Source organism: Ammospiza caudacuta, chromosome 26, assembly GCF_027887145.1.
Source record: "Ammospiza caudacuta isolate bAmmCau1 chromosome 26, bAmmCau1.pri, whole genome shotgun sequence".
NCBI classification, from domain to species: domain Eukaryota; kingdom Metazoa; phylum Chordata; class Aves; order Passeriformes; family Passerellidae; genus Ammospiza; species Ammospiza caudacuta.
The window spans coordinates 4747634-4813164 of record NC_080618.1 but is presented as its reverse complement, the minus strand read 5'-3'; the positions used below and the strand labels follow the sequence as shown (position 1 = coordinate 4813164).

At 52.3% G+C, this 65531-nt stretch overlaps 5 protein-coding genes and 1 non-coding gene across 6 annotated transcripts in view; 3 read left to right on the top strand and 3 right to left on the bottom strand.

Moving 5' to 3' along the window:
- Positions 1 to 7674: 7674 nt before the first annotated feature.
- On the top strand, positions 7675 to 14936 carry DUSP26 (dual specificity phosphatase 26). Its single transcript, XM_058820250.1, has 4 exons — positions 7675 to 7745; positions 11569 to 11841; positions 12928 to 13136; positions 14432 to 14936. Exons 2-4 carry the CDS (start codon positions 11663 to 11665, stop codon positions 14629 to 14631), a joined length of 588 nt encoding a protein of 195 aa, XP_058676233.1. The 5' UTR covers positions 7675 to 7745; positions 11569 to 11662; the 3' UTR covers positions 14632 to 14936.
- Positions 14937 to 17616: 2680 nt separating this feature from the next.
- Positions 17617 to 17710, bottom strand: LOC131568340 (small nucleolar RNA U13). The gene has a single exon (XR_009275723.1). It is a non-coding gene; the product is annotated as a small nucleolar RNA U13 (small nucleolar RNA).
- A 755-nt stretch (positions 17711 to 18465) lies between these two features.
- On the top strand, positions 18466 to 27194 carry TTI2 (TELO2 interacting protein 2). Its single transcript, XM_058820077.1, has 7 exons — positions 18466 to 19073; positions 19890 to 20076; positions 21796 to 21888; positions 22131 to 22321; positions 23762 to 23905; positions 25639 to 25801; positions 27087 to 27194. The coding sequence occupies exons 1-7, from the start codon at positions 18466 to 18468 to the stop codon at positions 27165 to 27167; spliced, it is 1467 nt and encodes a 488-aa protein (XP_058676060.1). The 3' UTR covers positions 27168 to 27194.
- An 861-nt stretch (positions 27195 to 28055) lies between these two features.
- On the bottom strand, positions 28056 to 34753 carry MAK16 (MAK16 homolog). The gene is made up of 10 exons (XM_058820235.1): positions 34592 to 34753; positions 34087 to 34136; positions 33803 to 33912; positions 32620 to 32684; positions 32167 to 32318; positions 31353 to 31407; positions 31153 to 31227; positions 29077 to 29193; positions 28925 to 28981; positions 28056 to 28704 (listed from the first exon to the last, which is right to left on the bottom strand). The coding sequence occupies exons 1-10, from the start codon at positions 34604 to 34606 to the stop codon at positions 28516 to 28518; spliced, it is 885 nt and encodes a 294-aa protein (XP_058676218.1). The 5' UTR covers positions 34607 to 34753; the 3' UTR covers positions 28056 to 28515.
- A 1956-nt stretch (positions 34754 to 36709) lies between these two features.
- Positions 36710 to 55410, top strand: ATP6V1B2 (ATPase H+ transporting V1 subunit B2). Its single transcript, XM_058820364.1, has 14 exons — positions 36710 to 36893; positions 40328 to 40383; positions 41298 to 41396; positions 43224 to 43317; positions 43413 to 43490; positions 45158 to 45297; positions 45402 to 45503; positions 46564 to 46661; positions 47751 to 47874; positions 48731 to 48881; positions 52761 to 52843; positions 52926 to 53030; positions 53753 to 53882; positions 53967 to 55410. The coding sequence occupies exons 1-14, from the start codon at positions 36752 to 36754 to the stop codon at positions 54101 to 54103; spliced, it is 1539 nt and encodes a 512-aa protein (XP_058676347.1). The 5' UTR covers positions 36710 to 36751; the 3' UTR covers positions 54104 to 55410.
- A 6283-nt stretch (positions 55411 to 61693) lies between these two features.
- LZTS1 (leucine zipper tumor suppressor 1) overlaps positions 61694 to 65531 on the bottom strand; it is a 5694-nt gene continuing 1856 nt past the window's right edge. Inside the window, exons 2-3 of the mRNA XM_058820290.1 lie at positions 65253 to 65531; positions 61694 to 64009 (exon numbers count right to left, since the gene is read on the bottom strand). The exon at positions 65253 to 65531 is cut by the window's right edge and continues 546 nt beyond it. Of these exons, the coding sequence (XP_058676273.1) occupies positions 63356 to 64009; positions 65253 to 65531 (933 nt within the window). The 3' untranslated portion in view covers positions 61694 to 63355. The remainder of the gene's footprint in view (positions 64010 to 65252) is intronic.

Sequence of the window (65531 nt, the reverse complement as noted above, 5' to 3'; positions counted from 1 at the left end):
AGGATTTTACATTAAATCCATCATTTCCATGTTCTGTATGCCATGATGAGTTCCCAGAGCTGTCCATGGCCATCCCTGGGGCCAGGAGAACCTAAATCTGTGGATTTCCCATTAAATCCATCATTTCTCTGTTCCCATCCCCGAGGCAGGAGAACCCAATCCTGTGGACTTTCCATGAACCCAAATCTGAGGATTTTCCATTAAATCCATCACTTCCCTGTTCTCTGTGCCATGATGAGCTCTGTTCCCATCCCTGGGGTCAGGAGAACCCAAATCTGAGGATTTTCCATGAAATCAATTGTTTCCCTGTTCTGTGTGCTGTGACGAGCTCTCAGACCAGTCCATCGCCATCCCTGGGGTCAGGAAAACCCAAATCTGAGGATATTCCATTAAATCTATCATTCCCCTGTGACCATCCCTGGTTTCAGGAGAACCCAAATCTGAGGATTTTCCATGAAATCCATCATTCCCCTGTTCCCACCCCTGAGCCAGGAGCTGTTCCAGGGAGTCCAGAGCACATCCCAGGAGCTTTGGGAGCTCTGTCTGGAGCCGCTCGATCAGGAGGCTGCACTTAATTAAAGCTGCCAAATGGAGCAATCAGCCAGGGCTGGGAGCTTCCTGCAGCCCCAGCTGGGTGGAACAGCAGCTTCCCAATCTCCCCATTTTTCTGGTTGTGGATCCACAGCCATCAGCTCCAATAATCCTCCAGACTTTGATGGGTTCATTTGGAAAGCACCCAGACGACAATGGAATCATTTTGATTTTAATTTCATTTATTTTGCCTCACTTTCCATCTCTGGGGAAGAGGGGGTTCATGCTCTGGTCTCAGAGGATGCCGGGTGGGCACCAAGGCTGGAAAAAGGGCAGGGAGATGATTGGTGGCGTTTTTCAGGTGAGTTCCAGCTGAGGGAAACCACACAGCAGAGTTTGGGGCCAGGAACAGCAGCTGAGTTACAGAGCCTTTGAAAGCCTTTGAAAATTGATATTTTTCCAAAAAGGAAAAAGCTTCCTGTCAGCTCTCACTGCAGGCAAGGCCGGGGGGGGGGGGGGGGGGGGGGGCAGGGGCATTTTACTGTATTCGCAGCTCAAATCAGGGCTAGGAGCTGGCAGGGTGGCACCAGGCTGGCCTTGTTTTGTGTCCCTGACCCTGGCAGGGGTGGCACCAGGCTGTTTTTGCTCTGTGTGTCCTATTCCTGGCAGTGGGAGGAGCCAAGCATTCCTGCCTGGATATAATCTGGAGATTCTGGAACACCAGCCAATCATTCCTGCCTGGATATAATCTGGGGATTCTGGAACACCAGCCAAGCATTCCTGCCTGGATATAATCTGGGGATTCTGGAACACCAGCCAAGCATTCCTGCCTGGATATAATCTGGGGATTCTGGAACACCAGCACGGCTTCTCCACTGGATTTCTCAGAGGAACAGCAGCTGCCACTGGATCTTCAGAGGAAGACTCCACCCTTGTCCAAGATCCCTGCTCCAGCAGAACCAGCCCTGACACTGCAGGAGGGCTGAGCCACAATTCCAATGGGACTGCTGCCAACACCCTGACCCACAGGGTGTCAGGCTGGGTTCTGACTCTGGCAGTGTTGGTTTAGTTCACTGCATTGTTTATTTTATCCTTTTATTTTCTTCCCTATTAAAGAACTGTTATTCATGCTCCCATAATTTTTGCTGCCTGAGAGCCCCTTAATTTAAAATTTATAACAATTCAGAGGGAGTGGGGGGTTACATTTTCCATTTCAGAGGAGGCTCCTGCCTTCCTCAGCAGACTCCTGGCTTTCCAAACCAAGACACAGAGTCCGACACAGCTGGACTGGGATTGGTGATTAAATTAAAACAATTCACATACTGGGTGAAAAATTCTCCAAATCACATTCCAAAGCAGCAAAACAGGGAGAAGCTGAAGCTTTCCAGGAGAAGAAATCCTGGTGAAGAGATTTTTCATCAAATATCACCGTAACAGCGTGGTGGCTGCTCTGATATACATCAGCCCATGATCCGGCTTTTATTCATTATTATCACCCAAAATTAATCCCCTGGGGTAAATGGAGGAGTTTGGCATGCTGGCATGGTTTGCTGGGAGTGTTTTTCCAGGCCAGACAACTTCCAGAAACTCGGGGAGAGCAAAACATTGGGCTGAGGCGAGAGGATGAGTAATTGAGGCTGGGGATGGGAAGGTGTAATTACAATTAGCTGCACAAGAGCGTTAATCACGGCAATAATTACACGTCAGCGCTTTCCAAAAGGAAGGAGAATGGTGATGAAGTGCCCAAGTGGGTGACAAAACCCAGTAGGGGAGGGGCAGGAGGGGAACAGAGGCCAAATCCTGGATATTTCCTGTGAAAAATGTATGTATTTTATGGTTGGCTTTTCGCAAATATTAAAATGAATATTATATGTGTTGTGTTCGAAAGTAATGCTGTGTTAATTCTCTTAAGTAGTGTGTTAAATATAGGTTTAGGTTATAAAAAATGTTAAGATACAAACGATGCTATGTAGGATACTTTTTTTAAGGAAAGGACTTGCAGTGCTATAGCAGACACAGGACACCTGAATCTTTCAAAGAAAAAGAATTTCTTGCCCTCTTATCAGAAGAAATGAACTTCTTCCCACCTCGAAGGCACTGTTAAGACTCAGAGGAAGAAGCTGACACTGACCAGACAGAATCCTGTGTTTGAATGGAATTTATGCATCATGGATGAGGTGTATGAATATGCAACAGACTGTTGCTTTTAAGGGTTAATCCTCTGTTAACGTGGGTCCTTTTTTGGGTTCATGCTGCCCAGAAAACTGTATCCGGACTGACTGTAACTCTTTGTCTTTGTTGTCTCATATTGTCCTAATTCAAATTGCCCAAATTATTGTTACTCTAATTACATTACTATTTTTATATAACCATTTTATTACTATTAAACTTTTACAATTTTAAAAACAAGTGATTGGCGTTTTTCACATTTCCCGTTGCTTCCAAGGAGAGCAGAGCTGAGGATCAGGCCTGAGCTCTGTCCGGGTGGATGCAGATGATTTTACCAGCAGGAATCAGGATTTGGGCTCCCAGCATTGGATTTCCCAGCTTTGTTAGGCTGGGCCGCCTCTGCTTGCAGCAGGGTTAAGCTCAGACCTGCAGCCACCTCCCCTTCCAGGACTCCACAGCCACACAAAGATTTTTTTGTCCCACAAAGGAGGCAGACCCAAGGCAGACCCGTGTTTAGGGGACATTTGGGCAGCACAAGGCTCAGTTCTGCTCTGGGGCTCACTGGGGTTTACCTTCAGTGCTTTTTGCTTTTACAGGAATTTTAATTCCAGCTGGGGCTGGGAGCAGCCCCCAGAGCAGGGCCCTGGGCCAGGGATAGGACCCAGCCCCAGCTGTGACCCTGAGTGACCCATGAGTGACCCCAGAGTTACCCATGAGTAACCACTGAGGTACCCCTGAGTTGTCCCTGATTTACCCCTGAGTAACCCCAGAGTTATCCTCGAGTTATCCCTGAGTTACCCATGAGCTATCCCTTAGTTAGCCCCAAGTAACCCCTCAGTTACCCCTCAGCAGCTACCCCTGAGTTATCCCCAAGTTAACCCTGAGTTACCCCTGAGTTATCCCCAAGTTACTTGAGTTATCCGAGAGTTATCCCTGAGTTACCCGAGTTTCCCCAGAGTAACCCCTGAATGACCCTAGAGTTACCCGTGAGTTATCCCCAAGTTATCCCTGAGTTATCCCTGAGTTACCCATGAGTTACTGCTGAGTTACCTGTGAGTTATCCCTGAGTTACCCCTGAGTAACCCTGAGTTATCCCCGAGTTACCCATGAGTTACTGCTGAGTTACCTGTGAGTTATCCCTGAGTAACCCCTGAGTTACATGTGAGTTATCCCTGAGTTATCCCTGAGTAACCCCCAAATTACCCCAGAGTTACCCCTGAGTTGCCCCTGAGCAACCCCTCAGTTACCCATGAGCTATCCCCAAGTTACCTCAGAGTTACCAGTGAGTTATTCCCAAGTTACCCTCAAGTTATCCCTGAGTTACCCCTGAGTAACCCCTGAGTAACCCCCGAGTTACCCCAAGCTCTCTCAGCTCCCAGGGCAGTTACAGTTCCCATAATTTATCTTGCATGAAATGAGCAGTGAGAGCGGCCTGGAGAAGCCAAGCCATTAATCAAGAATCGCTCCTGGACTCTGCAGAGCTGCAATTCCATTCAGCTGTAAAAGTGATGGGATTTTAATGCCCTTTTTTTATTATTATTTTATTTTATTTTTATTTTGTCCTGCTGCAGTCACGGCCTCGGCTGCCCCTGAAAGCAGCTTCACCTCAGCAGTCACCTGTGAACAATTGAATAAGTTTGTAAATCCTGTAAATCCTCATCTTTAAACTCATTAAAGTGTGCCCAGCCTCTCCAGGAGCCGTTTGACAAACTCTCCTGAGCAACAAAGTCGTGTTTATTGTGATTATTATTACTATTATTATTTTTTTTCTCTGCAATATAAACACCATTACATTTTAATTATCTGCTTGAAGAGGAGATTTGAGAGTGAACCCTGCAGGAACCTGGCTGGAATAACAATGGGAATGTCCCTGGAGGGGAGAGAGAGGCATGCAGATGGGACAGGGTGAAGGTCAGGGCCGTGAATCCCAGGGAAGTGGGGCTGGAAGCTGAGGGATCCCCCTCCAGGAGGGGATTTCCAGTTTTATCCACAGTTTGGGGGAGGAAGGGGCTGGCAGAGGTTGTTTGGGTGGTTTTGGTGAAGGATGGTGAAGGTGATTTATGTATGACCAGAGCAGCCTCCAGTGGCTGCAGCCGTGAACTTTTCCAGCTGAGGTTCCATCCCATCCCATGGATTCCATCCCATAGATCCCATCCCATGGATAGCATCTCATCCCATCTCACTGATCCCATCCCATCCCATTGATCCTACCCCATTGATCCCATGCTATCCCACTGATCCCATTCCACGGATCCCATCCCATCCCATTGATCCCATTGATCCCAACCCATCCCATCCCACCCCATTGATCCCATCCCACCCCACTGATCCCATCCTATGGATCCCACCCCATCCCATCTCATTGATCCCATCCCACTGATCCCATCCCATCTCATCCCACTGATCACATTGATCCCATTGATCCCATCCCATCCCATCGATCCCATCCCATCGTGTCCCATTGCATTCCATGGATCCCATCCCATCCCACCCTGTGCATCCCATCCCATCCCATGGATCCCATCCCATCCTATCCTATCCTATCCTATCCTATCCTATCCTATCCTATCCTATCCTATCCTATCCTATCCTATCCCACTGATCCCATCCCATGGATCCCATGGATCCCATTGATCCCATTGATCCCATCCCATCCCATTGATCCCATCCCATCGTGTCCCATTGCATTCCATGGATCCCATCCCACCCCATGGATCCCATCCCATCCCATGGATCCCATCCTATCCTATCCTATCCTATCCTATCCTATCCTATCCCACTGATCCCATCCCATCGTGTCCCATCGCATTCCATGGATCCCATCCCACCCCATGGATCCCATCCCATGAATCCCATGGATCCCATTCATCCCATCCCATCCCATCCCATCCCATCCCATCCCATTGATGCCATCTCATCTCATCCCACTGATCCCATCCCATCCCATCCCATGGGTCCCACCCTGTGCATCCCATCCCATCCCATGGATCCCATTGATCCCACCCCATCCTATCCCACTGATTCCATTCCATGGATCCTATCCTATCCTATCCTATCCTATCCCATCACATGGATCCCATCCCATGGATCCCATCCCATCCCACTGATCCATCTCATCCCATGGATCCCATGGATGCCATTGATCCCATTGATCCTATTGATTCAATTGATCCCATTGATCCCATCCCACTGACCCCATCCCATCCCATCCCATCGCACCCCATTGATCCCATGGGTTCCATCCCGAGTGAGGGAATCCAGCCTGCACCAGCTCATTTCCATTTCTCCTGGGTTCGTTTTTCCCACCACCCTCCCACTTCCCAATCTGAGTCAAACTTTTTGTGGGAAAGCAGCAATTCCAAGGGAAAGGGAGCAAATCCAGCCTGGAAAATGTTTAACTGAAACATCGCAGCGCTTGTGAAATCAATGGTGGCGTTTAGAAGCTGTCAAAACAACAAAAAAACTCTGCTTCAATCATTCTCTCTTTTTTATTTTATTTTTCTTTCTTTTTTGAAGCATTTCTTTATTTTTTAATTGTTCTTTATTTTTTATTTTTTTCCTTATTTTTTAAATTTTCTTTCTATTTTAATTTTTCCTTATTTTTTAATTTTAATTTTTCTCCTTTTTTAATTTTTAATTTTTTTATTTTAATTTTTTCCCCCCTTCTGGGAAAAAAAAAAATTCCCTGCCCTTGACAGGAATTTGTAAATTGTTTTAATTTGGAATGAAACCATAGGACCATGGAAGGAGGTGATGTTTAAGGTCCTGCCCAAGCCAAGCCATTCCCTGCTTTGCTATGCCCACATAAATTCAGGGTTTATTTTCTTTACACAAGGAGAAAAAAATCACTGAGGCCTGGATGTGCAAAAATGGAGGGGGGAGATGAGGTCAGATGGGGAAAAAATGCAAAAAAAATTGCCTGGGAAGGAAAATACAAAAAATAGCAGAAAAAAATACCCCAAAAATACAAAAAATATTGCCTGGGAAGGAAAAATATAAAAAAAATACAAAAAAAAATACAAAAATACATTGTCTTGGAAGGAAAAATACAAAAAATACAAAAAAAAAAAAAAAAAACACACCAAAACCACCCCATTGCTTGGGAAGTAAAAATTAAAAAAAAAAAAAAATTAAAAATACAAAGAAAACATTGCCTGGCATGGAAAAATAGAAAAAAATAATTTTAAAAATACCCAAAAAATCACCCGGGAAGGAAAAATGCAAAAAATAATAAAAAATACAACAAAATAATTGCCTTGGAGGGAAAAATACAAAAAACAACTAAAAAAATCGCCTTGGAAGGAAAAATACAAAAAAACCCGAACAAAAATAAAAATTAAAAATAAAAATACCAAATAAAAATAAAAATAAAAACAATAAAAAATTAATAATAATGATAATTATAGTGATAATGATGATGATGATGATGATGATGATGATAATAATAATAATAATAATAATAATAATAATAATAATAATAGTAATAAATGCCTTCGAAGGAAAAATACAAAAACAAAACACCAAAAAAATCCATTGCCTGGGAAAGAAAAGTACAAAAAATAATTTAAAAATACAAATAAACATTGCCTGGGAAGGAAAAACACAAAACCAAAGACAAAAAAACAATGCCTGGGAAGGAATAATACTTAAAAACAACTAAAAAATACCCCCAAAAATCACCTTGGAAGGAAAAATACCTCAAAAAATTACCAAAAAAATACCCCAAAAATACAAAATAATACAAAAACCCCAAAAACCACCAAACCCCATCAGCATTTCCTCCAGCCGTGGCTCCGGCGGGGTGCGGGGGAGGCTCCGCGGAGCCTTTGGGGACATCGCCGCTGTCGCTGTCGCCGCTGCGCGGTGTCCGCGCGTCCCCTCCGCGCCCAGCCCGGCCCGAGCCGCGCTGCCTCCGGCCGTGTCATGCCTTAAAATAGCAGCTCCTCCATCCGCCTCCCTCCCTCCCTCCCGCGGCAGCCAGACATGGCCGACCGGAGCTGATCCCGCTGCTCCCGCTCCTGCCGCGGCTCCCGGCGCTCGCCCAGGTACGCGCGGGGGGCCCGAACGCTGCCCGGGGGGAAAGCGAGGCGCGGAGCCTCCGCACGGCTCCCTGCGGCAGCCCACGGGAGGGGTTCTGCGTCCTGAGGGAGCGTTCGTGAATCCTCAACCCTCCCTGAACCCCTCGGGAGCGTTCCTGAATCCTGAACCATCCCTGAGCCCCTCGGGAGCGTTCCTGAATCCTGAACCATCCCTGAGCCCCTCGGGAGCGTTCCTGAATCCTGAACCATCCCTGAGCCCCTCGAGATTGTTCCTGAATCCTCAACCTGCCCTGAACCCCTTGGGATCATTCCTGTACCCCGTGGGATGATTCCTGAATCTTGAACCCTCCCTGCACCCCGTGGGATCATCCCTGCGCCCCTCGGGATCATTCCTGAATCCTGAACCCTCCCTGCACCCCACAGAATGATTCCTACCTCCCTTGGGATCATTCCTGCACCCCACAGGATCATTCCTGAATCCTGAGCCCCCCTGCACCCCACGGGATCATTCCTGAATCCTGAACCCTTCCTGCACCCCATGGGATCATTCCTGAATCCCTCGGGATCATTCCTGCACCCCACAGGATCATTCCTGAATCCTGAGCCCCCCTGCACCCCATGGGATCATTCCTGAATCCTGAACCCCTCTGCACTCCTCGGGATCATCCCTGCACCCCATGGGGTGATTCCTGAATCCTGAACCCTCCCTGAACCCCACAGAATGATTCTTAAATCCCATGGGACCATTCCTGCACCCCACCGGATCATCCCTGCACTGCTCAGGACCATTCCTGAATCCTGAACCCCCCTGCACCCCACAGAATGATTCCTGCATCCCACGGGACCGTTCCTGAATAATCCTGAACCCCCCTGAACCCCTCGGGATCATCCCTGCACCCCATGGGATCATTCCGGAATCATGAACCCCCCTGCACCCCACGGAATGATTCCTGCATCCCATGGGATCGTCCCTGCACCCCTCGGGACCATTCCTGAATCCCGAACCCTCTCCCTGCACCCCTCGGGATCATTCCTGAGTCCTGAGCCTTCCCTGCACCCCACAGAATGATTCCTACATCCCATGGGATCATTCCTGCACCCCACGGGACCATTCCTGAGTCCTGAACCCTCCTGCACCCCATGGGATCATTCCTGAATCCTGAACCCTCCTGCACCCCATGGGATCATTCCTGAATCCTGAACCCTCCTGCACCCCACAGGATCATTCCTGCACCCCATAGGACCATCCACCCCATCCCACGTCTCCATCCCCCCCATCCCCCAGCTCCATCCCCCCTATCCCACGGCTCCATGCCCCCCTCCCAGGGCTCCATCCACCCATCCCAGGGCTCCGTGCCCCCTCCCAGCCGGGCACAGGGCCCTGGCAGAGCGGGCGATCCCCGGTTCTGCCCCCAGCCCGGGGCCAGCCCTGCCCGTGCGGTGCCCGGAGCCTCTCCCGACCCTGGGGGGCTGCAGGGGGCTCGGGGGGCGGCTGGCAGCCCGGCCTGGGTGGGCACGGCTGGTTTTCCACGGCTGTTTTTCCACGGCTGGTTTTCCACGGCTGGTTTTCCACGGCTGGTTTTCCCATGCCTGTTTTTCCAGCCAGCTGTTTTTCCAGCCAGCTGTGGCCATTGCTGCAGCTGGAATTCCGCCCTCCCCGTGATCCAGCCGCTGATTCCGGGGCTGGGGACGCGCTGCCACCAAGGTCACCCAAGGGTTCCCGGAGCTCGGCCCTGCCCGGAGCTGTCCCAGCCAGGGTCAGAGCAGGAGGAGCCGGCCCTGGGGTGACGCCTGGGCAGGGCTGGCACACCCCTGGCACAGGGAAGGGACGTGGGGACATCCCTGGGCTCCCTCCGAGCTCCCCCTTGCCCTTGGCGCGTTTCTCTCTGTGTTGGCAAGACATGGCCGGAGGCTCTGGGGGCTCCTTCCTCCTCCTCCTCCTCCTCCTCGGCTGGCTGGAGCCCCGGGAATGTCACAGGAGGGACCGGGAATGTCACAAACGAGGGACCGGGAATGTCACAGAGGAGGGACCGGGAATGTCACAGACGAGGGACCGGGAATGTCACAAAGGAGGGACCGGGAATGTCATAGAGAAGGGACGGAGGAGGGACCGGGAATGTCACAGAGGAGGGACCAAGGTCTGCCCAGCCGGGCAGGGCAGCGAGGCTCAGGTCGGCCCCAAGGCAGCTCCAGGGCACCAGCACCGGTGTGAGAAGGAGAATTTGTCATTTCTCCTCCTGAGGGAGGGGCAGCAGCGCAGGGAGCACGAAAACGCCGCTCTGAGCACACCTGGCAGCGGGCAGGGCCCTTGCAGATGTGTGACAGCAGCGAATGATGCAGATCCGTGCCCTGCAGGAGCTGCTGGCTGAAAGCAGCTTGCTCATGCCTGCAGTTAACCCTTCCCAGCCCGGAGCAGCCCCGGGTGCTCCCAAGCGGCTGCAGGGCCGTGCCCGTGGAGGGTTAAATGTCATGGACATCTTTTTATGAAAAATCCTTTCCTTAGGAATTTTTCCTCCTGAGAAGCTGAGAGGCCTCAGGAACAAAATGTAAGCAATGGTTATCTGCTGCTGTGGAATGCAACAGGTGCATCTGGGATTGGTCTCATGGGGTTGTTTGGAATTAATGGCCTATCACAGTCAGCTGGCTCGGACAGAGAGTCTGAGCCACAAACCTTTGTTATCATTTGTGACCATGCTCACAGGGATGAGGGAAGGCTTAGGAGGGTCTTGGGATGAGGGAAGAGATGAGAATCTGACTCCATGTTTCAGAAGGCTTGATTTATTATTTTATTATATATATTACATTAAAACTATACTAAAAGAAGAGAAGACAGGATTTCATCAGAAGGCTGGCTAAGAATAGAAAAGGAAAGAATGATAACAAAGGTTTGTGGCTCGGACAGAGAGTCTGAGCCAGCTGACTGATTGGTCATTAATTAGAAACAACCACACGAGACCAATCACAGATGCACCTGTTGCATTCCACAGCAGCAGATAACAATTATTTACATTTTGTTCCTGAGGCCTCAGCTTCTCAGGAGGAAAAATTCCTAAGGAAAAGATTTTTCATAAAAAGATGTCTGCGACAATCATTCTTTCTTTTTCTATTCTCAGCCAGCCTCCTGATGAAATCCTTTCTTCTATTCTTGTAGTATAGTTTTAATATAATATATACCATAAAATAATAAATCAAGCCTTCTGAATCATGGAGTCAGATCCTCATCCCTTCCCTCAACCTCAGGCAGTGAACACAGTCACAGGTTAATGCTGCCCCGCAGGGTTTTGTGTCCCGGCCAGGCTGGTTGGTGCCGTGAGGAATCCTCCACCTGCTCCGGGCTTTTCCTGGTGCCGTGCCCAGCCCTGGCCGCCTTTCCTCGCCTCCCAGCGCGGGTTGGCAGTGCCAGCCCCGAGCTGGCAGCGTCCCCTGGCAGCAGAGCCACGGGAGGGGCTCCTGGGCAGGGCAGCGCCTGCCAAGGCGGCCTCAGCCCAAACCGCGGTGTCACTGTAGGACACAAAAGAACACAAACACACACCGCTGCTCTCAAGGTGGAGAAAAGGGAAATTTATTTTCTGATTCCAACATTTACAGTTTTCCAAAAGTGACAGTGGATTGGAGGGTGACAGTGCCACCTCTCCAATGACACTGGACAATCCATCAAAATTCTCCTCCTCCACAGAAGAAGGCGAAACAAGAAGTTATTTACAGAAAGTGTGTGAGAAAGTTCGCGACAAGAATGTCAGCATCAGAAGGCTTAGAAAACCTTAAAAAATAATATTAATAATTATTAATAATTATCATTATCATTAATTCCCCCTCTGCTCCCCGACAGGACCGTGGGTGGCAGCAGCAGCAGCAGTGACCCCCAGGCCCCCGTCCGGCCTCGCCGTGCCCTCCGGCATGCCTGGTGGGGCTGGGCAGCGCCCATGGCTTTCCTGTCCAGGCTCTACAGGAGCAGCAGCCGCTCCCCGAGCCGCGCCCCGCGGGACGAGCGCGGCGCCCACCCCATCCTCAGCGTCTTCGAGCTGGAGCGGCTGCTCTACACCGGCAAAACCGCCTGCAACCACGCCGACGAGGTGTGGCCTGGCCTCTACCTGGGCGACCAGTGAGTGTGGCCAGCGGCACGGGCTGGGGTGGTGTTGGCGGGGAGGAATGGTGAGGAGGACTCAGACCGCCAGGTTTTTACATCCAGCTCTCTCAAGCCAGGAACGTTTATCCAGGACAGCCTTTCCAGTGTTCTGGGATGCTTTTACTGGTCTGAAGTGTCCCCTGCCTGCTGTAGATGCTGTCCCTGCAGAGATTTAGCTGGGACAACTGAGGAAGGAGCTGAGAGGGCTGTGCAGGGATGGTGTCCATGGAGCCAGGGCTGTGAGATCACCATAAACCCAAAGACCTCAAAAATGTGCCAGGTTTTACATCCACCTCTCTCAGCCAGAAGCATTTACCCAGAACAGCCTTTCTACCATTCTGGAACACTTGTAGTGCTCTGAGGTGTCCCCTGCCTGCTGTGGCTGCTGTCCTTGCAGAGATTTAGCTGGGACAAAGGAGGAAGAGGCGTCAGAGCTGTGCAGGGAGGTCACAGATGGGTTGTCCGTGGAGCCAGGGCCATGAGATCGCCTTAAAGCCCAATAATCTCAAAAATCCGCCAGGTTTTTACATCCAGCTCCCTCATCCAAAAACATTTACCCAGAACAGCCTTTCCACCATGCTGGGACACTTATTCTGCTCTGAAGTGTCCCTCCTTGCTGTGCCTGCAGAGATCTAGATGGGACAAAGGAGGAAGGAGGTGGCAGGGAGGGTGTCCACAGAGCCAGGGCCATGAGAGTGGTACAAAACCCAATGATCTCAAAAATCTGCCAGGTTTTTACATCCAGCTCCCTCACCCAAAAACGTTTATCCAGAACAGCCTTTCCACCATGCTGGGACACTTTTAGTGCCCTGAGGTGTCCCTCCCTGCTGTTCTTGTAGAGATTTAGCTGGGCCAAAGGAGGAAGGAGCTGACGGGTCTGTGCAGGGAGGGTATCAACAGAGCCATGGCCGTGAGAGCGCTACAAAACCCAATGATCTCAAAAATCTGCCAGGTTTTGACATCCACCTCTCTTTAGCCAGAAACATTTATCCAGAACAGCCTTTCCACCATGCTGGGACACTTTTAGTGCTCTGAGGTGTCCCCTCCCTGCTGTCCCTGCAGAGACATCGCGTCCAACCGCCGCGAGCTGCTGCAGCTGCGCATCACCCACGTGCTGAACGCCTCCCACTGCCGCTGGCGCGGCGGCGCCGACTACTACGAGGGCACGGGCATCCGCTACCTGGGCATCGAGGCCCACGACTCGCCCTCCTTCGACATGAGCCCCTACTTCTACCCCGCCGCCGACTTCATCCACCAGGCCCTCAATGAAGGTGCCCCGAAGGGAAGGGGGAGGAGAAGGAGAAGGGATGGGGGAGAGAGGGGGTGGTGGTCTGGTGGTGGTTGTTTGTTAAGGGTCATGGGAAACAAAGGGGTTTTGAGGTTGGGATGGTGTCTCCTCATGGGGTCACCCTAATGGTGTGTCCTCGTGGGATGACCTTGATGGTGTCCCCTGGATGGGATCACCTCAATGGTGTCTCTTCATGGGATCAGTTTAATGATGTTTCCTCATGGGATAATCCCAATGGTGTCTCCTCATGGGATAACCCAAATGGTGTCTCCTCACGGGATAATCCCAATGGTGTCTCCTCATGGAATAACCCAAATGGTGTCTCCTCACGGGATAATCCCAATGGTGTTTCCTTGTGGGATCACCCCAATGGTGTCCCCTGGATGGGATCACCTCGATGGTGTCTCCTCATGGAATAATCCCAGTGGTGTCTCCTCATGGGATCACCTAGATGGTGTCCCCTAGATGGGATCACCTCAATGGTGTCCCCTCATGGGATGACCTTGGTGGTGTCCCCTGGATGTGACAACGCTGATAGTGTTTCCTCATGGGATCACCTCAATGGTGTCCCCTGCACGGGATCATCCCAGTGGTGTCCCCTCATGGGATAATCCCAATGATGTCTCCTCATGGCATCACCCTGATACTGTCCCCTCATGGGATGACCTTGGTGGTGTCGCCTGGATGAGAAACCCTGGTAGTGTTTCCTCATGGGATCACCCCAATGGTGTTTCCTTACGGGATCACCCCAATGATGTCTCCTCATGGGATAATCCAAATGGTCTCCTCTGGATGGGATCACCTTGATAGTGTCTCCTCGTGGGATCACTTCAATGATGTTTCCTCATGGGATAATCCCAACGGTGATCCCTCATGGGATAATCCCAATGGTGTCCCCTGGATGGGATCATCTCAATGCTGTCTCCTCATGGGATCACCTTAATGATGTTTCCTCATGGGATAATCCCAACGGTGATCCCTCATGGGATAATCCCAATGGTGTCTCCTCATGGGATCACTCCAATGGTGTCCCCTGGATGGGATCATCTCAATGGTGTCTCCCTATGGGATGACCTTGATGGTGTCTCTTCGATGGGATGACTTTGACGGTGTCCCCCCATGGGATCACCCCAATGGTGTCCCCTCATGGGATCATCTCAATTATGTCCCCTCATGGGCTGAAAATGTGGGATTCATGGGCTGAAAATGTGAGATTTCGGGGCTGAAAATGTGGGATGTTCCTGGCTGTGCCGTGACTCGGCCACCGTGTCCCCGCAGGGAGGATCCTCGTGCACTGTGCCGTCGGGGTCAGCAGGTCGGCCACCCTGGTCCTCGCCTACCTCATGATCCGCCACCACATGCCCCTGGTGGAAGCCATAAAGACGGTCAAGGACCACCGCGGCATCATCCCCAACCGCGGCTTCCTGCGCCAGCTGGTGGCCCTGGACAACGCCCTGCGCCTCCAGAGGAGCTCCTGAGGGGCTGCCACTGTGTGAGCTCTGCCCGTGGCTCCCCCACAAACCCCCCCAAGCTCGGGGGGTCCCCCATGGTCCAGCCCAGACCCTCCACCTGCACTCCTGGCCATGGTTTCCTTCCCAGCCCCACTTCACCGGCTGCTCCATCCCCGTGGCGTCCAGGGAGCCTCCAAGGCTTTGTTGTCCCCCCTGGCGTTTGTGTCCCCAGCTGCCAGGACAGCTCCGTGTCTGTGTTTGTGGTGATGTCAGGCGTGGTGTGCGGGTGTTTGGGTGTTCTCCGTGCCTCGTGCCACCCTGTGACAATAAAGGCAGAGCTAAGGAACGGCCTGGACATGCCTGGTGGGACTGGGGACAGCTCGGGGTGGCATCGGGCATGGGACTGGGGGACAGAGCGTCACCTGAGTGCTCGGGGTTGAGATGGACCCGAGAGCCCCCAAACTCTCAGGCCAGGGATCAAACCTGGGATCCTGCTCAGTGCCCAAACCTGGGATCCTGCTCAGTGCCTAAACCTGAGCCCCTGCCCAAAACCTGAGATCCCACCTAAACCCAAGATCCCACTCAGTGCCCAAACCTGAGGTCCTGCCCAAAACCTGAGATCCTGCTCAGTGCCTAAACTTCAGATTCTTCCAGAATCTCAGATCCTGCTCAGTGCCCAAACCTGAGCCCCTGCCCAAAACCTGAGATCCCACTCAGTGCCCAAACGCGAGATCCTGCTCAAATCTAAGATCCTGCCCAAGTCTGAGATCCTGATCAGTGCCCAAACCTGAGATCCCACCCAAATCTGAGATCGTGCCCAGACCTGAGATCCCACCTAAACCCAAAGATCCCACTCAGTGCCCAAACCTGAGATCCTGCTCAGCGCCCAAACCTGAGGTCCTGCCCAAACCTGAGATGCAGCTCAGTGCCCAAAGCTGAGATCCCACTCAAATATGAGATCCCACATGCACCGGGTGAGCGGACAGGGGTGAACCGGGATAACCCTCAGGACACGGGACAGGCTGGGGATGGAGCTGGGGTGAACCGGGATAACCCTCAGGACACGGGACAGGCCAGGGATGGAGCTGGGGTGAACCGGGATAATCCTGGGACTACGTTCCCTGTGCTCAGGGACAGGCTGAGATGAACCGGGATAACTCTCAGGACACAGGACAAGCTGGGGAAGGAGCTGGGATGACCTGGGATAACCCTCAGCACACGAGACAGACCGGGGACGCTGTCCCGGGATGCGCGGCCCCGTTTCGGGAGGGAACCCCCGTCCCCGCGGGTGCTCTGGGGACGGGGCTGAGCTCCCGGCTGGAATTTCCCGGGATTTCCCGATCCGTGCCGTTTCACACCCGCCCTCGGCCGCGGTCTCACCTCCCACAGCGGAGCTGCGCCGTCTGCCCGGAGGATTCTCGGCTGCAGGAGGAGCCGGGGGCGCTGCCGCGACAGCGCAGCTTCCACAGAGCGCGGAGAGCGGCCACTTCCCGGCGGGAATCCGCATTCCCGGATTTCTGCCAGCAGGAATTGCGCGAATTGCCGGTGGGAATCAGAATTCCCGAATTCCTGCCCGTATTTGCTGGGAATTCTCGGCGGGAATCAGCATTCCCACTTTCCTGCCCGCAGGTGGCTGCAATTCCCGGTGGGAATCGGCATTCCTGAATTCCTGCCCGCAGGAATTGCAGGAATTCCCGGTGGGTATCAGAATTCCGGAATTTCTGCCCGCAGGAATTGCAGGAATTCCCAGCAGGAATCCGCATTCCGGAATTTCTGCCCGCAGGAATTGCGGGAATTCCCAGCAGGAATCCGCATTCCGGAATTTCTGCCCGCAGGAATTGCAGGAATTCCCAGCAGGAATCCGCATTCCGGAATTTCTGCCCGCAGGAATTGCGGGAATTCCGGGCGGGAATCGGCATTCCCCAATTCCCGGTGGCATTCCCGCGTTCCTGCCCGCAGGGGGCTTGGGCTCTGTGCCAGCGTCTCTGAGCCCCCTGGCAGGGGTTCTGGCAATCCAGGACAGACAGAGGGATGTCCTGAATTCCGACAGGATTGTACAGTTTTGTGTCCAAAAAAATGATTAAAAGGATGATTTTTAACCCATCTGAGCTGTGGGTGCTATCAGGGGACCCCAGAGGGGTGCTGAGCCCCCAAGGAGGGGACACTGCTGGCTGTGACACTGTAACGTGGTGACAAGCTGCCCAAATACACCAAACTGCCCCCAAACTGTGCCCAAATCAGGGCAGGACCCCCCCCCCCCCGCCCCCGAATCTTCCCAATTTCCCTGCTTTCACACATCTGAGAGATGATGACATCAGTAGTGACATCACTGAACCCTCCAGGGCCGGCCACCCCCCATGCTGTGCCCACATCGGGGTGGACCCCCCAATTTGCCCATTCCCAGTGATTTTTGTCCCAGAGAATGTGACATCAGCAGTGACATCACAGAGAGCCCAGGGGCTGAGCACATCCCCCTTAATCTGCTAATTTCCACCGATTATTGACACGGGGAGGAGATGACGCGGCAGTGACATCACAGAGCCAATCACCAGGCACTTACACGCCGAGGGGATGACATCAGCAGTGACGTCATACACCCCATAACACCCTCCTAGCTATTGAATTTTGCGGTTTTGACATAAGGGAATGACGTAGCAGTGGTGTCACAGAGCCAATCACCAGGCACTTACACACCAAGGAGATTACGTCAGCAGTGATATCACACACCCCATAACATCCTCCTAACTATTGAATTTCACTTGTTTTAATATGTGGGAATGATGTCAGCAGTGACATCATGCAACCCATAACATCCTCCTTGCTATTGAATTTCGCTGGTTTTGATGTAAGGGAATGATGTCAGTGACAGCAGTGACATCACAAACCCGGTTTCCAGCCACTTCACACAGCACACAGATGACATCACCCACAACACGTCTGCAGCTCAAAAACAATTCTGTTCTTAACACACGTGGTAAAAATGACGTCATGGCGACGTCAGGACCCCCCGGCGGTCAGATGGGACTGTGCCATGTCGTAACGCAGGGCGCACACGTCACGCAGCCGCGTGCCACTCCCATTCATCATTTCCATGAACCGGAAGGATCGCCAACACGGCCGCCGGGCCCGAACCTAGCGCCGCTCTACTGCTCTGCCGGTCACGGCGACATTACTGTCCCTCAGCTCTCCCCGGTTTTTCAATTATCCCCTCTGAGCCGTTCTTCTAATACCTCTCGTTCCCGGATTTTTCGCTTCGCACCGTCGCACGGCCGCCCTGCCTCTCTCCACAGTCTGAAATTAGCTATGCTAATTTATGCACGTAAAACCACGCCCGCTCCGCCGTCGGCTTTACGGCAAGCGGGAGGTTTTGCGACAGTTCCCGTGCGTGGTGCGGGTGGCGGCGGCGCCGCCGTGACGGGACCGGGGGTGCTCGGGGGTCTCTGAGGGATCCCGGGGTGCTCGGGGGGTTTGTGAGGGATCCTGGGGGTCTGCGAGGGGATCGTGGGGTGCTCGAGGTGTCTGTGAGGGGATCCCGAGGTGCTCAGGGGTCTTTGAGGGATCTCGGGGGTCTCTGAGAGATCCTGGGGATGCTCGGGGGTCTGTGAGGTATCCAGGGGGTGCTCGGGGGTCTCTGAGGGATCCCGAGAGTCTCTGAGGGAGTCCCCCGGGTGCTCGGAGGTCTCTGAGGGATCCCGGGGATGCTCGGGGGTCTCTGGGGTGTTCTGGATGTGTCTCGGGGGTCTCTGAGGTTTTCCGGGGGTGTCCCGGGGTTCCCTCTCCCCGCAGTTCGCCGCTGCCCCCATCGATGTGTCCCTAGCGGGGTTCCGGGGCGGGCCGGTCCCGCGGTTCCCGTGTGAGGCCATGGCCGGCACCGGCACCAGCACCACCCGCAGCCCGAGCCCGGAGCGGGGCCCCGGCGCTCCCTCGGCCGAGCAGGCGCTGCTGCGGGCCGGGCAGGCGCTCTGCGAGCGGCCCGGGGCGCTGCGGGAGCTGGGCGCGCTGCTGGAGGCGGCGGACCCGAGCTGGCTGCGGGGCTCGGCGGGCTCTGCGGCTCTGGCCCGGCTGGCGGCGGCGCTGGGCGGGCTGGCGGCTCCGCCACGCCGGGAGCAGGACGGGGCCGAGCCGCCCGGCCGGGACACGGCGTTAGCGGCCGTGGCGGAGCGGGCAGAGCGCGTTGGCGCCGCGTTCCTGCTGCTCCTGCAGAAGCTGGAAGATGCCCCGAGCCAGGAGTCGCCGGTGAAGCCCATCCCGAAACGGGTGCTGGGACACGCGTTCATCTTTGCTGTCACACACAAAGAGGAGAGGCCCTGGACCACAGCGAGGAGTCGGGCGGTGGCTCAGGAGGTGCTGGAGCGGCTGCTCCGGGCTGCGGGCTGCGCGTCCGTGGAGGAATTCCTGCAGGGAAAGGAGGGAGATGAGGATGGAAGATTCGGAGAAGTGATGGGGATCCTGAAGCAGGAGTTAACCAAGTGAGTGAGGAGCAGAGTGGTTGGAGGGTCTCTGTGGGAAGTACTGGGAAATTTGACACTCAAGAGATGATAAGTATGAAACCAGGAGCTTTCCAAATGGAAGGTGTCGGGATCTTTGCTGGTCAGAGTGACCTCGAGAAATGTTCCAAAGTCTCTTTTCCCAGCCCGGCGTTTGAAGAAGGAGTCTGGGCTCTTCATTTCTTGGTCTCAAGGTTGTTTATTGTATCTTATCTGTAAAATTCTTTCTCCTGCCCTGCCGAGGTCTGTCCAGCAGGACAGTTCCAGTCACTCTGCCTGCCCCCAGGGCGGTGTTATGTCTTTATACTAAAAACTACATGTACAATATCTACAATAACTTTCCAAAACCTATCACCTGTGTTAGACAGTGAGCTTCTACTCTAAACCAATCCAAAAGTGCCACCATCACAGCAGGAGATGGAGGCCAAGAAGAAGAAGGAGAAAGGCTGGACATGCCCAGATTCTTCCATCTTGCCTCCTGAGCCCCCATACCAAAACCCCTAAAATCTACTTTTCCACCCCATGATAACTTCACTAATATTCTATTTAAACTGTTGGAGCTTGCTGATCTTTATATAAGGTTGATAATTTGCTCCATGGATCATCATTAAACCCACACAGGCATTTTGGGCTCTGTGCTGGGGTCTCTGAGCCCCCTGGCATCCCTGGCAGAGGGATGTCCTGGCTCCTGACAGGAACGTGTTGGGGGATGATTGTCAGGGTTTGCTGCCAGGTGAGAGCCTCAAGTGGAAGGAAAACGAGCCCTGTGAGTTCCCTGAGCTGTCCCTGTCTCTCCAGAGACACCTGGAAGCGTAACCCAGCCTCCAAGGATGTGTTCTCCTGGTCCCTACTCCGTGTCGGCCGGCCCTGGCTGTGCCCGCACCTGGAGCGGGTCCTGCCGCCCGCGCTGCTCCTCTCCGACGACTTCCAGGAGGAGAACAAAGTGCTGGGCGTGCGCTGCCTGCACCACATCGTCCTCAACGTGGTGAGCGAGGGCGTGGAGCCCCCTGGGGCTGTGTGTGAAGGGAGGGGCAAGCACGGGATGTCCTGAGCTGGGAGGGACCCGCAGGGATCCGAGTCCCAGCCCTGGCCCTGCACAAACCCCCAAAAATCTCATCCATGAATGTTTCCTGGAGCTCCGGCAGCCTCGAGGCTGTTCCTGTTCCCTGGGCAGTGCCCAGCACCTCGAGACTGTGCCCAGAGCCTGGGCAGTGCCCAGCACCCTGTGGGGAAAGAACCTGTCCCCAAAATCCGGCCTGACACAGCTCCAGCTGTGGGTCAGGTTCCTGACTTCTCTTCCTGGTGAATGGCAGGGTTCAACCTGCATTTCCTGCAGTTCCCCAAACTCTGGGAAGGCCATGGCAGGGTTCAACCTGCATTTCCTGCAGTTCCCCAAACTCTGGGAAGGCCATGGCAGGGTTCAACCTGCATTTCCTGCAGTTCCCCAAACTCTGGGAAGGCCATGGCAGGGTTTAACCTGCATTTCCTGCAGTTCCCCAGACTCTGGGAAGGCCATGGCAGGGCCTGCATTTCCTCACACCTTCTAGGCTTTGGGAAGGCCATGACAGGGTTTAACCTGCATTTCCTCACACTTCCCAGGCTTTGGGAAGTTTAACCTGCATTTCCTGCAGTTCCTCACACTCCCCAGGCTTTAGGAAGGCCATGGCAGAGTTTAACCTGCATTTCTTGCATTTCCCCAGACTCTGGGAAGGCCATGGCAGGATTTCAGCTGCATTTCCTGCAGTTCTCACACTCCCCAGGCTTTGGGAAGGCCATGGCAAATTTAACCTGCATTTCCTCACACTCCTTCAGGCTTTGGAAAGTTTAACCTGCATTTCCAGCACTTCCTCACACCTCCCAGACTCTGGGAAGGCCATGGCAGGGTTTAACCTGCATTTCTTGCATTTCCCCAGGCTCTAGGAAGGTCATGGCAGGGTTTAACCTGCATTTCTTGCATTTCCCCAGGCTCTGGGAAGGCCATGGCAGGATTTCAGCTGCATTTCCAGCACTTCCTCACACTCCCCAGGCTTTGGGAAGGCCAAGGCAAATTTAACCTGCATTTCTTCACACTCCTCCAGGCTTTGGAAAGTTTAACCTGCATTTCCAGCACTTCCTCACACCTCCCAGACTTTGGGAAGGCCATGGCAGGGTTTAACCTGCATTTCTTGCATTTCCCCAGGCTCTAGGAAGGCCATGGCAGGGTTTAACCTGCATTTCTTGCATTTCCCCAAACTCTGGGAAGGCCATGGCAGGGTTTAACCTGCATTTCCAGCAGTTCCTTACTCTCCTCAGGCTTTAGGAAGGCCATGGCAGAGTTTAACCTGCATTTCTTGCATTTCCCCAGACTCTGGGAAGGCCATGGCAGGATTTCAGCTGCATTTCCTGCAGTTCTCACACTCCCCAGGCTTTGGGAAGGCCAAGGCAAATTTAACCTGCATTTCCTCACACTCCTCCAGGCTTTGGGAAGTTTAACCTGCATTTCCAGCACTTCCTCACACCTCCCAGGCTTTGGGAATGCCATGGCAAATTTAACCTGTGTTTCCCCACACTCCTGCAGGCTTTGGGAAGTTTAACCTGCATTTCCTGCAGTTTCTCAGACTCTGGGAAGGCCATGGCAGGGTTTAACCTGCATTTCCTGCAGTTCCTCACTGGGTTTAGCTCCCTGTGCTGCCCAGGAGTGACGTGCTGCTCTCTGTTGTCGCAGCCAGGAGCGGATCTGTGCCAGTTCAACAGGGCCCAGGTGGTTTTCCACGCCCTCTACAACCACCTGTACTCACGGGAGGCTCCTCTCATCCAGGTAGGACGGCGTTGCCCTGGGTTTTGGGGTGCCCTGGGGTGCAGGGAGCCCCTCAGGTTGAGGCAGGAGGCTGAGCCTGTTCTTGTCACCAGGAGAGCACCACAGAGGGAGGAGCTGTTCCCTCCTGCCCCATTCCAGGTGGGCAGGGAGCAGCTGTGAAGCTCAGTGGATGCCCACGGGGTTGGGATTTTTTGTGTTTCGGAGAGAACGGGAGCTCAGAGTCCCCACTGTCCCCAAACCAGGCGGTGCTGCTGTGCCTGCTGGACCTGCTGCCCGTGCTGGAGCGGTGCCAGCGGCGCCAGGGCCAGGGCAGAGCCAGCTCCAGCTCCCCCTGGCACCAGGTGCTGCAGCTGCTGCTGGCACACATGGAGGCCGAGCACCGGCTGGCGCTGCGCAGGGTCTACGCAGGGACACTGCCTGCCTTTGTCACCAGGTGAGACACAGGGGACACCTGCACACCTGTCTGAGGGGTGGGAGCTGCACCTGGGGCTGTGCCCACCTTCCTGAGGGGTGGGAGCTGCACCTGGGGCCGTGCCCACCTTCCTGAGGGGTGGGAGCTGCACCTGGGGCTGTGCCCACCTGTCTGAGGGGTGGGAGCTGCACCTGGGGCCGTGCTCGCCTCCCTGAGGGGTGGGAGCTGCACCTGGGGTTCTGCACATCTTCCTGAGGGGTGGGAGCTGCACTTTGGGCCGTGCCCACCTCCCTGAGGGGTGGGAGCTGCACCTGGGGCCGTGCCCACCTGTCTGAGGGGTGGGAGCTGCACCTGGGGCCGTGCCCACCTTCCTGAGGGGTGGGAGCTGCACCTGGGGCCGTGCTCGCCTCCCTGAGGGGTGGGAGCTGCACTTTGGGCCGTGCCCACCTCCCTGAGGGGATGGGAGCACAGGGATGGGACCTGGGCTTGGTGTCCAAGGGTTGGATCCCTCCTCAGGATGTGTTTTTGGGATCCAGGGGATCTGTCCTCCCCACTTAGGGTGTTTTTGGGATCCAGGGGATTTATTATCCATCCTCAGGGTTTGTTCTAGGAATCCAAGGGCATGCTTTCTCCTCAGGGTGTATTTTTGGGATCCAAGGGATCTGTCCTCCTCACTCAGGGTCTGTTTTTGGGATCCAAGGGATCGATCCTCCTCACTCAGGATGTATTTTTGGGATCCAGGGGATCTATCCTCCCTCCTCAGGTTATGTTTTTGGGATCCAGGGGATCGATCCTCCTCACTCAGGGTGTATTTTTGGGATCCAAGGGATCTGTCCTCCTCACTCAGGGTCTGTTTTTGGGATCCAACAGATCTGACCTCCCTCCATGTTTATGGGATCCAGGGGGTCAATCCTCCCCCCTAAGGCTCTTTTTGGGATCCAAGGGCTCCTCAGAGTGTGTTTTTGGGATCCAGGGGATCAATCCTCCCCCCTCAGGGTCTGTTTTTGGGATCAAAGGCTATGCTTTCTCCTCAGGCTGTTTTTGGGATCCAAGGGTTCTGTCCTCCCCCCTCAAGGTGTGTTTTTGGGACCCAGGGGATCTATTCCCCCTCCTCAGAGCGTTTTTGGGACCCAGGTAATCTATTCGCCCTCCTCAGGCTGTATTTTTAGGACCCAGGGGATCTATTCCCCCTCCTCAGAGCGTTTTTGGGATCCAGGAGATCTGTCCTCCCCCCTCAAGGTGTGTTTTTAGGACCCAGGGGATCTATTCCCCCTCCTCAGAGCGTTTTTGGGATCCAGGAGATCTGTCCTCCCCCCTCAGGGTGTGTTTTTGGGATCCAAGGTTATGCTGTCTCCTCAGGGTGTGTATTTGGGATCCAAGCGATCTATCCTCCCTCCTCAGGCTGTTTTTGGGATTATGGGGATCTATCCCTCCCTCCTCAGGGTGTGTTTGTGCCCCCAGACTCGGCATCCTCATCGTGAGGCACCTGAGGAGGCTGGAACGAGTCATCCTGGGCTACCTGGAGGTGTCTGATGGCCCTGGGGAAGAGGCCAGGCTGGGAATCCTGCAAACCCTGCAGTGCACCATAGAGCACGCCTGGCCCAGGTACCAGAACAGCTCTGCTGCCATGAGTGGCTCATTCCTGTCCTGAATCTTCCCACTTTGAAACCCAAAGTTACTTTTTCTTGAGGAAAAGCCCTGAAATAATTTCATTCCTGTCCTGCCATGAATGTTTCATTCCTATGTTCCTACTTTAAGACCCAAAGTTTGTTGGTTTTTTTTGAGGAAAAGCCCTGAAATAATTTCATTCCTGTCCTGACATGAATGCTTCATTCCTATCCTGAATGTTCCCACTTTAAGACCCAAAGTTATTTTTTCTTGAGAAAAAGCCCTGAAATCATTTCATTCCTGTCCTGCCATGAATGTTTCATTCCTATGTTCCCACTTTAAGACCCAAAGTTTTTTTTTTTTTTTTGAGGAAAATCCCTGAAATCATTTCATTCTTGTCCTGACATTAATGTTTCATTTTTATCCTGAATCTTTCCACTTTAATGAGAAAAAGCCCTGAAATCATTTCATTCCTGTCCTGCCATGAATGGCTCATTGCTATCATGAATATTCCCACTTTAAGACCCAAAGTTACTTTTTCTTGAGGAAAAGCTCTGAAATAATTTCATTCCTGTCCTGCCATGAATGGCTCATTCCTATGTTCCCACTTTAAGACCCAAAGTTTTTTTTTTTTTTTGAGGAAAAGCCCTGAAATAATTTCATTCCTGTCCTGCCATGAATGGCTCATTGCTATCATGAATATTCCCACTTTAAGACCCAAAGTTATTTTTTCTTGAGAAAAATCCCTGAAATCATTTCATTCCTGTCCTGACATGAATGTTTCATTCTTATCCTGAATCTTTCCACTTTAATGAGAAAAAGCCCTGAAATAATTTCATTCCTGTCCTGCCATGAATGGCTCATTCCTATGTTCCCACTTTAAGACCCAAAGTTATTTTTTCTTGAGAAAAAGCCCTGAAATCATTTCATTCCTGTCCTGGCATGAATGGTTCATTCTTATCCTGAACGTTCCCACTTTGAAACCCAAAGTTATTTTTTCTTGAGAAAAATCCCTGAAATCATTTCATTCCTGTCTTGACATGAATGTTTCATTGCTATCCTGCATCTTCCCACTTTGAAACCCAAAGTTAGTTTTTCTTGAGAAAAATCCCTGAAATCATTTCATTCCTGTCCTGACATGAATGTTTCATTCCTATCCTGAATCTTCCTACTTTGAAACCCAAAGTTACTTTTTCTTGAGGAAAAGCCGTGAAATCATTTCATTCCTGTCCTGACATGAATGCTTCATTCCTATGTTCCCACTTTAAAACCCAAACTTACTTTTTCTTGAGGAAAAGCCCTGAAATCCTAAAGGAAATTTGTCCCACTGGCATTACTGAAAAACCTGGCTCCAAAATTAAGCTGGCTCCTCATTTTTGACCCAACTTGTGCATAAATTAAACCAGCATGGAGTAAACAAACCCCGTGCTGTGGGCTGGGCTGGGCAGTGCCAGCATCCCCAGGTTCCTGCCTGTCTGGGGCTGTCCTGGCAGCAATCACAGAATCACAGAAGTTCAAGACTGGAAGAGACCTATAAGATCATCAAGTCCAGCCGATGTTCCAACTGTTCACTAGATCATGGCAGCAAGTGCCACATCCAGTCTTTTTTTGAATTCTTCAAGGGATGATGACTCCACCACCTCAATCCTGCCCCAGAGCAGCCCCCGCTGTGCTGTCCCTGCCCTGGGGAGGTTTGGGATGAGGTTTGGGCTGAGCTGTTTCCCTTGCAGGATGCCCTGCAGGCTCCCTGTGCTGCTCAAGGCCCTGCTGAGGCTGCTCTGGGACGTTCACAGCGAGCGGGGCCCGACCCCCGAGCCCGTCAGGGCTGCCCTGCTGCAGGAGGGCACCCAGTGCCTCATCCTGCTGGACCGCTGCTGCCAGGGCCGGGTCAAGGTGGGTCAGGGCTCCTTGGGGGTGCCAGGGCTTCCTGGGGGTGCCAGGACCAGGTCAAGGTGGGTCAGGGCTCCTTGGGGGTGCCAGGGCTCCTTGGGGGCTGCCAGGGCCAGGTCAAGGTGGGTCAGGGCTCCTTGGGGGTGCCAGGGCTCCTTGGGGGCTGCCAGGGCCGGGTCAAGGTGGGTCAGGGCTTCCTGGGGGTGCCAGGGCCAGGTCAAGGTGGGTCAGGGCTCCTTGGGGGTGCCAGGGCTTCCTGGGGGTGCCAGGACCAGGTCAAGGTGGGTCAGGGCTCCTTGGGGGTGCCAGGGCTCCTTGGGGGCTGCCAGGGCCAGGTCAAGGTGGGTCAGGGCTCCTTGGGGGTGCCAGGGCCGGGTCAAGGTGGGTCAGGGCTTCCTGGGGGTGCCAGGGCCGGGTCAAGGTGGGTCAGGGCTCCTTGGGGGTGCCAGGGGTTCCTGGGGGTGCCAGGGCCGGGTCAAGGTGGGTCAGGGCTCCTTGGGGGTGCCAGGGGTTCCTGGGGGTGCCAGGGCCGGGTCAAGGTGGGTCAGGGCTCCTTGGGGGTGCCAGGGGTTCCTGGGGGTGCCAGGGCCGGGTCAAGGTGGGTCAGGGCTCCTTGGGGGTGCCAGGGCTCCTTGGGGGCTGCCAGGGCCAGGTCATGGTGGGTCAGGGCTTCCTGGGGGTGCCAGGGCCGGGTCAAGGTGGGTCAGGGCTCCTTGGGGGTGCCAGGGGTTCCTGGGGGTACCAGGGCCGGGTCAAGGTGAGCCAGGGCTCTCTGCTGGCTGCCAGGGCTCCTTGGTGGTTCTCAGGGCTCCTTGGTGGCTCTCAGGGCTCCTTGGTGGCTGCCAGGGCCAGGTCAAGGTGAGCCAGGGCTCCTTGGTGGCTTCCAGGCCTCCTTGGTGGCTGCCAGGGCCAGGTGAAGGTGAGTCAGGGCTCCTTGGTGGCTCTCAGGGTTCCCTGGGAGCTGCCAGGGCTACCTGGGGGCTCTCAGGGCCAGGTCAACGTGAGTCAGAGCTCCTTGGTGGCTGCCAGGCCTCCTTGGGCACTGCCAGGGCCAGGTGAAGGTGGGTCAGGGCTCCCTGGTGGCTCTCAGAGCTCCTCGGTGGCTTCCAGGGTTCCCTGGTGGCTGCCAGGCCCCTCTCCCCCCTGAGCCCAGCAGGATTTCGGATCCCCCCTCCCCTCCCCAGTGCTGAGTGACTCGGTGGCTGTTGATGGGCTCGGTGTGGGCTGGGCAGGGTGGGTGACACCATCAGTGTCACAGGGCACTGCAATGCTGCTCTGCTCCCTGCAGGTGCTGCTGGCAGGGCTGCACAGCAGCTGTGAGGAGAACAGGCTGCAGGAGTGCTTCAGGAAGGTGCAGGAGAGCACCTGAGGTGCCTGAGAGCTCCTGACACTGCTCAGCCCCTTTTGTACAATAAAAATGTTGTGTTTATTTAAAGTTCTGTCGTTCTTGTCCCATGCTCACCTTCCCCAGGGGTGGGAGCTGCACCTGGGGCACTGCCCACCTTCCTGAGGGGGGACAGGGGCACCTGGGGCACTGCCCACTTTCCCAAGGGGGCACAGGGGCACCTGGGGCACTGCCCACCTTCCTGAGGGGGTGGGAGCTGCACCTGGGGCACTGCCCACCTTCCTGAGGGGGGACAGGGGCACCTGGGGCACTGCCCACCTTCCTGAGGGGGTGGGAGCACAGGGATGGGCCCCAGGTTTGGTACCCAAGGGTTGGTTTGGGCACTGTGCCAGGGCACTGCCAGTGCTGCTCTGTGCCCTGCAGGTGCAGGAGAGCACCTGACACTGCTCAGCCCCTTTTGTACAATAAAATTCCTGTTTTTATTTAAAGTTCTGTCGTTCTTGTCCCACCTCAGCCCTACACCAGAGAGCACAGGGGCACCTGGGGGTCTGCTCACCTTCCTGAGGGTGTGGGAGCTGCACCTGGGGCACTGCCCACCTTCCTGAGGGTGTGGGAGCTGCACCTGGGGCACTGCCCACCTTCCCAAGGGGGGACAGGGGCACCTGGGGCACTGCCCACCTTCCTGAGGGGGTGGGAGCACAGGGATGGGCCCCAGGTTTGGTACCCAAGGGTTGGTTTGGGCACTGTGCCAGGGCACTGCCAGTGCTGCTCTGTGCCCTGCAGGTACAGGAGAGCACCTGAGGTGCCTGACGCTGCTCAGCCCCTTTTGTACAATAAAATTCTTGTTTTTATTTAAAGTTCTGTCGTTCTTGTCCCATGCCCACCTTCCTGAGGGGGTGGGAGCACAGGGAAGGGCCCCAGGTTTGGTATCCAAGGGTTGGTTTGGGCACTGTGCCAGGGCACTGGCAGCACTGCTCTGCTCCTTTCAGGAGAGCACCTGAGGTGCCTGACACTGCTCAGCCCCTTTTGTACAATAAAAATGTTGTGTTTATTTAAAGTTCTGTCGTTCTTGGCCCACCTGTGAGCCCCACATCCCCTCCAGACACAGCTGAGCTTTCAGGGAGCAGCAGAGCCCCCCAGGCCAGGGCCCTTCCTGGGCTCAGCTTTTTGGGCTGGCAGAGGAGGTGGGAGATGTTCCTTTGAGCGTTGTACAAACTCACTGCAACTGCCTGGGCTCGGGACACAAACCCCAGAAAATGCATGGAGTATCAAACCAGGGTCCTGTGAGGGGTGGAGGTGGGTGACAGATGCTGGAGTCACCCTCTGGTGGCACATCTGGAGTTCAGTCAGTACCAAATGGCATCAGGAGGGCTCAGGCTGCTTTTGTCTTGGTGCTGGGCTCTGTCTCCTCCTCGTACTCGATCTCGATGTGGGGACGTTTTCTCCTGGCTGGGCCCTTCAGGGGCGTTTTCCCTTTGGATTTGGAGTGGGAAGCTTTCTCCTCTACTTCTTCCTCCTCTTCCTGCTCCTCTTCACTGCTTGTCTCCAGCTTATCCATGTCCTGAGGAAGAACTGAGTAATGTCAGGGCAGGTTGTGTAACTAAACCTCCTCTTTTCCCCAAAATCACCTTGTTATGATCCCACTTGGATCTGGGCTGGGCTCCCACTGGACAATTCTTTTCCAGAGCTGATTTTGCCGCCTCTCACCCCTCCCCAGAGGCACCCAGGGGTGGAGGTGCCCCTGCAGCTCAGCCTCAGTTGGCACCTGGTGCTTCACCCACCTCAAAGTCGCTGAGCTCGCTGTCCTCTGCCTCCACAAACTCCCTCTTATCCACGTCCTGCAAGGAACACAGGCAGGGACTGAGCACAGCAGTGCCATGGAAGAGCCACCAAATGGTTCTTCTGAGTTGTTCTCAGCACCAGGAAGCTTTACCTCATCATCATCTTCATCTTCTTCCCTCTCAGCATCCGACTCACTCTCGCTCTCCGCATCTTGCTGCTGCAGGGCCTTGTCAAAGGCGTGGATGGGGAAGTTGTAGATGTCTCCATACTGCAAGGAAAATTGGGGTTTTCCATGAGCCACAGCAGGAGGAAGACGGATTTTGGGCTGGCGGGGCACTGACAATCACGGGGCAGCATCAGACTGAGGAGTGGATCAGCCCCTTCCAGCTCTGAGCCCACAGTCCTGCACAGAGCAGGAGGGGAGCCCTCGTGTTTTGGGGAGCCCTCGTGTTTTGGGGCTCCATGTGCATGTAACAGGAGAGCAGCCCTCATGTTTTGGGGCACCCTCGTGTTTTGGAGCTCCCTGTGCACAGGACAGGAGGGGAGCCCTTGTGTGTTAGAGCTCCTTGTGCACAGGACAGGAGGGGAGCCCTCATGTTTTGGGGCTCCATGTGCACAAGAGTGGAGTCTTCATGTTTTGGGGCTCCCTGTGTTTTGGGAAGGCCTTGTGTTTTGGGGAGCCCTCGTGTTTTGGGGCTCCCTGTGTTTTGGGAGAGGACAGGAGAGGAGGGGAGCCCTTGTGTGTTAGAGCTCCTTGTGCACAGGACAGGAGGGGAGCCCTCATGTTTTGGGGCTCCATGTGCACAAGAGTGGAGTCTTCATGTTTTGGGGCTCCCTGTGTTTTGGGAAGGCCTTGTGTTTTGGGGAGCCCTCGTGTTTTGGGGCTCCCTCATGTTTTGGGGAGCCCTGTGCACAAGATGGGAGTCTTCATGTTTTAGGGCTCCCTGCTTTTTGTGGAGCCCTCATGTTTTAGGGCTCCCTGTGCACAGGCAGGGAGTCCTTGTGTTTTGAAATGGGCTCCCCATGTTTTGGGGAGCCCTCGTGTTTTGGGGCTCCCTGTGCACAGGACAGGAGGGCAGCCTTGTATTTTGGGGCTCCATGTGCACAAGAGGGGAGTCTTCATATTTTGGGGCTCCCTGTGTTTGCAGGAGCCCTCATGTTTTGGGGCTCCCTATGCACAGAGCAGGAGGGGAGTCCTTGTGTTTTGGGGCTCCCTGTGCACAGAAGAGGAGAGCAGCCCTCATGTTTTGGGGAGCCCTCATGTTTTGGGGCTCCCTCTGTTTGGGGGAGCCCTCATGTTTTGAGGCTCCATGTGCACAGGACAGGAGGGCAGCCCTTGTATTTTGAGGCTCAAGCAGGGCAGTCCTCATGTTTTGGGGCTCCCTGTGTTTTGGGGCTCCCTGTGTACAGGAGGGCAGCCCTTGTGTTTTGAAATGGGCTCCCTGTTTTTTGGGCAGCCCTCGTGTTTTGGGGCTCCCTGTGCACAGAAGAGGAGGGCAGCCCACATGTTTTGGGATTCCCTGTGTTTTGGGGCTCCCTGTGCACAGGACAGGAGAGAAGCCCTCGTGTTTTGGGGTTCCCTGTGTTTTGGGGCTCCCTGTGCACAGGAGGGCAGCCCTTGTGTTTTGAAATGGGCTCCCTGTGTTTTGGGGTTCCCTGTGTTTTGGGGCTCCCTGTGCACAGGACAGGAGAGAAGCCCACATGTTTTGGGATTCCCTGTGTTTTGGAGCTCCCTGTGCATAGGACAGGAGGGGAGCCTTCCTGTTTTGGGATTCCCTGTGTTTTGGGGTTCCCTGTGTTTTGGGGCTCCCTGTGTTTTGGGGCTCCCTGTGCACAGGACAGGAGAGAAGCCCACATGTTTTGGGATTCCCTGTGTTTTGGAGCTCCCTGTGCATAGGACAGGAGGGGAGCCTTCCTGTTTTGGGATTCCCTGTGTTTTGGGATTCCCTGTGTTTTGGGATTCCCTGTGTTTTGGGGTTCCCTGTGTTTTGGGGCTCCCTGTGTTTTGGAGCTCCCTGTGCATAGGACAGGAGGGGAGCCCTCCTGCTTTGGGGCTCCCTGTGTTTGGGGGCTCCCTTGTGCATAGGACAGGAGGGGAGCCTTCCTGTTTTGGGATTCCCTGTGTTTGGGCTTCCCTGTGTTTTGGGGTTCTCTGTGTTTGGGGCTCCCTGTGTTTTGGGGAGCAGGCAGCCCCATTCCCCAGGGCAGCTCCCACTGTGCCCCTCACCGTGTCCTGCTTCAGCCTTTCCAGCAGCTCCTTCTCGATGGCGTTGTCCAGCTGGGCAGCGATCAGGGCTTTCTCCTAGGGAACACAGAGCAGCTGGGTGAGCCCCAGGGGCAGTGGGGACAGCAGCAGGGACACAGGGACAGTGACACGAGGTGACACAGGGCACAGGAGGTGACACAGGGGCATGGGGCACTCGTTACCTCCCGCCTGTTCTCGCGCCGCTCGATCTTCCTGCGCAGCGGGACGAGCTTCCTCCTGCAGGGAACAGGGGATGTCACAGCCCTGGCAGGCAGCTCCAGGCAGCAGCTGCACCTTCCAAACCTCCTGAGGGCTGGGTGCCTCAGGGGAAGGAAGATCTAAAGGATGGGGAAAGGTCTGGAGGGGCCACAGGAGGAGCAGCTCCTCCCGAGGGACAGCTCTGATTTCAGCTCTGTGTGACAGGGAATGGCTGGAGCTGTGGCAGGGCAGGGTCAGGGTGGATTTTAGGGGAAGATTCTTCCCCCAGAGGGTGCTGGGCACTGCCCTGAGGCTGCCAGAGCTGGACACTGCTCCCAGGGATGCACAGGTGGGGTTGATGGGGGTCAGTGCAACGCCAGGAGTGGGGATCAATGACCCCTGTGGTTCCCTCCAGCTCAGGACATTCCCTCAGTGCATTTCTACACTGCATCCCTGCAGCCAGGGATGCACAGGTGGCGTCTGTGCAAGGCCAGGAGTGGGGATCAATGGTCCCTGTGGTTCCCTCCAGCTCAGGACATTCCCTCAGTCCATTCCTACACTGCATTCCTGCAGCCAGGGATGCACAGGTGGGGTTGTTTGGGGCCTTGTGGGTCCCTCCAGCTCAGGACATTCCCTCAGTGCATTTCTACACTGCATCCCTGCAGCTCATCCATGTCAGCTCCATCTAAACCCCTCAGGAAAACAGGACCGGCTCCATGTCCCAGCAGCACCAGCAGCTCAGGAGAGGCTCCAGAAGCCACCAGAGGTCACTGCCATGGTCACCTCTGTGTCCCTTACTGTCTCTTGAGGGTCAGCTTGCGGATGCGGATCAGGTACTGCGTGATCTTGGTGAACCTCTGCTTGCACTTGTGCCGGATGAAGCGGGGCCAGTAGATGAGGTTCTCATCGATCTCCTCCAGAGCCTTCTCGTAGTTCTTGCTCAGCAGCACCTGCAGGGACAGGGGAAGGGCTGGGTGACAGAGCAGGACAAAAAAGGGACATCTGGGAGGGGCTGCATGGCCCCCAGAGTCATGGAATCATTAAGGAAAAGCCGCCCAAGGTGGTCCCCACCTTGTCCCCATCCCCAAGCACTCGGTGCCACCTCCAGGGTGGGGATTCCAAACCTCCCTGGGCAGCTCCAAGGCCTGAGCAGCCTTTCCATGGGGAAATTTCTGCTGCTGTCCACCTTGTCCCTCCCTGCCCTCTGTGGGGACAGCAGGGCTGCTGTCCCTGCTGTGTCCCTGAGCTCACCCGCTCCCAGAGGCGCCGGGGAAACGCCGCCCGCTCGATGGTCTTCATGTAGAGATAACAGCGACCTGGGAACAACAGGGAAAAACATGGAACAAACCCCCTGAGCCCCTCCCCAGAGCTGCCCTCAGGCAGATCCACCCACCCCTCCCTGCCCACTGCGTCCCAGAACAATCCAGGCTGGAAAAACCTTCCAAGATCAAACCCAACCTGTGATCCCCAGTGCCACATACCAGCATTCCCACAGCACCTTGTTACAGACATCTTTTTATGAAAATTCTTTCCCTAGGATGTTTTCCTCCTGAGAAGCTGGGAGGCCTCAGGAACAAAATGTGAACAATGGTTATCTGCTGCTGTGGGATGCAACAGGTGAATCTGTGATTGGTCTTATGTGGTTGTTGCTAATTAATGGCCAATCACAGTCAGCTGGCTCAGACAGAGAGTCTGAGACACAAACCTTTGTTATCATTCTTTCTCTTTCTATTCTTAGCTTAGCTAGCCTTCTGAGATGAAACCTTTCCTTCTATTCTTTTAGTCTAGTTTTAATATAATATACATAATAAAATAAGAAATCAGTCTTCCGAAACGTGGAGTCAGATCCTTGTCTCTTCCCTCAACACAAGACCCGTGTGAACACCGTTATAGCACCTCAAGGACTGGGGACTCCAAACCCCCCTGGGGGCCCTTTCCAAGGCCTGATCCTTTTTCCAAGCAGGAATCCCTGCTCCCTTTCCCTGCAGGAATCCCTACTCCCTTTCCCTGATCCCCTTTCCCTGCAGGAATCCCTGCTCCCTTTTCCTGATCCCCTTTCCCTGCAGGAATCCCTGCTCCCTTTTCCTGATCCCCTTTCCCTGATCCCCTTTCCCTGCAGGAATCCCTGCTCCCTTTCCCTGATCCCCTTTCCCTGCAGGAATCCCTGCTCCCTTTCCCTGCAGGAATCCCTGATCCCCTTTCCCTGCAGGAATCCCTGCTCCCCTTTCCCTGCTCCCTTTCCCTGATCCCCTTTCCCTGCAGGAATCCCTGCTCCCTTTCCCTGCAGGAATCCCTGCTCCCTTTCCCTGCAGGAATCCCTGCTCCCTTTCCCTGCTCCCCTTTCCCTGCTCCTTTCCCTGCTCCCCTTTCCCTGCTCCCCTTTCCCTGCAGGAATCCCTGCTCCCTTTCCCTGATCCCCTTTCCCTGCTCCCACCTTTCTCCTCCCGGACCGTGGCGTACTGGCTGTTGGCCAGTGGGCAGGAGGAGCGGTTGCACAGCCCCGTCAGGTTGTACTCGTTCCTGCAGAAATTCTGTGTTTTGGTGCTGCAAAAAGCCAAAAAAAACGAGACAGGGAATTCATGAGGGGAGGGCAGGAAGATCCCACAGCTCACCCCACGCTCTGTGACTGTCACATGTGGTGGCACAGAGGGGACACTTCAGAGGATGTCCCCGCTGGATCCCCCAAAGCCCCCAGCCCACCGTGTCCCCCAGACTCACGTCATCTTGTAGGAGCAGAACTGCCTGTTCCCCAGCATGCTCCAGACAACCTGCAGGGGACACAAACAGCAGGTGACACATCTCACCTGCATGTCCCCACCGGCTCCAGCAGCTGACGGGGGACACCCCACAAACATTGGGCTTTGCTCGGTGTCCCCTGGCACGGAGAGTGCGCAGACACAGCACATCTGCTGCTGCCAAGTGTCCATTCACACCCCCGGTGCCCCGGTCCCCTCAGAGTCACAGTCGCATGGGGACACACAGGGGACTCCCGGTGCCCTCAGAGCCACAGCCGCGGTGGGGACACAGGAGCACAGGAGACACACAAGGAATCCCCAGTGCCCCGGAGCCACAGCCGCGTTGGGAACACGCTGGGGACACACAGGGGACCCCCGGTGCCCTCAGAGCCCCGCTGGGGGACACACAGGGGAACCCCGGCCACGTGAGGCGGGCCCGGCGGCGGAGCAGGCGCCGGACACGGGGCCGAAAGAACGGTGAGACTCACATCGTCGGAATGCATGGTGGCGGTGACAGAGATGGCACAGACGGCGATGACAGAGGTGACCGCGGTGGCGGTGACAGCGAGCACTGACGGCGCTGAGGGCACTGACGGTGCTGACGGTGCTGACGGTGCCGGCCGCGCGGTCTAGGGCGCCGCCATTACAGGAAAGGGCGGGGCGCTCCAAGTCTCGCGAGAGCAGCGGCCCTGAGGGAGGGGAAAAAGGCGGGAAGGAGGGCGGGAGCGCTGTCATGGCGGCCGCGCCCCCTCAGGGCGGAGAGCGAATAAAGCCTCGCTCAAAGAGGCGCTGAGGCACCCTCAGCGATGTGTTCGGGTAGTTTAAATCTGCTCTCTGGAGCCGTGGGAGAAAATGCAGACTCTCTGCCAAGCTCTTCCCTCAGAGGAAGACGCCATCCTTCACGCAGGACACGGAGATTTACTGCAGAGAGAGGGAATAAATCCTAAACATATTCACCTTTCCTCCGCTATGGAGGGGCTTGGCAGCTGGCCTGCAAGCAAAGCTGGGTTAATGGAAGAAGTTCATTTCTTCTGATAATGGAGCAATAAATTAATTTTCTCTGAAAGATTCAGGTATCCTGTGGCTGCTATCTGGTGCAAGTACCTCATTCCTCTATTTAAGAGATATCCCACATGCATAGTTCCTATTTTAGCTACAAAAGTTACCTTTTGACCACAAAACTACATTTATCATCCTATTAAAATGTCAATACAGCATTAATAATCAACACAATACAATACAGACGGAAAATATCTGCCTAGAACCATTTAATCTGCACTTTTCACAGCGGGGCAGCAGCACCATCTGCTGAGGGAGCGCAGAGCTGTCGCTGCCGTTTTTTGTGGAAAAATCATCTTTGCTCAGGATTTCTCCACTGGGAAACGGAGAAGCCTCAGAGAAAAAAGAAAACAATAATTATCTGATTTGCTTCTCCTGTGTTTTGCTGCTTTGGAATGTGGTTGGAGATTGTTTATCCAACAGGTGAATTGTTTTAACTTAATGACTAATCACAGTCAGGCTGTGTCAGGACTCTGCAGAGAGTCACAAGTTTTCATTATTATCTTTTAGCCTTCTGTCTGTATCCTTTCTCTATTCTTTAGTATAGCATAATGTAATGTAATATAATATAATACCATAAAATAATAAATTGGCCTTCTAAGAACATGGAGTCAGATTCTCAATTCCTCCTTTGGGATCCTGCAAACTCAACAGAAGGCTCTCGATTCTCCTTCGCCTTCCCCTTTTTTCCTTTTCCCCTCCTGTTTTTCTGCATTTAACCCTTTCTGTGCAGTTATCTGTTCTGTTCGCAGCCTCCTCAGAAGGTTTCCTGTCTCTCTGCCTCCTTGTTGCTCCAGGCAGAGTCACCCAGGTCTCTTGGCAGATGTTTTCCCCAAATATTTCCAGTTCTCAGCCAGCGGGATGGGATTGATTTAAAACCCCAACCTGTTCTGCCTCACTGCTCCAGCTTCCTCGCTCTACTTCTCTTTTCCTTCCTTTTGCCTTTTATTCTTCTTTTTTTGCTGTTTTCCTCTCTTATTATTTTAACAGTTTTAAAATTTTTTCTTCATTCCTTTTCCTTATTTTCCTCTTCCTTTCTCTTTCCTTTTTTCCTCATACCTTTCGCCTTTTGACTCTGCAATTTTTTTATTCTTAACAATTAAGCTTTTTCCTTCCTCTTCCTCTTCCCTTTTTCTTTTATTTTCCTTGTGTTTTTCCTTTTCCCTTTCCCTTTTTTCTTTTCCCTTTTTCCCTTTCCCTTTTTTCTTTTCCCTTTTCCCTCTTCCTTGTACTTTTCCCTCTTCCTTTTCCTCTTTCTCTTCCCTTTCCAATTTCCTTGTCCTTTTCATTTTCCTTTTACTTTTCCCTTTTCCTATTCCTCTTCCTTTTTCCCTTCACCTTCCCTTTCCTCTTTCCTTGTACTTTTCCTTTTACTTTTCCCTTTACCCTCTTTCTCTTGCTCTTTCTCTTCCTTTTCCCTTTTTCCCTTTTCCTTTCCTCTTCCCTTTTTGACTTTCCTTTTCCTTTTCCCCTTTCAGGACCTGGGACAGCTCCGGCCCCGCCCCTCTCCGCGGGTGGGCGTGTCCCGTGCGTCAGTGGGCGTGTCCCGTGCGTCGGTGGGCGTGTCCCCGTGTTCGCTATAACAGCGCATGCGCATCCGCCCCCTCAGCAGCCGGTCCGACATGGCGGCGGTGCGGGCGCTTCGCGGGGCCGTGAACGGCGCCGGGCCCGGCGGGCCCCGCGAGCAGGCGGCGGCTCTGACCCGCGATTTCCTGTCCCAGCCGCGCCTCAGTGAGTGCGGGGCGACCCGGGGGGCTGCGGGAGGGGGGATCCGCCCGCCTCGGGGGCCGCAGCGCCGGGCCCGGGCAGGCCGCAGTGCCGGCTCGCCCACCCCCTCAGAGCAGCCGGGGTTACTTAACGCCCTGATTAACACCGTAATTAACGCGGCCCGTGTCCCTCCCGAAAGCCGGGGTTTGTTCCCGGAGCTGGAAGTGCTGGCGGTGGGATGGTGTCTGTATTTAACGCTGAATTGAGAAATCGGGTGAAAAAGGGGAAATGCGGGGCTTTGGTGAAATCGCTTTATGGCAGCGCAGTGAGGAGAAATCAGAGTGCTTGAAGGTGATTTTGTGGCTGTAATTACATTAAATGGCTTTGCCTGTGCCCTGAATAGCACCGGGAGCTGCAGGGGCTGCCCAGCAGCTCCTGGGTCACGGATCCTTGGGAATCTCCGCCAGGTTTGGGAGCCAAACCCATGGCTGCAGTTCAGGGCTTTGCCTGGAGCAGAGGCTGCTGGCAGGGCTGGGGCCAGGGGCACCCCAGGGTTTTCCGGGGAGATTTGGATTTTCCCTGAACTGGGAAAATGGGAAGTGTTCCGGGCTGCTTTTGGTTTGCCGTGGAACTGCCCGAGAGGCCGATTGAGGAAGGAGAGCTCATGGGACAGTCACGGGGTGGAATGTCTCACTCAGGGTCAGCCTTTCCACATCAAATGCCTCACCCAGGGTCAGCTTTTCCATTCCCTATTCCTGGTTCCTTCCTGATTATCCCGTTCCCTTCTATCCCATTCCCTGTTGCCAATCCCATTCCCTGTTGCCCTATTCCCTGCTCTCATTCCCCATATCCTGGCCCCGTTCCCGACCCCATTTCCTGGATCTCAGTCCTGGTTCCCAATCACGTTCTTGGCTATCCCAGCCCCGTTCTCTATATCCCAATATCCCATTCTTGTTACTAATCCCATTCCCTATATCCCAGTTCCCAGTCCCGTTCCTAATATCCCAGTACAGTTCCCTGTTACTAACCCCATTCCCTGTATCCAAGTTCCCATTATCAGTTCCATTCCTGACTATCCCAATCCCATTCCCATATCCCAGTTCCCAGCCCCATTCCCTGTTACTAATCCCATTTCTTATATGCCAATACCTCTCCCTGTTCCCTCTCCCATTCCTTATATTCCAGTTCCCAGTCCTGGTTCCTGATCCCATTCTTGATTATCCCAGTTCCCATTCCCTATATCCCAGCCCCATACCCTTTTACTAATCCCATTCCCTCTATCCCAATACCACTCCCTGTTACCAACCCCATTCCCTGTGTCCTGTATCCCATTCCTGGTTCCCATTCCTATTCCCTGTTGCCATTCCCAATGCTGTTTCCAATCCCTTTCCCAGTTCCCATTCCCTATATCCTGGTTCCCTGTTCCTGATCCCAGTGCTGTTCCCATTCCCTGTTCCCAATCTTGTTCCCAGTTCCCAATCCCATTCCCTATATCCTGGTTTCCATTTCCCATTCCCAGTTTCCATTCCCAATTCCCAATCCCATTCCCTATATCCTGGTTTCCATTTCCCATTCCCAGTTCCCAATCCCATTCCCTATATCCTGGTTTCCATTTCCTGTTCCCAATCCCATTCCCTATATCCTGGTTTCCATTTCCCATTCCCAGTTTCTATATCCTGGTTTCCATTTCCCATTCCCAGTTTCCATTCCCAATCCCATTCCCTATATCCTGGTTTCCATTTCCCATTCCCAGTTCCCAATCCCATTCCCTATATCCTGGTTTCCATTTCCCATTCCCAGTTTCTATATCCTGGTTTCCATTTCCCATTCCCAGTTTCCATTCCCAATCCCATTCCCTATATCCTGGTTTCCATTTCCCATTCCCAGTTCCCAATCCCATTCCCTATATCCTGGTTTCCATTTCCCATTCCCAGTTTCTATATCCTGGTTTCCATTTCCCATTCCCAGTTTCCATTCCCAATCCCATTCCCTATATCCTGGTTTCCATTTCCCATTCCCAGTTCCCAATCCCATTCCCTATATCCTGGTTTCCATTTCCCATTCCCAGTTTCTATATCCTGGTTTCCATTTCCCATTCCCAGTTTCCATTCCCAGTTCCCAATCCCATTCCCTATATCCTGGTTTCCATTTCCCATTCCCAGTTTCCATTCCCAGTTCCCAATCCCATTCCCTATATCCTGGTTCCCAGTTTCCATTCCCAGTTCCCAATCCCATTCCCTATATCCTGGTTTCCAGTCCTGTCCCCGTTCCCTGTTCCACATCCCATTCCCTATTTCCCCATGTCCTGTTCCCAATCCCATTCCCTATGTCCTGTTCCCATTCCCTGTTTCCAATCCCATTGCTTGTTCCTGTTCCCAATCCCATTCCCCATTCCTATCTGCTGGGATTTGGGATCCTGGGGATGTGAGAAATGGGAACTGGGATGTGGGAAGGGATAAAATGGGAATTAGGATGTGGGAAATGGAATGTGGGAAGGGATGAAATGGGAATTAGGATGTGGGAAATGGGAACTGGGATGTGGGAAGGGATAAAATGGGAATTGGGATGTGGGAAATGGAATCTGGAAAATGGAATGAAATGGGAAATGGAATGTGGGAAGGGATGAAATGGGAATTGGGATGTGGGAAGGGATGAAATGGGAATTGGGATGTGGGATGTTGGAAGGGATGAAGTGGGAAATGGAATGTGGGAAGGGATGAAATGGGAATTGGGATGTGGGAAATGGAATCTGGAAAATTGAATGAAATGGGAATTAGGATGTGGGAAATGGGGTCTGGGATGTGGGAAGGGATAAAATTGGAAGTGGGAAATGGGATGTGAGAAGGGATGAAGTAGGAACTGGAATCTGGAAAATGGGATTGAATGGGGAAAGGGGGAATGGGATGTGGGAAGGGATGAAATTGGAAGTGGGAAATGGAATCTGGAAAATGGAATGAAATGGGAAATGGAATGTGGGAAGGGATGAAATGGGAATTAGGATGTGGGAAATGGGGTCTGGGATGTGGGAAGGGATGAAATTGGAAGTGGGAACTGGGATGTGGGAAGGGATGAAGTAGGAACTGGAATCTGGAAAATGGGATTAAATGGGAAATGGAATGTGGGAAGGGATGAAGTAGGAACTGGAATCTGGAAAATGGGATTGAATGGGGAAGGGGGGAAATGGGATGTGGGAAGGGATGAAATTGGAAGTAGGAAATGGGAAGTGGGAAATGGAATCTGGAAAATGGAATGAAATGGGAAATGGAATGTGGGAAGGGATGAAATGGGAATTAGGATGTGGGAAATGGAATCTGGAAAATGGAATGAAATGGGAATTAGGATGTGGGAAATGGGGTCTGGAAAATGGAATGAAATGGGGTCTGGGATGTGGGAAATGGGGTCTGGGATGTTCCTGAGGAAGTTCCCATTCCTGACCCTGCCCTGTGCTTTTTTTGCAGCTTACAAAACCGTGTCAGGTGTGAACGGGCCCCTGGTTATCCTGGACCAGGTTAAGGTAAATTCTCAGCTGTTGATGGAGATTTTGGAGGGAGAATTGCCAGGAAAAGCTGGGAAAGATAAATCCACCTGCTGGGAAGCTCCCCAGAGCCACCTTGGTGCGTTTCTGACTGCTGGGATGAATGGGAGTGGGAAATTCCTCTGAGGCAGGAGGAAAGGGAGAAAGGAAGCAGAGTTTGAGTTTTCCTTTCCTTTCTTGAGGAAAGGAAGCAGAGTTTGAGTTTTTCTTTCTTGGGGGAAGGAAGGAAGCAGAGTTTGAGTTTTTCTTTCCTTTTTTGAGGAAAGGAAGCAGAATTTGGGTTTTTCTTTCCTTTCTTGGGGAAGGAAAGGAAGCAGAATTTGGTTTTTTCTTTCCTTTCTTGGGGGAAGGGAAGGAAGCAGAGTTTGAGTTTTTCTTTCTTGGGGGAAGAAAGGAAGCAGAATTTGAGTTTTTCTTTCCTTTTTTGAGGAAAGGAAGGAAGCAAAGTTTGAGTTTTCCTTTCTTGGGGGAAGAAAGGAAGCAGAGTTTGAGTTTTCCCAAACCCTGCAATGCTGATGAATTCCCAAGCTGAATTAAAGCTGTCTGCTTTGCTCCCAACCTTTCTGTTTCCACATCTGGAAAAGGAAGCTGTGGACACTCCTGGCTTCTTTTCAGGCAAATCTGCAGGTTTTTCTTCTTGTGCAGAGGCTGCACTGAGTCTTTCTGCCACAATTTGGAGATTTTAGAACTAATTCTGGCATCTCCAACCATCCAAATACTCACACAGAAATACCTTTCACTTTAGAGATTTCATATCCTGGGCAGGAGTTTGATTCAGATGATAAATTATTCATAAAAAACAGAGTAATTTTTAAGAAACTAGGTGGGGAGGGTGATGATTTTTGTTTTCTGGCTGCAGTTTAACCCCTTCCCTCCTCCCTGTGCCCCCTCAGTTCCCCAGGTACGCCGAGATCGTGCACCTGACCCTGCCCGATGGCACCAGGAGGAGCGGGCAGGTGCTGGAAGTCAGTGGCTCCAAAGCTGTGGTTCAGGTAGGAGCAGGAAGCTCTTTCCCATCATTAATTCATCAGGATGAGCCCCAAACCAAATCAAACCTGCCTGGAGCTTTGTTCTTTTTCAATGGAAACAACAAAATCACCTGCTTGTTCCAGTGCAGGTGGCATCGATAATTTGAGAAGATTTCTGACCGTGCACAATGACATTTTTGTTTCCATTTTCACTGGATTTATTTCCATTTATTTCCACCCCCCTGGATTCCTTTGATGCTGGATTAAAGGAATCCCCTGGAATTTGCAGTGTTGGATTCCAGATCAACCCCGTGCTGATATTTTAAATATTTCTCCTAAAAAGTTTTTTCTTTTTCACATTATTGAATCCGAAGAACTTGCCACTTGAGATCCAAGGAATTGCACCAATTCCTGATAGAATTTAGGATTTTTAGGAAGCTCTTTCCCATCATTACTTCATCAGGATGAGCCCCAAACCAAATCAAACCTGCCTGGAGCTTTGTTCTTTTTCAATGGAAACAACAAAATCACCTGCTTGTTCCAGTGCAGGTGGCATCGATAATTTGAGAAGATTTCTGACCATGCACAATGACATTCTTGTTTCCACTCCCTCTGCATTTATTTGTACCCCACTGGATTTATTTCCATTTATTTCCAACCCCCACTGGATTCCTTTGATGCTGGATTAAAGGAACCCCCTGGAATTTGCAGTGTTGGATTCCAGATCATCCCCGTGCTGATATTTTAAATATTTCTCCTAAAAAGCTTTTTCTTTTTCACATTATTGAATCCGAAGAACTTGCCACTTGAGATCCAAGGAATTGCACCAAGTTTGGTGCTTGTTGCTGATAGAATTTAGGATTTTTTAGGAAGCTCTTTCCCATCATTACTTCATCAGGATGAGCCCCAAACCAAATCAAACCTGCCTGGAGCTTTGTTCTTTTTCAATGAAAACAACAAAATCACCTGCTTGTTCCAGTGCAGGTGGCATCGATAATTTGAGGAGATTTCTGACCATGCACAATGACATTTTTGTTTCCATTTTCACTGGATTTATTTCCATTTATTTCCACCCCCCTGGATTCCTTTGATGCTGGATTAAAGGAATCCCCTGGAATTTGCAGTGTTGGATTCCAGATCAACCCCGTGCTGATATTTTAAATATTTCTCCTAAAAAGCTTTTTCTTTTTCACATTATTGAATCCGAAGAACTTGCCACTTGAGATCCAAGGAATTGCACCAATTCCTGATAGAATTTAGGATTTTTAGGAAGCTCTTTCCCATCATTACTTCATCAGGATGAGCCCCAAACCAAATCAAACCTGCCTGGAGCTTTGTTCTTTTTCAATGGAAACAACAAAATCACCTGCTTGTTCCAGTGCAGGTGGCATCGATAATTTGAGAAGATTTCTGACCATGCACAATGACATTTTTGTTTCCATTTTCACTGGATTTATTTCCATTTATTTCCACCCCCCTGGATTCCTTTGATGCTGGATTAAAGGAATCCCCTGGAATTTGCAGTGTTGGATTCCAGATCAACCCCATGCTGATATTTTAAATATTTCTCCTAAAAATCTGTTTTATTGTTCACATGATTGCATCTGAAAAACTTGCCACTTGAGATCCAAGGAATTACACCAGGTTTGGTGGCCGTTGCTGATAAAATTCAGGGTTTTTTTGAAAAACAAGATTTTTTTGTGGTGTTTTCCACCAGCTCTTGCAGCCCTTTCAGAGCAGCTCCTGCTTTGTGCCCTGAGGCTGCAGGTGCAGCAGCATTCAGGAGTTACTTTGTGAAGCACAAAACTCCTTTCCTGTGGTTGATTTTTATTTTCCCTGCTGCATTTGCAGGTATTTGAAGGCACTTCAGGGATTGATGCCAAGAAAACCTCCTGTGAGTTCACTGGGGACATCCTGAGAACCCCGGTCTCAGAGGACATGCTTGGTGAGGATTTACCTGTGGATGTGGGCAGTGAACAGAATTATTCAAATTTTTCTGCTTTTCACAATAATTCTCATTTTTCTTGCTCTTTCCTATAGGCAGAGTGTTCAATGGGTCAGGAAAACCCATAGACAGAGGTCCCATTGTCTTGGCTGAGGATTTCCTGGACATTATGGGTTTGTTCTTAATCCTTTTTTCTGAGGGGGAATAAAATCAAACCTGCTGTGTTACAGCTGAATTTATATCTTTGAACACAAGAACTAACTCTATTTGTTATATATTACAACACAAGATCTAACTTGGGAGTTGCTTATTCTCATTTTTGAGTATGTGAATGGCACCAAATTCTAATTAAATTATGCAAGTGCAGGGAGTGAGGGAGCAGAAAATTTTCTGCAATGTTTGAAAGATGCTCTTTGTTATTTGAGGTGAAATGCTGATAACCTGGCAGAGTTTAAATCATTCTTACCACTGACATGAACATTTAACTTCAGTTTTGAAAGGTCAGGTGTGAATTCTCTTTGTTATTTGTAAACTTAATCTACAGCACATAAAGGTGAAATTCTGATAACCTGGCAGAAGATTAAATAATTTTTACCACTGACATGAGCATTTAGCAGCAGAATTTTGAAAGATCAGGTGTGACCAGGTGCAGCTAAAGATCTGTTGGTGTCACAGTGGGATTTGTATTTTTGAGTTTGTTTATGGCATCAAATTCTAATTAAATTACCCAAAAACTTTTTTGCAATGTTTGAAAGATGCTCTTTGTTATTTGTAAACTTAATCTACAGCACCTAAAGCTGAAATCTGATAACCTGGCAGAGTTTTGAATAATTTTTACCCCTGAAATGAGCATTTAACAGCAATGTCTTGAAAGGTGTGACCAGGTGCAGGTGAGGATCTGTTGGTGTCACAGTGGGGTTTAATCTCATTTTTGAGTACGTGTGTGGCACCAAATTCTAATTAAATTACCCAAGAAATTTTCTGCAGTGTTTGAAAGATACTCTTTGTTATTTGTAGACTTAATTCTACAACACCTAAAGCTGAAATTCTGATAACCTGGCAGAGTTTTCAATAATTTTAACCACTGAAATGAGCATTTAACAGCAGTGTCTTGAAAGGTGTGACCAGGTGCAGGTGAAGATCTGTTGGTGTCACAGTGGGGTTTAATCTCATTTTTGAGTTTGTGTATAGCACCAAATTCTAATTAAATTATCCAAGTGCAGGGAGATGGAGCAAAAAATTTTCTGCATTGTTTGAAAGTTGCTCTTTGTTATTTGAAAACTTAATCTACAGCACCTAAAGGTGAAATTCTGATAACCTGGCAGAGTTTTCAATAATTTTTACCCCTGAAATGAGCATTTAACAGCAGAATTTTGAAAGATCAGGTGTGACCAGGTGCAGCTAAAGATCTGTTGGTGTCACAATGGGATTTCTATTTTTGAGTTTGTGTATGGCACCAAATTCTAATTAAATTACCCAAGTGCAGGGAGATGGAGCAAAAAATTTTCTGCAGTGTTTGAAAGATGCTCTTTGTTATTTGTAGACTTAATTCTACAACACCTAAAGCTGAAATTCTGATTACCTGGCAGAGTTTTCAATAATTTTTACCCCTGAAATGAGCATTTAACAGCAATGTCTTGAAAAGTGTGACCAGGTGCAGGTGAAGATCTGTTGGTGTCATATTGGGGTTTCCACTCATTTTTGAGTATGTGTATGACCAAATTCTAATTAAATTACCCAAGTGCAGGGAGATGAGGGAGCAGAAAATTTCCTGCAGCGTTTGCAAGATGCTCTTTGAGTGCCCAGGGAGTAACATTGTGTTCTCTCCACAATCCCACAGGCCAGCCAATCAACCCCCAGTGCCGGATCTACCCAGAGGAAATGATCCAGACTGGCATTTCTGCCATCGATGGCATGAACAGCATTGCCAGGGGCCAGAAAATCCCCATTTTCTCAGCTGCTGGGCTGCCCCACAATGAGGTAAGGTCCTCAGAGCTGCTCTAAACCTGGTGGGAGCCAAAATAAATTTAATTCTGGGCTGTGGGACAGCATCAGGTGCAAACCTTGGGGTGTTTCTTGCCTAGATCGCAGCTCAGATCTGTCGCCAGGCTGGCTTGGTGAAGAAATCCAAAGATGTGATGGATTACAGCGAGGAGAACTTTGCCATCGTCTTTGCTGCCATGGGGGTGAGCCCACAGAGCTGGGGGAAGGTTGGGCTGCAGGAATCAGGGACATTCTGAGAGTGGCTGAGGCCTGAGCAGCTTTTGTGTGTGTGTGTGGAATTAAAGAATCCCCAAGGCTGGATCTGCCTCTGGACAGGCTGCTCAGAGAAGCTGTGGCTGCCTCATCCTTGAAGTGTGCAGGGCTGGGTGAGGCTTGGAGCACCCTGGGATGGTGAGAGGTGTCCCTGCCCATGGCACTGGATGGTGACTGTTTACACAGGGTGATTATTTACAGAGGGTGACGATTTACAGATGCGAACGAGATGGGACTGCTGGGAACGTGCCTTGAGCTGTTTTATTTTCCAGCATCACTCCCATTCCATGGTTATGACAATGGGAAGATGCCAGCAGCTCACATCCCAGGCAGCAGGCCAAAAAACTTCATGTTACAACTCACTTTAAAAGTTTTTTGACCAATCACACAAAGCAAAAGCACATTGACAGTAGTTCCATCCAACCACTATAAGCACAGGTACCTTTGGTTAAACAATGCTTGCTTATTTCAAATACAATCCCTGCTTGTGAGCCTTAAACACAATGAACAGAACTCCATTATTAATCTTTAACCTTCCCAATATCTCTCTAGATAAACTTCTCTGCAGCTTAGAGAGTTATTCTAGACAAGCATTAATACACAGTCCATTGTTCTATTTGTCCTTGCTTTTCTACAGTTTAAATAATTTCTCTGCTGACCAATCTCATGGCTGCTGCTCAGCTCTGATCACAGTTCTGCTGCCTCTGAGGCCTTTTGCAGCTTTCCCAAAACCCTCTGATTTTGTGGATTCCCACAGAGGGGTTTTTGGGGTTCCTCCCCACCCAAACCATTCCATGATCCCAACAAAGCCTGGCTGGTCAGGATAAAACACCTCAGACTTGATCTCCAGCCTGGAATTCCAGAATTTGCTCACTCTGACAGGGTAGAGGAACCTGATGGCTGGAGATCTTTGCAGTGGGTTATTAATGAGCTCATCAGCCCTTAATTGGTGGGGAAATGAGCCAGGTCCAACCCAGAGCTGTGCTTTAGGTGAACATGGAAACCGCTCGGTTCTTCAAGTCGGACTTTGAGGAGAACGGCTCCATGGACAACGTGTGCCTGTTCCTGAACCTGGCCAACGACCCCACGTGAGTGGCACCCCCTGAGGGGGCAGGACAAACACCTGGGGGGCACAGAGCCTTCTGGGGGGCACAGAGCCTTCTGGGGGGGTTGTGCAGGTGCCACTTGTGGGGTGGGGCTTTGTGGCAGCAACACTGGAAGTGAAATTCTGATGGAGCTGCGAGTGCAGTGCTGGTGGTGCAGCTAAAATGCTGCTCCAGGTGCAAAGGTGCTGGAGCTGCTGCAGATGTTGGGGAAGATGAAACAGGAAAACCTTATCAATATGATAAGGTCTGGCAAAAGATTTTGAGAATATGGAAATTATAAGCGAGATTGAAATGAAAGCAAGCTTTGAGATCCCTCAGTTACTGAACAACTGGAAAACAATGGTGTGGCTGGCTGAAGGTGATCCCCTTTGGATGGAACAACACCCTCTGCTTGCAGACAGCTCCAAGGCTCATAGCAGACCCTACAGCTTGGCAGAAGGGCCCAAAGAGGAGTTTGTAGGGTTTAAAATGTAACACAGGATGGTGATGTAATGATTCTTATAGGCTGTATGGAAATGCTTGAACTTGACCAACCACACGACGCCTTGCTGGAATGTTAAGCCTGATTGACAGGACTCACTCAGCATGGGGGCAAGGGGCAAGGGAGAGAGGTATAGGCACACCTGGGGAAGTGACCTGGAAGTCTAAAATGGGACATTACAGCACACCACAACACTGTAGGATTTGTATCTTGTACTGGATTGGTTAGTGAGAATTAGAATATTCAACACAGAAGATGATTTATTGTATTGGAATGGGAAATTTGCTCTCTTAGCTCTTACCCTTTTACTCTCTCACCCTCTCATCCTCTCTACCCCTCTCCTCTCTCAGCCCTGCTCTGAGCTGTGCCTGGCAGCTCCCAGCAGGGCCCTTTACAATAAACCCCAAATTCCACGCCCTGGCTTCAGAGATCTCTCGTCTTCATCCATCCCAACCGTGCTACCACCCATCATTCCTACATGCAGGGGCAGCGCTGGAGCTGCAGGGGCTGCACTGGAGCTGCAGTGGTGCCAGGCAGCCCCAGGTGTGGCTCTCAGGTGTCCCTGCAGGTGACAGCAGTTTGTGTTGCAGCATTGAGCGCATCATCACGCCCCGGCTGGCGCTGACCACGGCAGAGTTCCTGGCCTACCAGTGTGAGAAACACGTGCTGGTCATCCTGACAGACATGAGCTCCTATGCTGAGGCTCTCCGAGAGGTGTGTGTGCTCATTAAGGTGTTAATTAATGGGGGTGTTGGCAGAAAGGGGTGCTCTGAAGTGAGGAGCTGAGCTGCTGCTCGAGCTGTTGGAATTAATGTTCATTGGGATGGTTGGGAGCAGCCAGTGAGGATTTTAGGTGATCCTTGGTGGGCTGGGATTTATTTCACTGGTGGCAATTCCAGCCCTGGAAATGTCCAAGGCCAGGTTGGACACAGGGCTTGGAGCAGCCTGGGATGCAGCCTCCCTTTTTATCTCAATTTCCAGCCACATTTCCCTTCTCTCTTTCCCCATTTCTGAGGTGCTTGAGAGGTTCAGACTCCCCAGAACACCTGATCCCAAAGATTCCCCTCTAATGTATAACACTCCCTTTTCATTTTTGATTCTTAACGAATTTAGGGGTTTTTCCCCATTAGCTGAGGTACTTGAGAGGTTCAGACTCCTCGATACGCCTGATACTGAAGATTTCTCGAAGATTTCTTTCTCCCTTTTAATTTTTAATTCTTTCAGAATTTAGAGGCTTTTCTTCTCCATTGTTTCTTTCATCTTTCAATGTCTAATTTCATTTATCAGCAAACCTAAAGTTTATTTATAAAAGCAAATCTCTTTTTCCATTCATCCATCAGTGGAATCCTTCCCATTGTTTCTTTGATCTCCCAGTGCTGGTTTTATCTCCCAGCAGCCCCACAGCTCGTTTGCAAAGACAAATCCACCATTCCTCTCATAACCTAAAACTATAATTTTAAGAGAATTAATACAGCATAACTTTCTAACACAACACATATAATATTCATTTGAATATTTGCCGAAAGCTAATAATTACTCTTTTTTTTTTCACATTTTTGTGGCTGTCCAGGTGTCAGCAGCTCGGGAGGAGGTGCCTGGGCGCCGAGGCTTCCCTGGCTACATGTACACCGACCTGGCCACCATCTACGAGCGTGCCGGGCGTGTGGAGGGCAGGAACGGCTCCATCACCCAGATCCCCATCCTCACCATGCCCAACGACGGTGAGTCCTTGTGAAAATGTGCCTGGAGTCTTGTTTCAGTCTTGGTGTTTATTAATTGTTTATCTAAAAGATTTTTTTTCAGCTTGATAGAAGTTTGCACAGTAAGTCAGCTATAAGCACACTGTGAGTTTTTGAAGCGGTCACTTATCTTTATACTCGAAGTTACGTGTACAATATTTATCATTTTTCTCTAATACCTTCTACTCTTATTAACTAGTGCACTTTTAGTAATAACTAATCTCAAAGTGCCACTACCACCACAGAAGATGGAAGCTAAGAAGAAGAAGAAGAAGAAGAACAAGACACGCCCCAATTCTTCCATCTTACCTTTTTAGACTCTTCTGTACTAAAATCTTAAACTCTGTGTTTTACACTTTAATTAACTTATCTCTTCACCATTCACTCAGTGAATTCCTTTCAGTCCTCATACAAGTCTCGTCTCCTGTGTCAGATCAAAGTCCAGCTACCAGACACTTCTAGCAGCATTCTAAGACTCTCGAACCCCCCAAGGGTGGTCTCGGCCTCTCTGCACCTCCATCCTGAGGTGCTGAGATCCCACATCCTTTGTCCCCTTAAAAAGGAAAGAAGTTACGAGGTTTTGGTGAAAAATGCCTCTCATAGGACCTGGGGTTATTCTGAAGTCTCGGGACTTCACCTCAAACTTGAGAGCAAATTGGTGTAGGAATTCACTGTAGGATTGTGCCTCGAGTCCCTGGAGGAATGTGCCTCTTGTTGATCGAGTGACAAAACTGTCCTTTGTCCCCTTAAAAAGGAAAGAAGTTACGAGGTTTAGGTGAAAAATGCCTCTCATAGGATCTGGGGAACTTCACCTCAAACTTAAGGAGAGCAAGTTGGTGAGTCACTGTAGGAATGTGCCTCCTGAGTGACAAAACTGTCCTTTGTCCCCTCAAAAAGGAAAGAAGCCCAGAAATTTCTTTCCTCCATGAAAAAGGCATCTCATAGGACCTGGGGTTATTCTGAAGTCTCAGGACTCCACCTCAAACTTAAGGAGAGCAAATTGCTGAGTAAATGTCGCAATGTGCCTCCAGTCCCTGGAGGAATGTGCCTCTTGTTGACTGAGTGACAAAACTGTCCTTTGTCCCCTCCAAAAGGAAGGAAATTTAGAGGTTTAAGTGGAAAAGGCCTCTCATAGGACCTGGGTTTGTTCTGAAGTCTCATGACTTCACCTCAGACTTGAGAGCAAATTGGTGTAGGAATTCACTGTAGGATTGTGCCTCGAGTCCCTGGAGGAATGTGCCTCTTGTTGATAGAGTGACAAAACTGTCCTTTGTCCCCTTAAAAAGGAAAGAAGTTACGAGGTTTAGGTGAAAAATGCCTCTCATAGGATCTGGGGAACTTCACCTCAAACTTAAGGAGAGCAAGTTGGTGAGTCACTGTAGGAATGTGCCTCCTGAGTGACAAAACTGTCCTTTGTCCCCTCAAAAAGGAAAGAAGCCCAGAAATTTCTTTCCTCCATGAAAAAGGCATCTCATAGGACCTGGGGTTATTCTGAAGTCTCAGGACTCCACCTCAAACTTAAGGAGAGCAAATTGCTGAGTAAATGTCGCAATGTGCCTCCAGTCCCTGGAGGAATGTGCCTCTTGTTGACTGAGTGACAAAACTGTCCTTTGTCCCCTCCAAAAGGAAGGAAATTTAGAGGTTTAAGTGGAAAAGGCCTCTCATAGGACCTGGGTTTGTTCTGAAGTCTCATGACTTCACCTCAGACTTGAGAGCAAATTGGTGTAGGAATTCACTGTAGGATTGTGCCTCGAGTCCCTGGAGGAATGTGCCTCTTGTTGATAGAGTGACAAAACTGTCCTTTGTCCCCTTAAAAAGGAAAGAAGTTATGAGGTTTAGGTGAAAAATGCCTCTCATAGGATCTGGGGAACTTCACCTCAAACTTAAGGAGAGCAAGTTGGTGAGTCACTGTAGGAATGTGCCTCCTGAGTGACAAAACTGTCCTTTGTCCCCTCAAAAAGGAAGGAAATTTAGAGGTTTAAGTGGAAAAGGCCTCTCATAGAACCTGGGGGACTTCACCTCAAACTTAAGGAGAGCAAATTGGTGAGTCACTGTAGGAATGTGCCTCCTGAGTGACAAAACTGTCCTTTGTCCCCTTAAAAAGGAAAGAAGTTTAGAGGTTTAAGTGGAAAAGGCCTCTCATAGAACCTGGGGAACTTCACCTCAAACTTAAGGAGAGCAAATTGGTGAGTCCCTGGAGGAATGTGTCTCTTGTTGACTGAATGACACAACTGTCCTTTGTCCCCTCAAAAAGGAAAGAAGCCCAGAAGTTTCTTTCCTTGATCAGGTGAAAAAGACATCTCATAGGACCTGGGTTTGTTCTGAGGTCTCAGGATTTCACCTCAAACTTAAGGAGAGCAAATCGGTGAGTGCCTGTAGGATGTGCCTCTTGTTGACAGAGTGACAAAACTGTCCTTTATCCCATTAAAAAGGAAAGAAGTTTAGAGGTTTAGGTGAAAAAGGCATCTCATAGGACTTTGGGGATTTCACCTCAAATTTAAGGAGACCTAATTGGTGTAGGAATTCACTGTAGGAATGTGGCTCTTGTTGACTGAATAACACAACTGTCCTTTGTCCCCTCAAAAAGGAAAGAAGCTCAGAAGTTTCTTTCCTTGATTAGGTGAAAAAGGCATCTCATAGGATCTGGGTTTGTTCTGAAGTCTCAGGACTTCACCTCAAATTTGAGGAGAGCTAATTGCTGAGTCCCTGTGGGAATATGCCATGAGTCCCTGGAGGAATGTGCCTCTTGTTGACTGAGTGACAAAACTGTCCTTTGTGCCCTAAAAAGGGAAGAAGTTTAGAGGTTTAGGTGAAAAAGGCCTCTCATAGGACCTGGGTTTGTTCTGAAGTCTCAGAATTTCACTTCAAACTTAAGGGAAGCAAATTGGTGAGTCACTGTAGGATTGTGCCTCTTGTTGACAGAGTGGCAAAGCTGTCCCATGTCCCCTCAAAAAGGAAAGAAGCTCAGAAGTTTCTTTCCTTGATGAGGTCAAAAAGGCATCTCATGGGCTTGGGGGATTTCACCTCAAATTTAAGGAGAGCAAATTGGTGTAGGAATTCACTGTAGGAATGTGGCTGTTACTGACTGAGTGACAAAACTGTCCTTTTTCCCCTTAAAAAGGAAAGAAGTTTAGGTGAAAAAGGCCTCTCACAGGACCTGGGTTTGTTCTGAAGTCTCAGGACTCCACCTCAAACTAAAGGAGAACTAATTGCTGAGTCCCTGTGGGAATGTGCCTCTTGTTGACAGAGTGACAAAACTGTCCTTTGTGCCCTAAAGAGAGAAGTTGAGAGGTTTAGGTGAAAAAGGCATCTTACAGAACCTGGGGGACTTCACCTCAAATTTAAGGATTCCCAATTGGACGAAGCCAAAAAGTCCCACCTGGGCAATTCACTAGAAAAAGAAGAGAACAAAGAAATAAATCACTTTTGTGAGGTGTTTTACCAGGAGGAAGAATGTCTTGCACCTGGCTCGGTATTTTCTCTGTAAAGAGTTTGTTATTTTGCCTTGTATTAAAACCTTTTTGTTTCCAACACCACCACAGCAGCCATCCTGCTGATCTTATGCCATCTGAGGTAGCTGAGCTATCTTGGGTGTGAAATAAATCTCCAAGAGCTGCCTTGGGGTCACCCAGCAGCACAGCAGTCCTGGGGCCTTTAGGTTTCTTTCCTGCTCCAGGTTTTGGTGCTTTCTGCTAAAAATGTTCTGCCCTTTGAGGGCTCAGGCTTGGTGCTCATCCAAGAACACTTGGGATTTGTGGAGGGAATAATTGCTGAAGTCACCTGGCAACCTGCAGCTCAGTGCTAAAATGGATATAAAAAAGGCTGAAAATTTTCAAAACCTTTTTTTTTTTTTTTTCACAGATATTACTCATCCCATCCCTGACTTGACTGGCTACATCACTGAGGGACAGATCTACGTGGACAGACAGCTGCACAACAGGCAGGTGTGTGCCTCATTGCTCTCAAGGTGCTTGGGGTTATTCTGATTTTGAAGGATTCCTGTTAATTCTGGGTGTTCTCCCCCAGATTTACCCTCCCATCAACGTGCTGCCCTCCCTGTCCCGGCTGATGAAGTCGGCCATCGGCGAGGGGATGACCAGGAAGGACCACGCTGATGTGTCCAACCAGCTGGTGGGTACAGAACCCCCTGGGCTGCCCAGCTGAGGCATCCAGAACATTCCTGAGGCTGCTTTCACTAAGCCTTGGCCGAGTGTTCAGTGAGAGGTTTTGAGTTTGAAGAGGAATTGTGGATGATTCCAGAGGAGGGGACAGCCGAGCTGGGGGTGTTCACATGGAGGGAGCTCAGAGCCACTTCCAGGGCCTGAAGGGGATCCAAGGAGATCTGGGGAGGACAGGACACAGGAAATGGCTTCCATTGCCAGAGGGCAGGGATGGATGGGATATTGGGAACTGGGAGTTCCTGGCTGTGAGGGGCTGGGCTGGAATTCCCAGAGCAGCACCAGGAGAGCTGGGGAGGGACTGGGGATGAGGGATGGAGGGACAGAACACAGAGAATGGAACCCACTGCCAGAGGGTAGGAATGGATGGGATATTGGGAAGGAGTTCCTGGGCTGGAATTCGCAGAGCAGCACCAGGAGAGCTGGGGAGGGACTGGGGACAGGACACAGGGAATGGAACCCACTGCCAGAGGGCAGGAATGGATGGGATATTGGGAAAGAATTCCTGGCTGGAATTCCCAGAGAAGCCGTGGCTGCCCGTGTATCCCTGCAGTGCCAGGCTGGGACAAGCTGGGGCAGAGGGAGGTGTCCCTGGCATGGCAGGGGTGGCATGAGGTGATGATGATGAGGTTTGAGGGCCCTGCCAGGCTCCCTGAGCCCCCTTTCCCCCCCCAGTACGCGTGCTACGCCATCGGCAAGGACGTGCAGGCCATGAAGGCCGTGGTGGGCGAGGAAGCGCTGACCTCTGATGATCTCCTGTACCTGGAGTTCCTGCAGAAGTTTGAGAAGAACTTCATCGCTCAGGGTAAGGCTGGCAGCAGCTCCCAGTGGGGCAGGGATCACACCAGGGTGTTCCTTGTGCCACTCCCTGCCCCTCGTGTCCCCGCAGGGCCCTACGAGAACCGCACGGTGTTCGAGACGCTGGACATCGGCTGGCAGCTGCTCAGGATCTTCCCCAAGGAGATGCTCAAGAGGATCCCCCAGAGCACCCTGGCCGAGTTCTACCCTCGGGATGCCAAGCACTAGCCCGGCTCCTCGTGCCCCTGCTCTGTGGTTTGGTTTCCTTTTCCATGTGTTGGTGTTTCCCTGTTGCCCTCCCAGCTCCACCCAGCAGCAGGTGACACTTGTGGCGGTGTTCCCAACTGAGAGCAGTTTGGAAAATTATCCCTTCTCCCACAGGCTGCATCTCCAGGAGGATGCTGTGAAAATGTGCAATAAGCCACCATGAGGTTTGGGCTTTGAAATGAGCTTTTTGTGGGGTTCTCAAGGTGCTGAGCGTGACCAGAAATTGCAAACCTTCACTTTGAAACCGTGGGTTAGAAAAAATGAAAGAGGAAATGTAACTTGCATTCCTTGGTGGCAACAAATGTGACAACATTCCTTGGTGAAAAATGCAGGTTTGTAACCAGGGCTGCACATTCTGAAAGGATGTGGAGGTGACGCTTCCAGCAAAGGTGGAAAAGTCCTTGTCCTTTCAGAGGACAAAGGCCACTGAGGTGCTACCTGAAATGACCAGGGTCAAGCTTAATTATTGAACTGCAGGTTTTAAATTGAAGTTTGCAGAGTAAATTTCCTCCTTCACCCTCTTTTGGTTGGATTCTGGAGATGCCAAACAGAACCAGCAGCTCAGTTTGGGCTCAGAATTGTCACCACAGCTGTTGGTGCTTCAAGGCTTTGTGCTGCTGCTGAGGGGAATCCTGAGAGCTGAAAACCAACCTAAAACCTGGCTTAGGTCTGCTGGTGTGAGCTCAGCTTTTAAACCATGGCCTGCACACACAAGGCAACAGGAGCTGATAAAAAAGGCAGCTTTTAATGTCAGAAGGGATATTTCCAACCTGCTCCAGGTGTGCCATGGCTGGAGCTGTTGTGGTTTGCACTCCAGGCACAGATTTGCCTCAGCATTCCCAAACTCTGCAGTCCTGGCTGGGCAATTCCGTGTTGTTCCTTTTCCAACAGGTTCAGCTGAGGCTCTGGGCCCGCTGCTGCTGCTGGCACAATTCCATCAATTCCTTGCTTTTTCCAGGCTTTCCTGTAGTCTGAGCCCTGGGCTGGCTCAGCAGAGCATGTTGCACCTCCCTGCAGTGTCTGGGAAGGTGCTAACATGACTGGAATGTGCAAATTCCAGCTTTCCCTGACGTCCCCATGTGCAGTTCTCCGGTTTGTCCCGTGTTCTCTGTGGCTGCAGCAGCGACTTGATTCCAGTGCATTCCACCCAAAGCTGTGTCCAGTCTCTTTTTCCTGAGGTCAGGATGGGAGGGCAGAAGCCTTGGCATGAAAACACTTTAATGTAGAGAAATCTCTAAATAAATTAAATATGGAAGGTGTTAAACAAACGGGAGCTTTGGTGGTGAAAATTCACTTGGGGTGTTCCTGTCCCTGGGAATGGGAATGGAGCAGCTCCAGTGTGGATTCAGGGTCACTGGAGCCACCCCCACATTGTCCCTGAGGAGGAGGAGGAGGGTTTGACCTTCAGCCGAAGTCACGGGGAAAGGCTTTGCAGGAATGCACAGGGAATGTGATCCCTCTGTGCTCACCTCCCTCCCTCCCTCTGCTGGGGGAGCCTTGGGAACCTCAAACTCCTGGAAAATCAGCTCAGGCCCCTCTTGGGCTGGGGGTTTGGGTGTGATCAGCCCTGGGGTGGGGGGGTCAGTGAGCCCAGAGCCTTCATCACCCTGGACAGGTTACAGGGTTAGGAGAGACCCTGGACCAGGGGGGGACAGACTGAGCCTGCACAGGGCCCTGGAAACCCAGGGATGGGCAAAGCAAACCCAAGAATGGGCAAATCAAACCCTGGAATGGGCAAACCCAGGAATGGGTAAATCAAACCCAGGAATGAGCAAATTAAACCCAGGAATGGGCAAACCTGGAATGGGCAAATCAAACCCAGGAATGAGCAAATTAAACCCAGGAATGGGCAAATCAAACCCAGGAATGAGCAAATTAAACCCAGGAATGGGCAAATCAAACCCAGGAATGAGCAAATTAAACCCAGGAATGGGCAAACCTGGAATCGGCAAACCAAACCAAACCCAGGAATGAACAAAAGTAGGAATGACCAAACCAGGTCATGGAACTGCGGGAAATGAACAAAACCAGGATTGAGCAAACCAAAGCCAGGAATGACCAAAGTAAACCCAAAAATGGCAAACCTGGGAATGGGCAAGCCCAGAAATAACAAAACCAGAAATGCCCAAACCAAACATGGGAATGAACAGACCTAGGAATGGGCAAAACCAGGAATGACCAAACCAAACCCGGGAATGGCAAAGGCAGGAGTGGCAAACACAGGAATGGCCAAACCAAACCCAGGAATGAACAAATCAAACCCAGGAATAGAAAACCCAGGAATGGGCAAACCCAGCAATGACCAAACCAAAGCTGGCAATGGCAAACCCAGGAATCGACAACCCAAACCCAGGAATTGCAAACCCAGCAATGACCCAACCAAAGCTGGCAATGGCAAACCCAGGAATCGACAACCCAAACCCAGGAATTGCAAACCCAGCAATGACCAAACCAAAGCTGGCAATGGCAAACCCAGGAATCGACAACCCAAACCCAGGAATTGCAAACCCCCGCAGGTTTCCTCTCTCCCCAGCCCAGCGTTTCCCCCGAGCTGCTCAGCGCTGTGGGATGAACAAAGGCTTTGGGGTTCTGTCTGTCTGTCCCTGGCAGCGCTGTGACAGCTCTGGCACGGCTCTGTCCCGCCTGGGGACAGCAGGTACCGGCTCAAAGGGCCGTGCTGCTCTCCCAGCTGCCGCTGCCGGGCGTTTCCAACCCCGGTCGCTTTTTGAATTCAGATTTTTGATCCCATAATGAGTAACGAGCAGCGCCCGGGGGATGGCAGCCGGTCCGTGCGCGGGCACACGCCAGCTGTCCGTGCCTGGCCCGGGAGGGGAGGGGACAGCCCGGGCGGTCCCCCTGCCCCGGGGGCTCGGGGCCGGTGGCAGATGCGAGGCAGGGCCGGCACCGGGCGGGTGCGCAGGGCGGCCGGGGCTCATTTGCACATCAAAAGCGGCGTTTGCTCCCCAAAGCGGGCCCTGCGAGAGCGGGGGGCTCCGGCCGGTGCCCCGTGCCGGGCAGCGCCGCGGAGGGGCTGCGGTGGGGTTGGTTTGGGTTTAGGTTCGGGTTTGAGTTTGGGTTTGAGTTTAGGTTTAGGTTTGGGTTCGGGTTTGCGGTTGGATTCGTGTTTAGGTTTGGGGTTGAGGTGGGTTCAGGTTTGGGGTTGGGTTCAGGTTCGGGTTTGGGGTTAAGTTTGGGGTTGGGTTTGGGTTTGGCTTTAGGTTTGGGTTTGAGTTCGCATTCAGGTTTGGGTTCGGCTTTAGGTTTGGGGCTGGGTTCAGGTTTAGGTTTGGACTCAAGTTTAGTTTTGGGTTTAGGTTTGGGTTCGGGTTTGGGGCTGGATGCGGGTTTGGGTTTACATTTGGGTTTAGGTTCAAGTTTAGGTTTGGGGCTGGGTTTGGGCTTGGGGTTGGGTTTGAGTTTAGGTTTGGATTTGAGTTCAGGTTTAGGTTTGGGTTCGAGTTCGGGCTTGGGTTTAAGTTTGAGTTCGGAGTTGGGTTTGGGTTCGGGCTTGGGGTTGGGATTGGGTTTGGAGTTGGGTTCGAGTTTAGGTTCGGGTTTGGGTTTGGGTTCGGGTTTGAGGTTGGGTTTGGGTTCGGGTTTAGGTTTGGCTTCGGGTTCGGGTTCAGGTTCGCGTTTGGTTTAGGTTTGGGTTTGGGTTTGGGGCTGTCTCTGCCCCACACGCAGCCAGACACGCGTGCGGTGTCACCGGCGCGTTTTAAGCAGATGCAAATCGGCTTTGCTCCGTGCCGGCGCTCATTTGCATACCCTCATTTGCATACCCTCATTTGCATACGCTCATTAGCCCAACGACCGCGCTGCTCCCGCGGCAGCTGCAGCGGGGCTGGAGCAGAGCAGGGACCCCCGAGAAGGGCTCGTTCTCCCTTTTGCCCCCCAAAATCCAGCCTGGCTGCCCTCAGGCCCTGCTCATGCTGAACCTGACCCTGAGAGTGCTCAGAATGATTTCCCCGGGGATTATCCGGCCTTGCTGCTCCTTCCTGCTCTGTGTCCTGCAGGAGCAGGGTCCCAGCTGTCCTGGGGCTCTCCCGGGAGAAATTCACATCCTGGGGCTCTCCCAGGACAGGAGGAGCTCACATCCTGAGGCTCTCCTAGGAGAAGTTCACATCCTGAGGTTCTCCCAGGAGCATTTCACATCCTGAGGCTCTCCCAGACCAGGAGCAAGGTCCCAGCTGTCCTGGGACTCTCCCAGGACCAGTTCACATCCTGGAGCTCTCCCAGGACCAGCTCACATCCTGAGGTTCTCCCAGGAGCATTTCACATCCTGAGGCTCTCCCAGGACAGGAGGAGCTCACATCCTGGTGCTCTCCCCTGCCAGGTTTGTGCCAAGCTCAGCCCCAGCTCCAGGAGGGGTTTGCTGGAAAAGGGGCAGGATCATCACCTGCCTTTCAGGAGAAGCAGCCCAAGGCCCTCAGGGCTGGGATTTTGAATCTCCAGGGATGAGGTTTTGGCTTCCCTGGGGGCTGTTTGTGCCCTCAGGGATGCTGCTGTCCCTCCTGGCCCTGCCCTCGCTCCTCCTGGCGCTGCTGAGCTGGGCTGTGACCTCCGAGGGACAGCGACATCCCCATGAGGCTCAGGGCTCTCCTTGCTGCTCTCCTTTGGCTGCATTCCTGGCAAAAAAGGGCTGGGAAGGGCTGGGCTGCACCCCCAGCCAGGTTGGGGTGGCTGTGACAGGAGGGACCCTCAGGGCACAGAGCCCTCATGGGGAATTCGCGTCCTTTACCTCCCAAGAAGTTCCAAAATAAACTAAAAATAAATAAACTCTGGAAATCTATTTCCCTCACCTCTGGGGCAGCGGGAGCACAGCCAAATTTGCTTGGAAATTTTGCTTGGAAAGCAGCAGCAGGTGCCTTTTTGGGATGCCCAGATCCACCCCCTGCCCCATGGGTGCAGCCAGAATTTCCTGAAATTGGAAACTGGAAATTGGAAATTCCTGAAATTGGAGACTTTTCCCCATTTTCTGCTCTCCAACCTCCCGCTTGGCCCTCCCCCCCGTGCTGTTTTGATTTGGTTTGGAGCAAAACAGCTGAAACAGTCAAAATCCGACCTCGGGTTTGTTCCAGCAGCCACGCTCCACCTTCCCTCGAGAATTGTTTTCCCTGGATCTCCTCAGGGTCGGGACCTGCCTGCTCAGGGATGGGCTGGGGGTGAAATCCAGGCCCCCCTGCAGGGGCTGGGGGCTCAGACTGGGAGGATTATCCCGAGCCCAATCCCTGCTTTTCTCCATGCTCGGGTTATCTCAGCTGCAGAGCAGAGATAACTCCAGGGCCAGGTGCAGGGATGTCCCCAGAGGGGCTCTGGTGGGCTGTGATAAATTCACAGAATCCCAGAATCCCAGAATGATGAGGTTGGAAGAGACCTCTGAGATCATCGAGTCCAACCTGTGCCCCGACACCTCACCCAGACCATAGCACCCAGTGCCATGTCCAGGCTTTTTTTAAACACACCTAGAGATGGTGATTCCACCACCTCCCTGGGAAGAGCATTCCAGTACTTTATTATTCTTTTGGTGAAAAATTTCTTCTTAATATCCAACCTATATCTTCCCTGACATAGCTGTGTCCTCTTCTGGTGGTTCAGGCACGGAGAATGCCCAGAACACCAACAAGCACCAGTCACAGACATGTTTTATGAAAAATCCTTTCCTTAGGATTTTTCCTCCTGAGAAGCTGAGAGGCCTCAGGGACAAAATATGAACAATGGTTATCTGCTGCTGTGGAATGCAACAGGTGCATCTGTGATTGGTCTCATGTAGTTGTTTCTAATTAATGGCCAATCACAGCCAGCGGGCTCAGACAGAGAGTCTGAGCCACAAACCTTTGTTATCATCCCTTCCTATTCTATTCTTAGCCAGCCTTCTGATGAAATCCTTTATTCTATTATTTTAGTAGAGTTTTAATGTAATATATATCATAAAATAATAAATCAAGCCTTCTGAAACATGGAGTCCTCGTCTCTTCCCTCATCCTGAGAGCCCTCTAAACACTACCCAAGCACCTGCAGAGAGAGGCTGGGGAAGTTTTAAAAAATTTATTTATAAATAAAAAACATAAAATTAACCAGTAGTTTACATCAGTCACCAGAAAGAACATCCAAAAAAATATCAACAAAACCAACAACAACAAAAAAAAAAAACCTGCAGAAAAATAATTCTCTTGTCCAGGCCGGGGCCTGGAGCGACACACCTGGAATGCGACGGGCACACACAGCGCGGTTGTGCAAAGGCAGCATGGCGAGGCCTCTGGAGATCACATCACAGAGCTGGGGGGCACACGGGGCCGGGGACACGCCTGGGGACAGGGACGGGGACGGGGACAGGGACGGGGACGGGAATTGCCAGGACGGGCTCTGCTCCCTCCCGGCGGGGCTGTGCCGGTTCTGGGGAGGCACAAAATCCCTGCCGGCCTCGCTGCGCCCCCGATCCTTCAGCTTTGCGAACATCCTTCGGCTGGGCAAGGCTGGGCATGGGCAGGGGATGTGGGCAGGGGCTGGGCATGGGCAGGGAATGGGACAGGGCAAGGGATGGGCAGGGGATGGGCAGGGATGGGCAGGGACAGGGCAGGGCAGGGAATGGGCAGGGCTGGCCCCGAGGGGCACCCGCAGGAGCCTGAGGTTGGCTTTTCCATCGGGCCGGGGTGAGCATCGCTTGTGACGGTGCCAGGGTGGGCTGGGCAGTGCCAGACCCGGCTGGGCAGTGCCAGGACCAGCTGGTCAGTGCTAGGAGTGGCTGGGCAGTACCAGGAGTGGATGGGCAGTGCCAGGACTGGCTGGGCAGTGCCAGGTATGGCTGAAAAGTACTAGGCTCAGCTGGACAATTCCAGACCCAGCTGGACAGTGCCAGGACTGGCTGGGCAGTGCCAGGTATGGCTGAGCAGTGCCAAGAAAGGCTGGGCAGTACCAGGCTCAGCTGCACACTGCCAGAACTATCTGGTCAGTGCCAGGACTGGCGGGGCAGTAGTAGGCTCAGCTGGACAGTGCCAGGAGTGGCTGGGCAGTGCCAGCTATGGCTGGGTAGTACTAGGCTCAGCTGGGCAGTGCCAGGCCCAACTAGGCAATGCCAGGAGTGGCTGGGCAGTGCCAGGCCCAACTGGACAGTGCCAGGCCCAACTAGGCAATGCCAGGACTGGCTGGGCAGTGCCAGAACTGGCTGGGCAGTGCCAGGACCGGCTGGGCAGTGCCGGGTATGGCTGGGCAGTACTAGGCTCAGCTGGAAAATGCCAGGCCCAACTAGGCAATGCCAGGACTGGCCAAGCAATGCCAGGACTGGCTGGGCAGTGCCAGACTGAGCTGGACAGTGCCAGGAGTGGCTGGGCAATGCTGGGCATGGCTGGGTAGTACTAGGCTCAGCTGGACAGTGCCAGGACCAGCTGGTCAGTGCCAGGCCCAACTAGGCAATGCCAGACCTAGCTGGTCAGTACCAGATGCAGCTGGGCAGTGCCAGGACCAGCTGGTCAGTGCTAGGAGTGGCAGGGCAGTGCCAGGACTGGCTGGGCAGTGCTAGGCTCAACTGGGCAGTGCCAGGAGTGGCTGGGCGGTGTCAGGACTGGGTGGGCACTACCAGACCTGGCTGGGCAGAGCTAGGACTGGCCAGGCAGTGCCAGAGCCAGCTGGGCAGTGCCAGGCCCAGCTGGGTAGCACTAGGCTCAGCTGGACAGTGCCAGGAGCAACTAGGCAGTGCCAGGACTGGCTGGGCAGTGCCATACCTGGCTGGGCAGTGCCAGGACCATCTGGGCAGTGCCAGGCCCAGCCAGGAGAGCTGGGGCAGTGGTTTGGGGTGCTCAGGTGCAGAAGGCACAGACTGGTTCCTGTGTGTCACCTTTCCAGGCTGCAGTGGCGCGAGGGGCGCGGAATTTCGCACAGCTCGGAGCCCGTGGCCGAATTGGCGGCGTTGGGATCGTGCAAGAACCTCCCCCAAGAGCCCTGGAATGGGGCAGTGGGTAAATAATTGCAGCAAAAAAATCATTGCACTGGCACAGAGGGGTCCCCTAGGGGAGGGTCCTGCTGGTTCCCTCCCCAGCCAGGGGGACACCATGGTCACCAGCGGGGCCACCTCGGTGTCTGTGGAGCCACTCGCTGGCGGCAGGAGGAGCTTTTAAGAGCTGGGGTAGAAATTAAGGTGGCAGTGGTTGGTTTGGGGTGTTTAACCAGCTCCCCTGGGCCGGATCCTGCGGGATCAGGGCACGGGAGGAGGTAAGGCAGCCGGGAGGGACAGCCCCAGTGAGGGCAGGGGGCTGTGGGGTGAACACAAACCCCAATCCCTGCTCAGAATGTGGCTGGGACATTCCTGTGAATCCTCAGATCCAGCTGCTGCCTGGCAGCCGGGAGAAGGGATGGGGTCCTTGTCTGTGGGAGCTGGGAATGCCAGAGCGAGGGCTGTGGGGGCTGTGGGTGCAGTGAAGGGGGCTGTGCTTGGACTGAATGGGGAGTTCAGGGTGATCTCAAGGTGATTTCAGGGTGATTTTGGGATGATTTTGGGGTGATTTCAGTGAGTTGGGCCGTACTGGGGGGTGTGAGCAGCTGGGGACCTTCCTGAGGCCCTCATGGGCTGGCACGGGTGGATGTGGCAGTGGCAGGAGGTGGCTCTGTGCTCCCACGGTGCCAAAGGAGGGTGAGGAGGAGTGGGAGCTTCCTCCAGGGATCTGGGGCTGATTCCTGCCACCATCAGTGGGCAGGACTGTGCTGTGCCATCCTTGGAGATGGGCACACACTGGGGCTGATTTCTGGGCACAAATTGGGGCTGGTTCCTGCCCACCATGGGCAGGATGATACTGTGCCGTCCTTGGAGTTGGGCACACGCTGGGGCTGATTCCTGCCACCGTCAGCGGGCAGGATGGTGCTGTGCCATCCCTGGTGCTGTGCCATTCCCAGAGCTGGGCACAAATTTGGGCTGATTTCTGCCACTACCAGTGGGCAGGACTGTGGGAGCTGTGCCACCCCAGAGCTGTGCCATCCCCGGAGCAGGGCCAGGCTGTGTCCCCCCAGCCTGGAGCAGAGCATCCCCTGGGCGCTGGGCACGGATGGCAGAGAATTCCCTGGAGTCCTGATCCCTGCCCGGGGGCAGAGGGGGCAGTGCCAGGCTGGGGGAGCTGCGGGCACGTCACCATTGGCACGGGTGGCTTGGTCACCTCTGGAACACGATGGGCGGCGCAAGGACAGGGGGACACTGCGTGGCGGGGAGGGGACAGCTCCCCCGGCGGCTCAGATCTCGGTGGCGATGATGTCCTCGTAGGGGACGTCGGTGCCACCGGGGATCTCCAGCTCGATGGGCTCCTTGCCATCCTCGCCCGCCGCCAGCTGCTGCAGCATCTTCTCCAGGCTCTGGTTCCTCTTGTACATGTGCAGGTAGCTCTGCTGCAGCTGCTTCTGGTAGTGGATCACCTTCTCCTTCTCCTCCTTCCACGTCTGCCGCTCGTGCTGGAAGCTGCAGCTCATCTGCTCATTGCTGTCGCGTTCCGCCTTCAGCTCGGCCCGCAGCCGCTCCAGCTGCCCCTGCAGGGCCTGGGCATCGTCCCCGCCCGGCCTGGGGAGCCCCTGGAGCTGCTCCCGCAGCGCGGCCAGCTCAGAGCGCAGCTCCAGGATCTCCTGCTCCAGCAGGTTCACCTTCTCGCGCAGCAGCTCCGACTCGTTCTTCTTGCGCTGCAGCTCGTTCTCACACACCTCCAGCTCCATGGCCTTGGTGCGCAGCGACACCTCCAGCTCCTGGCTCTTCATCTCCAGCCCCTCCATCTTCAGCCTCACCTCCTTCAGCTGCGCCTTCAGGCTCAGGATCTCCGTAGTCTTGGTGGTGAGCTCGGTCTGAGACTCCTTCAGCTGCTGCTTCAGCAGCGAGATCTCACCGGATTTCTGGCACACCTGGAGGGGGCGAACATCTGAGTTAGGGCTGGAGCAGGGTCAGGGGGAAGCTGCTGGGTTTGGAAATTAAAGAATCCAAATCCTTCGGTGAACACCTGAGTTAGGACTGGACCATGAGTTAGGGCTGGACCAGGGCTCGGGAGCATGCTCAGGGGGAAGCTGCTGGCTAAAACTTCTAGGTTTGAAAATTAAAGGATCCAAATCCTTCAGTGAACACCTGAGTTAGGGCTGGACCATGTGTGTCGCTCTAGGACACGAAATAAAACCACACTCATGCTGGAACCTCCAAGGTAAAAAAAAGGGCAGTTTAATTTCTGACTCTAACATTTATAGACTTTCAAAAGTGACAGTGGATTGGAGGATGACAGTGCCACCTCTCCAATGACACTGGACAAACCAACAGTCTATTAAATTTATCTTCTTCTAGAAAAGAATGTGAAACTATAATTATTTACAGAAAAGTGCATGAGAAGGTTTGTTACAAGAATGTAAACATCAGAAGAACTTAGAAGAAGAGGGTGACACGTGTGACCCAGGCACAGCTGGGGTGCAGCACGTGGAGACCCCGAATTTAACTTTTTTACCATTATTTTTAGAATTCTAATTTAATTACAATTATTATTTATAATCAATACTACATTAAATAATATTGTATATTATTTAATGTGGTACTAATTGTAAATATTAATATTATATATTAAATAATATAATATATTGTATATTAAATATTGATATTATGTATTGTATATATTAAATATTAATATTGTATGTTAATTTATAATTACCTCTTCCTAAACATTGGAATTTCCAGCAGATTCACAGTGTTTGCTCAGCAATACCAAGGAGTGAGTAAATTAAGCTTAAGCAGAGAGTGGAAGGTTTTACTGCTCCCTAACAAACTTCCATGTCAAGCCCAAGGAGTTCCTATTTCCTTGTGGCAAGGCAGTTTTACAGCTCCTGTGGGGCAGGAAAACCTGAGCTGGAGGCCGGGAATGCTGAGTTAATTCAATGCCTGAGGGGATTTGTGCTGTGCTTGTTCCCTTGGGTGAGGAGGGGAAGGGTCCAGGGGGGCAGTGAGAGCCTCAACCCCACTGCCAGGGGGTTCTGCTGGGATTCACATCCATTTCCTACAGCCTGGGACGGGATGGGATGGGATGGGATGGGATGGGATGGGATGGGATGGGATGGGATGGGATGGGATGGGGGGTTTGGAGCTCTCCCTGATCCCCCCTTTGCCTCTCACCTCCCACTGCGTCTCCTCCAGCGCTGGGGCAAAGCTGGTCTTCTCCTTCTCGTAGGACCTCAGCTTGGTCTCCAGCAGGTTCTGCTCCTTCATGAGTTTCTCCAGCTCCTCCCTCAGCTGCTGCTTCTCCTGCTGCAGCTGGAACACCTGCAGGTGCAGCACCTGCTGCGTCCGCTGTGTTTTCTGCGAGGTTTGCTTGAGTTTGCTGTTGCATTTCTGCTTCAGCCCCTCCAGCTCCTCCTTGCAGCGCCGCTGCTTCTCCTCGTAGGCCTGGCAGGA

What these genes read in the sequence shown, in the direction of transcription:
- MAK16 (XM_058820235.1), bottom strand. An exon ending in AAGATGAAGATGATGATGAG is followed by an intron (nt 28,982 to 29,076) that starts GTAAAGCTTCCT and finishes TGTTCCTTGCAG; the next exon opens with GACGTGGATAAGAGGGAGTT. An exon ending in GCGAGCTCAGCGACTTTGAG is followed by an intron (nt 28,705 to 28,924) that starts GTGGGTGAAGCA and finishes GTTCTTCCTCAG; the next exon opens with GACATGGATAAGCTGGAGAC.
- DUSP26 (XM_058820250.1), top strand. Translation starts at nt 11,663, where the DNA reads ATGGCTTTCCTGTCCAGGCTCTACAGGAGCAGCAGCCGCTCCCCGAGC. An exon ending in GGCCTCTACCTGGGCGACCA is followed by an intron (nt 11,842 to 12,927) that starts GTGAGTGTGGCC and finishes CTGTCCCTGCAG; the next exon opens with AGACATCGCGTCCAACCGCC. An exon ending in CCACCAGGCCCTCAATGAAG is followed by an intron (nt 13,137 to 14,431) that starts GTGCCCCGAAGG and finishes GTGTCCCCGCAG; the next exon opens with GGAGGATCCTCGTGCACTGT.
- ATP6V1B2 (XM_058820364.1), top strand. Translation starts at nt 36,752, where the DNA reads ATGCGCATCCGCCCCCTCAGCAGCCGGTCCGACATGGCGGCGGTGCGG. An exon ending in GGTCTCAGAGGACATGCTTG is followed by an intron (nt 43,318 to 43,412) that starts GTGAGGATTTAC and finishes TCTTTCCTATAG; the next exon opens with GCAGAGTGTTCAATGGGTCA. An exon ending in AACCTGGCCAACGACCCCAC is followed by an intron (nt 46,662 to 47,750) that starts GTGAGTGGCACC and finishes TTTGTGTTGCAG; the next exon opens with CATTGAGCGCATCATCACGC.
- TTI2 (XM_058820077.1), top strand. Translation starts at nt 18,466, where the DNA reads ATGGCCGGCACCGGCACCAGCACCACCCGCAGCCCGAGCCCGGAGCGG. An exon ending in CTGCCTGCCTTTGTCACCAG is followed by an intron (nt 22,322 to 23,761) that starts GTGAGACACAGG and finishes TTGTGCCCCCAG; the next exon opens with ACTCGGCATCCTCATCGTGA. An exon ending in GCTGCCAGGGCCGGGTCAAG is followed by an intron (nt 25,802 to 27,086) that starts GTGGGTCAGGGC and finishes TGCTCCCTGCAG; the next exon opens with GTGCTGCTGGCAGGGCTGCA.